The sequence below is a fragment of the Phaseolus vulgaris genome, chromosome 10 (genome assembly GCF_051622355.1).
Source record: "Phaseolus vulgaris cultivar YP4 chromosome 10, ASM5162235v1, whole genome shotgun sequence".
NCBI classification, from domain to species: Eukaryota; Viridiplantae; Streptophyta; class Magnoliopsida; order Fabales; family Fabaceae; genus Phaseolus; species Phaseolus vulgaris.
Window position 1 is genome coordinate 8150106 of NC_143507.1, and position 72089 is coordinate 8222194.

At 35.4% G+C, this 72089-nt stretch overlaps 1 protein-coding gene and 1 long non-coding RNA gene across 2 annotated transcripts; both read right to left on the reverse strand.

Moving 5' to 3' along the window:
• Positions 1-11652: 11652 nt before the first annotated feature.
• Positions 11653-13212, reverse strand: LOC137819571 (uncharacterized). Its single transcript, XR_011082334.2, has 2 exons — positions 12014-13212; positions 11653-11902 (listed from the first exon to the last, which is right to left on the reverse strand). It is a non-coding gene; the product is annotated as an uncharacterized LOC137819571 (long non-coding RNA).
• Positions 13213-14341: 1129 nt separating this feature from the next.
• Positions 14342-22132, reverse strand: LOC137833967 (uncharacterized). Its single transcript, XM_090296050.1, has 2 exons — positions 19547-22132; positions 14342-14398 (listed from the first exon to the last, which is right to left on the reverse strand). Exons 1-2 carry the CDS (start codon positions 22130-22132, stop codon positions 14342-14344), a joined length of 2643 nt encoding a protein of 880 aa, XP_090152176.1.
• Positions 22133-72089: the final 49957 nt, after the last annotated feature.

Sequence of the window (72089 nt, forward strand, 5' to 3'; positions counted from 1 at the left end):
TTAATTAGTTTTTAATCGTTATTGACTTATCTATCATTTTAGATTAGCGAGATGGTATTAACATAAGTATAACCTCAGTAGATAATCTCAACCATCATTACAAGAAACATATCACTTAGTGACCAATTTTAGCAACCGAAATAAATTTGTCGTAAATTGCGATCGAAATAACGATCAACTTGATTTTGGTCACTAAATCAATGCAAATTAGCGATCGATAAGATTTCTATTACTAATTTATATTTATTAAGCGACCAAAATTAAATTGATTGCTAAATACAAATATATCACTATAAATAAGCGACTGATTTAATTTCAGTCGCTAAATCAGTGCAAATTAACAATCAAATTTTGTTTTCATTGCTAATTTCCATTGATTTAGCGACCGAAATAAAATTGGTCGCTTAATACAAATCTATCATTAAAAATTAGCGACCTATTTGATTTTAGTCATTAAATTCCTACAAATCAATGACTGTATCTGGTTTCCATCACTGATTTGTACTGATTTAGCGACTAAAATAAACTTGGTTACTAAATATAAATATATCACTACAATTTAGTTATACAATTTGGTTTTCGTCGCTAATATGCACTAATTTAGCAACCAAAATTAAATTGATCGCTAAATACAAATATATCATTACAAAATAGCATGATTGAGCCATTTATTATAATTATTATATTATTATGATAATAAATATTTTATTATTATGAATATAATTATTTCATTATTATTTTTCTTATTATTTTATTTATTTATTATTGTTATTATTATGACTATTTTTATTATTATTAATATAGTAATAGTATTAATTGTAATAATAATAAAATTAATAATAATAATAAATATAATACTAATTATTATTATTATGAATAATAATAATCATAGTATTAATAATAGTCATAATATAATATTATGATCACATAGATTCTTTAGTGTAATGATCAAAGATTTATGTCTACTTATAGTCTTCTCTTTAATACATTGTTAGATTAATAATAATAATAATAGTCGCTAATTAGTTACTAAAAATTATTAAATTAGGTTATTAAGTGATTTATAATTAAAAATTTTGCTATCAAATTTGTTCCTTTTGTTAATTTTTTTAAAACATTTACAATACATATGTAATCATTAAATAAATTTTAATATTATATATAGTGTGAGGGACAAAAATATTCACATTAGAGCAACTTGCATGGCTGTGTGTTAAGAAGGTTATATCATAAATGAGAAATATGAATGTCAAATAATTGATGCAAGCATGTGTAATTTTGGTCCATATATACTCCATTGTACAACACCTTTTTCAGTAAAGTAAAAAACTATAACCTTTCCCAGTATAACCATTATTATATATAACTGCTGTGGGTCATCACCATTTTTGTCTCTAACCACGAGTAATGGTCCATTCTCTTTATTATGCATTAGCAAAAACACAGGGGAGTTATTACCTACTAATACTTTCACCAAACCTAGGGTTACCAAACATTATTATTCCACCAACAACATTCAAAAACAAAAAACAAAACACAATAACAAAAATAAACAAACTAATAGTTTTTTTTTGTAATGTCTGATAAAATAAATATTTGATCAATTATTATGAGAAAAAGTAGCATAAAACATTAAAACAATATTTTCTTAACTAGTTCTCATCTAATAGCTTTAAGCTATTTCAACCAAACAAAATCCAAAAATACTTTCAAATTTTAATTTCTCAGATTGTTTTCCCTAAGAAGTAATTACCATACGTAAAACAACTAATTGACTCATCAGTTAATTAAATTTCTTCATTTTAGTTATTTTTATCATTTTTATATTATAATTGCATGACGTTTTATTGGAAGTATAGAGTCAACATTATTCCTATCAAGAACTACATTTTTAGTAATATATTTTTTTTAAAAAAAATCATGTTAAACATAACTATAAAAATTAACATTTTCGTTAGGTTTATATCAGAATTCAACAATTAGTTGTCATCATAAAAAAAATTATTAAAAAAATAAAATAAAACACAAACAAGTATAGAGACTAAATCTATCTTACATAAGAAAACAATACAAACTTAAACCAAATGAAACATATGAATTTTATATCTATTATAAAAAAAATCCAAATAAATATTAGAACATAGACTGTTATGTTAAATTCATTCCTGCTGATGAATAAAATAAAATTTAAGTTATATATTTCCTTTTTAAAATAAAACCATACATTATTTTTTAATTATTTTTAGTTTCAATGCACATAAATTTAGGCAGTAATTTTTTTTGTCATACTAATGGTGTACCGTTTGGTATCTGACAAGCCAGTCACTCAGTCTCGGTGACTGACCGACCATGTAAACACACTTTCGGACACCTATTAAATGACAACAACGACATTTGTGGGAGTTCTTTATGAGTTATAATCATGTCCCGCTTAAGACGGGTGAAATCTGCGAGAAATCAGCTAAACTCTGATTAACTGAAAGATATTGAATATTTTCCTCCAAATATACTGATATACCAGTATACTCATATATCTTCCTATAAATCAGGGATTATGCTATAGATCAGTTAACCACTGATATTTAATAGATTTGGCCTATCACAATAAGGGCTCAAGACTGAACACTATAAATAAACCTTTTATAGAGGTGTAAGGTACGTTTTAATCAGTTTTGCAAATATACACTCTTTACACAAAGTACTTACTTGATCGTTGGAGTACCTTTTTCATGTCCACTCTGACCGAGTGCCAACAATAAAAGGAGGAGACTTGAATAAAGGAACGAAAAGGCAATTGGCACGTCACCAATTGTGCAACTAGTTTGAGGTACTATCTAGGTTCACTTTGCCTATACAGGTACAATTGATGCCCACCGTGGGGTCAAGATAGGATACATTTTCAGGCAAGCAACAATTGTGTCAACAAGGAATGCAGTCAACAACAATCGAATCACTAAAGAGAAGATCATCATGTTTTAAACGCTCCAAAATGGAGGAGATGCGTCAAAAAGGCATCGAAGATCAACGGAGAAATGAAGAAGAAGTGGGCCTTCTCAAGGACCAGAATAAAGAGTTGAAGCAAAAACTCAACGGAAACAATCAAAGAGAGCAGTCTTGGTTGGGCAATCACACTCATAACCAGGAGAAGACAACAACGAATCAGACGTAAACTCAGCAGGCGTCCCGACAAACTGAATAGGCTCGTATGGCCGACGATGATGATGATCCAAAAGGACATCCTTTTATTAACAAGATCATGGAGGCACGGTTCCCCTCCAAATGGAAGGGACCTAACATCAAACTCTATGATGGTTCCACATATCCGGACGAGCACTTGAATGTTTCAAGACACAAATGAATCTCTACATCATAATAAGGTGGTGTGGTGGGGGCACTTAGTTGGTTTACCCAACTCCCATCAAACTCAATGGACAATTTTAAAATTTTGTCGGCAAAGTTCAATACCCACTACACGACGAGCCGATCGCACCATATGTCATTCATAACTCTCCTCAACATCAAGCAGAAGAAGAGGGAACCCTTGTGTACGTTTATGGAGAGATTTAGCAAAGTCTCTCTAAGCATCAGAAACCTCATGCCGGAGATAGCCATGCATCACTTGATCTTGGGTCTCTGACCTGGCCAATTCACTACAGTCTGGTAAATAAACTAGCTACGAAATCGAGCCACCAAGTTCATGCAGATTGAGGAGCTAAGTGATTTCCACAAAAATGTTCGAGTTGAAAGCGAAAGAGATACGGGAAAAGAGAAAAACCGGGGTACCTGACCTGCACCCAGTCGGTCTGATAGATTTAGAGAAAACTGAGGCCCTCAATTTCATACTTACACCCCATTGAATGTTGCAAGGGGTAAAATCATGGATGAAGATTTACATGCCGATCTACTCCCGACACTGAAAAAGTTACAAAGTCCGAGAAATGCCAAAATGTCAAAAAAATGTCGGTATCATTGCAACTTTGGGCACACCACTTAAGTCTACCAGATACTGAAGAACAAAATAGAAGAGCTTATCTGAGTCGGTCATTTACACAAGTTTTTTCAAACAAACAAGAGCTCATATGAATCCCTACAAAGGGAGAGGTACCCTTGTAGAGAACAGAAAGAGTAATACATTCGGCATGGACGAGAAGGATCATGTCGCGTTGAAGATGACTGACGCCCTATCAAACAAAAGAGAAAGAGTGAAAGTCCTCTACGAAGGAGTCGACCTTAGAGTGAAAGTCCTCGGCAGAACAATCGTTCAAGACGCAGCGTTCACAAGGTCATAAATACCATTGCCAACAAGATTGCACTGGGAGGTAGCAGTCGACGGGAGGGACGATCACGTCGAAGTCCTTATCTAGAAAGCAGAAGTCCCAAACGTCATGCGAGACAAACAAATACTATCGCTGGAGGATTTGCAGGAGGAGGATGTTCTAGTTACGCCCGTAAAAAATACCTTCGGGCCATCTAGTCGGTCCACTCAGTAACTACCAGGGACTGATTGAGAATTCCCCCAATTAATTTTACAAATGACGATTTTACCGCTATCGTCCGGCCCAACATGATCCCATGGTTATCACTATAAAGATTGATAAATTTGCCATCACCAAGGTCTTGGTGGATTAAAGCAGCTCGGTCAACATTTTGTACTGGAAGACTTTAAAAAAATGAGGATTCCAGAATCAGAAATTCAACCCTATGACGACCAGATTGTCGGGTTTTCTGGAGAGCGAGTGGATACATGGGGTTTCATCGACTTATATACCATGTTTGGAGAAGGTAGTTATCCTTGCAAAACTATAAAGATCATATACTTTATGGTAAATGCAAATACTTCCTATAACATATTGCTTGATCGATCATCCATTAAGCGCTTGAAAGCAATAATGTCCACTTTGCACCTTGCAATGAAGTTTCCCTCGGTAGTAGGTAACATAGTTACTGTCAATATTGATAAAAAATAGCTTGTGAATGCTATGTTGCAAGCTTGAAAGTCAAATCAACTAGTCGGCTTTTGAAGGCATCTCCACGCGGACAGTCAACCGGAAGAAGATGACGCTCACCAGAATCTAGAGGGTCGATCAGAGATCAGTCTCGAGAAAGAAAATCCCCAAAAAAAGAGCATATGGCTGCCTTGGTCGACCTCGACCCTTGGCTGTACGAAGCCCACATCGAACCAGGCAAGGACCTTCGCCTTTTACCCCTACGTGACGAAGAACATGCAACATACATGGAGAGTTTCTTGAAGTCGGATGACAATAAATTGGTAAGCAAAACATTAATTGATAATGCTAACTTGTTTGCTTGGACAACTTCAGATATGTCCGGAGTGAGTCCGGACATCATCACACATCGTCGCTCCATCTACAAAGAAGCCAAATCGTCTAGAAGAAACGTAAGATAGGTGAAGAAAAGTGTGTTGTCGTGCAACAAGAGGCCAACAAATTACTAAAAGTTGACTTTATCAAGAAAGCACACTACACAACCTAGCTGGTCAATGTGGTCATGGTTAAAAAGTCAAATGGCAAATGGAGAATGTGCACTGCTATTTTTGTTACTTGTTATGATGCTGAACTATTTCTTTTCATTTTGGTTCTTTTGCTTTTTAATTATGTTTATGCATTCTCTTAGTCTATTTGTGAAGACAAATATGGGAAAAAAAATTGGATTCTTGGTTGTAATTTCTGTTACTCTATGGTGCTTTAATTCAATTTCAATTCTGTTTAAAATTGTTATTGCCATAGCTCTGATACACCACAATTTACTGTTGTACATACTACAATGATTCTGTTGCACTGCCATACTATCAAAACTGGTTTAATTTTGCTTGTGGGTTATGCAGAAATTGGTTATGAGTGTGCCTTATGAAACTGTTTTAAATCCTACTGCTATACTTGTTTTGTATGTGTACAAATTTTGTTTTGCAAGATCTATCAAGTTCAAAAACTACAACACAAATAAGGGGGAGATTGTTGAACAAGATGCTTTAATCCTCCAAATATATGTGGAAAGCTTGAAGACCTTGTTGTTGGGTGTGTGTGTTGTTTAGTAATTTTTAACTTTTTAATTCACTTCTTGAAATGATCCAAGATCATTTGATCTTTATCTCTTTTGAAAGAAATGTTTTCTTAAAAGCTGAGAAAATTTTATTAAGTTGTTTTTCAAATCAACCAATTGAAAAAGCTGTTACTCAAGGGTTTGAGGCTAAGACAAGTTTTTCAACCTGTTGAATTGTTGAAACAACCTGTTGTTTGACACTTAGTGTTTTTCAAAATGATTTGGAAAAGTTATGTTTATTTATCTTTGTTATCAAACATAAACAACCGGTTATTTCAATAAAAAAATTGATAGTGTGTTATGAAAACCTTAACAGAAAAAATATTTCAATCGATTGTTTTAGAAAACAACTTGTTGTTTTTATAACAAAATTTTGTTAAGTATTTTAAATTGTTTTAAATGTTTCCAACTACTTCTGGTTTTTTATCCAACAACTTTAATCACTTGATTAAGGTTATATAAAGGTTGTTTAACATTCTTTTGATTAGACTAAGAAAGAGAGAATGCTTAAAGACATTTTTTAAGAATTCAAAAGTTTTGGATCATCTCAAGTGTGAGGAATAGGATTGGGTTTTGTATTTTTATGAACTATAGCTTTGTAATACCCAGGTGTATTTTATTCTCTTCTTCTTGAACATTGTATTTCTGTGTGTTCTTGTGTAAGGCAGTTTCATAAAAGTGTTTCTAGAAACTGTGGTGTGTGTTCTTGAAGGGTTCAAGATCATCACTCATGGTGTGTGTTTTGTAATCTAGGTTTGATTACATAGTGCATTCTCAGTGGTTAACTGAGGATTGAATGTAGCTCTTGGTTAAAAGTGATCCAGTATAAACCTCTTGTGTGATTCTCTATATCTCTTCTCTTATAAACTGTTTTAACTTATTTTTATATTTTGCTGGTATAAACAATCGGTTGTTTCGTGAAAAAAACAGGTTGATTTTCTAAAAAGAACCTTAAAACATAAATTTTATTGAGTTGAACAGAAAACCAATTGGTTGATTTTTCAAAGTTTTTCACTCTACTTCCAAAATTTGCAAAAATCTTGTGAAAACAATCCATCCCTTCTTGTTTAGGCCACTAATTCTAACAATTACTAACCTTTTGAGTAAAACAAACGAAAGAAAGAGAATTGCTCGGAACTCTGCACTCGGATCACGCTTGATGAACTATATAACACAGAAGAAAAACAACAAACTTGGCAATGTTCACAAACACTTCTATTTATAGAATGACAATGAAGAGAGAGAATAAGACTTTCACATCTTGGACCTTTAGATCACTTCGCATCCAAGGGCACACAACGCTTGGCATATGATCCGGTACGGATCAGTGACTGTTAGATCACTTGGATCAAACAGTGCAGAACGACACTTCGAAAAAGTGCAACTCACATCTCTGATAGCATTAAATGCATCCAAGTGACATCTCACCTCGAGACACCCAACGATCACATCTAGACTCTTTAGAAGTTAACATTCCTCGAGCCTGGGGGGCAAGTGTACCGGTCGGTACCGCACGAGCTAGTCACTCAGCCTTGGTGACCGACCGACCATGTCAACACACTTTAAGGCACTTATTAAATGATAGTAATGACAGATGTGGGAATTCTTTATGAGTCATAATCATGTTCAGCTAAAGGCGGGTGACATCTTCGAGAAACCAACTAAACTCTGATTAACTAAAAGATATTGAAGATTTTCTCCAAATATACTTATATACCAGTATACTAATATATCTCCCTATAAATCAGGGATCATGCTATAAACCAGTTAACAATTGATATTTGATAGATTCGACCCATCACAACAAGGACCCAAGACTAAACACTATAAATAAACTCTGTAAAGTGGTGTAAGGTACGCTTTAACCAATTTTTCAAATATACACTCTTTACACAGAGTACTTACTTGATCATCAGAGTACCTTTTTTAGGTCCACCCCGATCGAACGTCAACAACAAAAAGAGGAGACTTGAAGGAAGGAATGGGGAGGCAACCAGAACGTCAACAATTGTACAACTAGTTCCAAGTACTCTGTAGTCTCACTTTTCCTATACAGGTACAAATGAAAAATAATATATCATAATAAGTGAAACTTTCTACTTCACTTTTCAACTTAGCATCATCACCAGATTTTTTTAATTTAAGCAAATGTCCAATATAAGGCCAAGTTTCACGATTTTAATGCCATCTAACATGGTCTTCCACTACAATATCAAATTATGCAATAATCTAAATTAATATATAAAATTAGCATGTTATCATTTGATCTAAAAATGTCATGTTTAACAAAACATTTCATAATTGTATTATATCTAAAACTTGTTTCCAATTTTTTTATTTTTTATTTTTATATATTTTTACAAGTTTTTATCAATTAGGTATTACTTACAGATCTAGATTTGTGCGTAACTCACTATTTCCACAAACTTACCTACGCCTTCATTATTTACGAATTTTGTTTCAGGGATAATTCGTGAGTAATGTTTTAGCTATCAATTTTAAAATTTAAATAATTAGTAGCTAATTAGATATCAAATAATTTTTTTTATTAATAATAAAAATTAATTTTCACACCAATACTTTTTTAGCCTTTAAAATAGTATCTAATGTAGTCATTATAACAAATATATTTTTTAATTAATTTTTATTTAATAATTTTTTAACTGAAATTACCTTGAACATTCCTTGTAGTATAAGTAAAATAGAACTTGAAGTAGAGAAAGAACCAAGAAATTCTAAAGAATTTTTTAATCACCTAAAGGGTCTTAGTCCTTGCCATCAAACACCCCCACAATTACTTTCAAACTAACAAAACTCTTTTTCCTAATAATCTTAAGCATGCATAGATATACCTCTCATAATAAAAAAATGAAATTTGAAGAAAAAAGAAAGATGATTACCGAAAGCAAAACTCAAGATTGATACTCTCTACTCTCCTTTAGCTTACCACTAGATGGAAAGATCACAAGGGGAGGAGAATCGAGTTTCAATCTTTATGTTGAGAGGAAAAAGGAGAATTGAAAGAGAATGAAAGAAGAAGAATGAAGGTAAAAAGTGTAGGTTAATTATAAAAGAAAGAGATATTCTCAAAGTATTATTTTCCATCACAATATTACTAAGTGCACCCACATTCATTTTCTTCAATCTATTCATAATATAGTTAATAACCAAAGTCTAAACTATTTACACTTTTGTTCTCACCTCTCTATCCTAAACATAATTATTATCCTTAACGAAAATCTAAAACAAACCAACGTACAAACTTTAAATGCATATTTATGTGTTAAACACAAACACAGTTCTTGTCTTCTTGTCTCTGTACAATCCTCAAACATAATACAAAAATTATGGAGAAAAATTCAATTTTAGGAAAAAATAATGTAAAATAAGGTAGAACAAAGTATCAAGAATTACACACAAAACAATTTAACGTAATTCGACTGGAAACCAATTTACATCCACAAACATAATTTTTCACAATGAATAATATACGAGATTACAATACTAAGTTTCTTTCAAGTTTCATAGTGAACTCTCAACTATCATGTTAAAGAATAATTGTCAAGTTCAAGTTCCTATATACAAGATAAAATTGTCTTTACAACATATACAGTGATCCTATAATAAACATGAGACGCCAATAATTACTAGGAAGTTTCCGAAAAGAGCCAGTAGATCCAAGAAATTAATCTTCAGATTCTTCATAGACAAAAACTAACTCATTAAACAATTTTGATACACATCAGGCAATGATGAACCCGATATGAGATTAATAGACAATGACGACCTGATAGACAATCTCAAATTGCTAGACGATATAACACTTTTGCATTATTATGTATGAAGTTAGATTTCATCTGAATCTTCACATTAAGTAAAATAAAATTTAAACCTAATTTCAATTTAACATTACTTTTCAAATCATTTCACACTTATATGAATACACAAAAGCAAGTCATTATAAATAACAATGACTTCATCCAAAGCACTTTTTCAAGGAAAAATATTTAGTTTAAAAATAACATACGAATATTATTTTCCTTTTTATCATTGTTTGAAAATAATGTTATAAAGCTTTAAGTTTGTGTTTTATGGATGAAAAAACATAGAAGAGAGAGATTTAGGGTTTAGGGTATTTTTTTCAGTAAAGTTTTAAATTTTATTGTAATAATTAAAAATTTGATGAATAATTTACATTAATAACATTGTAAAAGTAAATTTTCTTTTTTGAATTTAGAAAAAGAAAAACTCAATAAACATAATAATTAAAGATTTTTTGGATATCCATCATTAGTTAATAGATAAGGGTACAAGGCTCAATAAAATAAAATAAAATAAGGGTACAATTATATATAAATATATAATATCAATTTATTATATATATACATATGAAATGCAATAATATTGGACAGAATCATTAATTTTTTCCCCCTTATATTGAGGTGAAAAGTGGCTCTGGCTAAGAGTAGTGAAGAGTAACTATAACTTATGATTGGAGGTGTTGTGCAACAATGAACAGATAGATAGGTCAAATAATAATAAAATAAAGATGCGTGAGACCCGAGAATTTTCTAATATTTTTTTTAATGAGTTCTATGTGTAAATTGTCTCTATCTTCAAATTGGTCCAACTATGAGACCTAATTAGAGAAATGTATAATTAAGTTAATTTTTTAGTATAATTGAATATAAATAATACGTTAAATAAGATATTAGTGTAAGTTTTGTCGTTAAAGTGGTGATAAAAAATCAATATTTCGGACAAAAATACGAAATAATTCATATTAAAAATATAATAGTAAAGAGAAAATGTATTTTATGTTATTATTATCTATTAATATACATTCTTATATACAGTCAAAAGTTTAGCTCTCATAGTAATTATTTAAAACTTCTAATTAGTTGCAAATATAAAACCAACTTTTACACTTCCAATACACTAATATGTTAGTAAACTGTTTATTTTAAATCCAGTATTTGCAACAGTTAAAATGTTTTATTTTAAAACTCTTTTTTTAGTTTTTCTAATATATATAAAGATTTTTTTGAAACAAACCCAAAAATACAATGCAAAGGGCAATGAGACGTGGTTTAAGCTTAAATTTAACCATTTTGTAATTATTTCAAAAGTTTAATATAGTATATTGTCCACTAAAAAAAATCATGAAATAGAAATCAATTTTTAGAGACAAAAAATAATTAGTTGTTGTAATAACTAAATTAGAGAACATTTTAGAGACTAAAAAATTTTTAGTTTCTAAATTAGTTTTTATTATTGATAAATGGTTTCTAAATTGGTAGTTAAAATTAGCAACCAAAATTTTTACTACCAATTTAAAAACTAAATAATTGGTAGTTAAAATTTTGGTAACTAATTAGATACCAATTTAGAAACCATTTAACAATAATAGAAACTAATTTAGAAGCCAATATTTTTTAGTATTTAGTTTCTAAAATGATAATTTAGTTACTATAACAATTAATTATTTTTTTTTTATCTAAAATTAGTTTTTATTTCATATTTTTCTTATAATAAAATCTTTAAAAATACTTAAACAATAAAAAATAGAATAATCATTACAATGTGATTGAAGGATAAAAAATGTATACTATTATTATGCAACTAAGTAGAATACTTCCTCTTCCAAGCCCATTCACATAATTTAAAAAATAGCAAAATTAGAAACAATCATTCACTTTTTTTTCTTTCACTGTTCACCTTTTCATCTCTGGTTTTCCCAACCAAAAATGGGGTGAAGAAACTTCAGCTTGATAAGTTACTTTCCATATGAATGTGTGTTGCAAAATTGAGTCCATGTTTGAACAAAAACAAACAACCATTTCTGCCATGCACATGAAGGAACATCATTTTACTAACCAGAATCAGCTTTTAACGTTTCCAAAAGCATAAAACCAAAAGCATATAAACACCCAAATAAGTTCCTAAAACCAACCTTTGTGATTTGTACCTTCTCACACCACCTTGTTGTACACAAGCACTCTTTCCTTTTCTTGCAAAATCTTGCATATGTTTCTCTGCATTTGATGGTAGCTCTGCACTATTTCTTTTGACGTGACATACAACAGTGACCCGTGCTAGTGTATCAAATAATCCCAGACACAAATCCCAGTTCAAGGACATAAACATATAACCTAGTTTTTTTAGGCCAAAAAGCCTTAATCTCTGTAAACATACTTGTTTCCTTACTCTTTGCAAAACCAAACAAAAAGGGTTTTGTCATGTATCAATTTTTATCCACTTCGAACTCCATCTTACATCATCACTCATCACCATATTTTAGCATCCACCACAAAATATTCACACAATTTATTTTGAATTTTATAAAGTTCGTTTCACAATCTAATAGTAATACTAACAAGTAACTATTTTACAACATTTTTTAAAATAAGATATTATATCATAAAAAATAATATTTTTTTTTTCAAATTGATGAAATTAGTCTCAAAATATCATTATTCATTTATATTTTACATGCAAGTCATTCTATCACCGCCAAAACTCTAAACACATTCAAATTCTTAATAATTAACTAAACTAAAACAACCATATACCAATTAACTTAATTACTATAGTTAATTTACATCTTTAGAATATACATATACATATAAAAGAAAAGGTTAAAATGTATATACTTTTATATAGAAAACTAATTAAGTTGAACCAATCATATACTATAGATCTATCCATTTGAAACATTAAAAACTTCTATATGTATAAATGAATGAATGGTTAATACATGTATATATTTTCCCATGTATGATTTATTCAACTGAAACCACCATATTGTAAAATCGATCTATTGAAGGTAAAAGGTTAAGATGCATATATAGTTTTTTTCCTATAGATAGATTCAAACAAAGAAAATAAAGAGAATTATTGGGAGAAACAAAAGGTACCATATATGAAGAGGGAAAATGGGGTGTAAAACCTCTTTTTTGTTTTCAAATTTGTGGATAAAACTAGAATCAATGGAGTGTGAATTGTATGATACACTATCATGGATCACAGTTGCACATCACATGAACTTGGAATGAAAGAGAAGAGGAGAAAGCCATGGCCAAGGTTAAAAGGGAGGTTGAAGAAATGGTGTGAGAGAGAAGAGAAGAAGGGTAGGTTTAGAATGAGGAAAGGTGGTGATTTGATGAATGCTTTGGAGAGCCTTATATCATCATGGCAAAAGGGAAGGGCATGGGATTTGGTGCACCGACAAAGGGACAATTCGAAATTGATTATTGACTCGTGGAGAGTTCTTAATTTCTACTCGTTAAACATGCAATTCGCATATCCACCGTTGGATTTCGGATCTTCGCACGTGTCGCGCATCGGAGGCAAGACGCAGGGTATTCGCAAGCGCCAGAGCCATCGAATGCGGGGTGCCCGTGCTCGAACTCACCCAAGTATTTTATTCTCTCATCGTTTTGTTTTTTTATTTTATTTATTTGTTTATTTATTTATCATCACTCTCATCGTTTGTCTTTTCCTCTCTCTATAAATAATGTTTTCATGCAGACTTTTATGCTTCAAAATGTAGTAACTAATTGAATGAAATAAGAGAAGATAAAATGTTGTAGTTAATTGACGTAATTGTACAATGTAAAACTGATCTTATTTATTTTGATTAATTCAATCATATATATAATAATTATAATTACTGAAATCTATAAACTAGGAATACTAACAGGTCTGTAAATTGACCATTAATATAATATAACGGTAAAATAATTTAAGAATAATAAAATATGAATTAATAATAATAAAATCTGAATTAATAACCAATACGAAATAGGATAGAAAAATATTTTTACGTGTTCAAATTGATACTTCTAAAGAGAAACCAAAGGTGGAAAAATTCTTTCAATCATTCAACCAAATTTCACTAAAATCAAATACGAAAATAAAAGAGACAGATCAAATGCACAAAAAAAGTTCTTAGTTCTTAGAACTAGTCAACACATCAAAGTAATAAGGTTTTCAAAATTTGAAGAAGAAAGAAAGAGAAACTTAAAATAGAACAATAATGAAAAATTGATTTTTCTAATCAGATATTTTCAATCGATGACCCCAATGGCTAAATAAAGAACATGAAGTGAATCTGTTCTTAAATTTCAGCCTAGTTCCAATAGTAAAGAACAAATCAAGAATTGTAATTTTACTGAAGCTGTTCGATAAATATGAAAACCAATTTCTCTCTTCTTTTCTTCTTTCAAAAGCTGTAAAAAATAACATTCTCTCTTGACTAAGAATTTTTTTTCCACTTGAGTTAAGTAAGACTAATGGACTTGACAAATTTAGACTTTTTATATACATAGGACACAACCTAAAAAAACATTAAGGTTGTTTAACACAAATTAGTCAAAGTCTTAAGAATAAATGTTTCTGGATTTTTTTCTCATATAATTTATCATATTTTCTTTGACCCTAACGACTGTTTGTTTCCAAGTATAGAAAGAAGAGTGTTTAATGTGCATGAAGAAAACACAATAATCAAGATAAAAAAAATTAAAAATCACGAAAAATGAAAACTATTTTTACATTTAAATTTTCTTCACATTTTAGAAGAGATTTGCAAGAAAACTTTTATATATATATATATAATTATTTGTAATTTACTCTGATGCTACACATATGTGTGTTATTTTCTTTTAGATTATTTGATATGATATTTGTTTCTCACTTTCCTATTTTTTTCTCAAAATGAAAAAAAAATATCAATTTAAATAGATGAAAACACTAAATTTTCCCAATCCATTTTCTACCATTATCAGAACAATTCTTTTGAGAACAAGTTGGAATCATTACCAATTCGATTACTTTTAAAAAGCAAGACTATCAAATCTTTGCCTCCAACATAGAAAATCCATTCATTTTGGAAGGACCAATAGTAGTCACTTTTTATATGTCTCACACTGTACCTGAGTGGAGAGATGGGGCCCAGGCACGGTCGGTTGACGTGGTGTAATTGCTGACGTGTTGATCTTCTTCTCCTCTGGTCGATTGTCCTTTCTTGCTGTCTCCTTTGGTCGGTCGTCCCTTCGTGCTATCAACTTCGGTCGGGCGGGGGAGGGTACCTGCGAAGGCACTCCGACGCTCAAGTAAGTATGAGATTCTAAGCGCAGTTTCGTAAGTGAATGAAAACGTCCCTTTCTCTGGCTTGAGCACAGTATTTATAGGATTGCCTAATGGGCTTTCTATCCCTTGGGCTCAGGGTGGTTATGGATATGTCTTGTCAGTCGTGCTCCGGAATACCCGGGGAACATATCTTCTCTAAACGCATATTCCTTATTCTTCGGAGGTGTATCTTAACCACCTTAGCTTGTCACATAAATGCCCTTACATTTAGTGTGTATACGGCCGGTCGGCCACGTGCGTTCGTTTCCATTTAGTGTATAAGGCCGGTCGGCCACGCGCGTTCGTCCGGTGCCTACCAGTACACTTGCCCCCCAGGCTCGAGGTGAATAAAAGCCGAAGAGTCGTAATAATTGTTGTGCCTTTCGAGTTGTCAGACATTAAATTTAACGGAATGACGGGACGTGCGCATTAGCGAAGAATATTTTCGGTTAGGCATCGGACAAGCGGCCTGCCTGCATGGAGCACCCCTGGAGGACGACCATTACGACAGAAAAAATAATAGTTGATGGAAAGCTGGTGCCGATCAACCCCGATGATAATTTAAATGAGGAAGCCGAGGGGGAGACCCCTGGCCCACAGCCTGACGCCTCTTTTGAAGAGTTAATGAACAATGTGGCATAGAAAATTGCTGGACCCGACATGTGGGTAATGCACACTTGCATAAATAATTCTGATTACATTAAAGTAATAAGATAATTCTGATGCCGGACGAGGCATAAATAATTCTGATTACATTAGTAATAAGATAATTCTGATGCCGAACGAGGCATAAATAAGTGAATAATTCTGATGCCGAACGAGGCATAAATAAGTGAATAATTCTGATGCCGAACGTGGCATAAAAAAGTCTGATTACGTTAAGGTAATAATTCAGATGCCGAACGAGGCATAAGATTGAGTAAATAATTCGGATGCCGAACGTGGCATAATAATTATGATTACGTTGAGGTAATAATATAATTCTGATGCCGAACGAGGCATAAATAACTGAATAATTCTGATGCCGAACGAGGCATAAATGAGTGAATAATTCTGATGCCGAACGTGGCATCAATAATTCTGATTACGTTGAGGTAATAATTCAGATGCCGAACGAGGCATCAGATTGAGTAAATAATTCTGATGCCGAACGTGACATAAATAATTCTGATTACGTTGTAATAATTCAGATGCCGAACGAGGCATATATAAATCCGATAAATTCTGATGCCGAACGAGGCATAAATAATTATTATTACGTTAAAGTAATAATTCTGATGCCGAACGAGGCATATAAAATTCTGACTACGTAAAAAGTAATAATTCTGATGCCGAGCGAGGTATATATAAATCCGATAACGTCTGATGCCGAACGAGATATGAATTGAGTAAAGGACTAGGAGATTTGGATTTTAATTTAGTGCCTCGTTAAAACCTTCCCGGTCGTAAACCCTCCTTAGGGAAAAACCGACTGAGCGAGGAAAGAGTGCACTTTTATTATTAAAGTTCAACTGTAATAAAATTTGAGATGTGTGGCATTCCACGTTCTCGGTATTTCCTTCCCAGATAAATATTCTAAATAATAGGCTCCACCGGCTGCCGTATCAGCTATGCGGAAAGGTCCTTCCCAATTGTTGGAGAACTTGCCTCCTTCCTTCCGTGCGCTGCTCCGCATTCGCCATACTAAGTCGCCTTTGTGGAACAATCTTGGTTTAACTTTGGAGTTGTATCGTCTGGCCGCCCGAATTTTGCATGCTTCTTCTCTAATTCTACACTTGTTCCGGAGTTCGTTGATGAGATCGAGACCGACCGAGAGGCTTTCCTTGTTTAGATCAAGATCAAGGGTTTGCCGGCGGAGAGAGGGTTCGCCAATCTCGACGGGGATCATAGCTTCGGTGCCATACGTTAGGCTGTACGGCGTTTCTTGTGTAGTCGTCTGAGGAGTACAGCGATATGCCCATAATACTTCTAAGAGTTCTTCAGTCCAGTTGCCCTTTGCTGGGCCGAGACGTTTCTTCAGTTCGTTCAAAATAACTTTGTTTCCAGCTTCTGCCTGTCCGTTTGTTTGCGGATGTTCGACTGAACTAGCGATGTGTTTGATGTGGAGCTTCTCGTAAAATTCAGCTAACGTTCGGTCGGTGAATTGCCGACCGTTATCGGTGATGATGATTTGTGGAAGCCCGAAGCGGCAAACGATATTTTTCCATACGAAATTTTGAACATTGCGGGCGGTGATTGCAGTCAGGGGCTCGGCTTCGATCCACTTGGTGAAGTAATCAATGCCGACTAGTAAGAATTTACACTGGCCTTTACCGGGGGCGAAAGGACCAATGATGTCCATACCCCATTGGACGAACGGCCAAGGTGATAACATAAAATGGAGTTCCTCAGGCTTTTGATGGGACAAAGTGCCAAACTCTTGGCATTTAAGACATTTTTGTACGAAATTGGTGCAGTCACCCTGGACGGTCGGCCAGTAGTATCCAGCCCGGAATACTTTGGCAGCCATTGTCCGTGCGCCGGAGTGAGTTCCGCAAATTCCTTCATGCAACTCTTGGATGACATAGGAAGCTTGGTCTGGTGTCAAACATTTAAGGAGTGGTTGGGTATAACCTCGGCGATAAAGGTCGTCGCCGATTAAGACAAAACGGGCGGCCTGCAGCTTCATGGTTTTTTCGCCGAGAGGACTACATGTGTCGTCGAGTAAATATTGCTTGATTGGGGTAATCCAAGTAGATTCCGTGTCGGTCGTCAGGCATTCCTGTAGGTCGATGCTTGGGCGTGGAAGCGTAACATGGATGACCGACCGATGCATTCCTTTACACTTCGTGGTTGCTAACCGGGACAAGGCGTCCGCGCGGGTATTGTGATCGCGTCGAACGTGCTGCATAGAAATTTCAGAAAAGGTGCTCATCGACTGTTTGACTAAGTGATAGTATCGCTGTAAAAAGCTTTCTCGGACTTCATATTCGTCGTTAAGCTGACCGATGACAAGCCGGGAATCACTTTTGCAAATTAACTTAGTGATTTCTAATTCTTGAGCGAGACGTAGACCGGCTAATATGGCCTCATATTCGGCCTGATTGTTTGAAGCTTTGAAGTCGAATTTGAGGGCTTGCTCGATGACAATCTCGCCGGGGCCTTCCAAAACAACTCCAGCGCCGCACGACCTCTCGTTCGAGGAGCCATCAACATATAAGATCCATGATGAATGTTCGGTCTCGGCTGAAGAAGTAGTGAGTTCAGCTGCGAAGTCGGCGAGAGCTTGCGACTTGATCGCTCCGCGTGGTTGGTACTGAATATGGAATTCGGATAGTTCGATCGTCCAACCGATCATTCGTCCGGCTAAATCTGGCTTAGTGAGGATCTTTACAATAGGGTAATTTGTCCGAACAATAATCCGATGATTCTGAAAATACATACGCATTCGTCGGGCGGTAATGATGAGGGCCATGGCTACCTTTTCGATCGTCTGGTATCGGATTTCGGCGCCATGAAGGGCGCGGCTGACGAAGTAAACCGGCCGTTCTTCAAAATTAATTTCTTGCACTAAGACTGAGCTGACGGCTTCGTGTGAAACGGCGAGGTAGACTATGATGGGTTCTCGTGCGTCCGGTTTCTGGATGACCGGCGGGGTTGATAAAAAGGTTTTCAAATCGAGGAAAATTTCCTCACATTCGGTTGACCACTCGAAGCGGAATGCTTTTTTCAGTAGTCGGACGATTGGCCTCGTTCGTTCGGCGAGTTTAGGAACAAATCTGGATAGTGCGGTGAGTCGGCCGATAAGTCTCTGAATTTCCTGAATGGAGTTGGGACTTCGCATTTCGGAGATAGCTTTGCACTTCTCGGGGTTAGCTTCTATGCCTCTATGAGTTAGCATAAAACCTAAGAACTTCCCCCCTTCGACGCCGAACGCACACTTGTCCGGATTGAGTCGCATCTGGTGTTGGCGGAGGGCCTGAAAAACTTCTTTTAGGTCGGCAATATGTTGTTTGCATGAGTCGGACTTGACGACGATGTCATCGACATAGACTTCAACATTCCTACCAATCATGTCGTGGAATACGTGGTCCATTAGTCTTTGATAAGTGGCTCCGGCATTTTTGAGTCCGAAGGGCATTACTTCATAGTAGAAATTGCCGGAATCAGTCATGAAGGCCGTCTTCTTCCGGTCGGCCGGGTGCATTTGGATTTGATTATAGCCAGAGTAGGCATCAAGGAAGCTGAGGATGTGATGCCCGGCTGCACCGTCGACGAGACGATCAATGGTAGGCAGAGGATACGAGTCTTTTGGGCAAGCTTTATTGAGGTCTGTGTAGTCAACACACATACGCCATTTTCCGTTCGCTTTCTTCACCATAACCACGTTGGCTAGCCATGTGGTGTAATGGGCCTTCCGAATGAATCCAGCCTGTAACAATTTGTCGGCTTCCTCACGTGCGGCTTGACGTCGTTCCTCGCCTATATGTCTTTTCTTTTGAGCTATTGGTTTAGCTTCTCTATACAGTGATAATCGGTGAGTGATAACCTGTGGGTCTACGCCAGGCATATCAGCGGCCGTCCAGGCGAAAAGATCGGAATTTTTAACAAGTGTCGTCCCGATGGCCATTCGGTCGTCCGGTTTCAGCGAAGTACCGATGTGCGTAGTGTGGCGATCATCGCGAAGCGGGAATGGATGCAAGTCTTCTCCTGCTTCCATACGGGGATCGTCCATGCGAGGGTCGAGGTCAACAAGGGCTATCATTTGACAACGGGACATGTGTCGTCCGGAACGCCGTGTGGGGGAACGTCCTCGTTTTTGCGGGACTCGGTCGTCCGTATTGGTTGTATAGAGTCGTCGAGTTGGCTCACTTTTCAAACTTGCTACATAGCATTCCCTAGCGGTTTTTTGATCGACATGGATGGTTGCAATGTCGTTGTTAGCCGAGGGGAATTTCATGGCTAAGTGTGGAGTGGACACAATGGCTTTTAATCTGTTAATGGACGGACGACCGAGCAGGATGTTGTAGGAAGTTTGTGCGTTAACCAGGAGGTATCGTACGTTTATTGTTTTATGGAGGCCGTCTTCCTCACCAAAGGTTGTGTACAAGTCTATGTACCCCTTAGTATCGACCCGTTCACCTGAGAACCCTACAATTTGTTCGTTATAGGGCTGAATATGTGCTTCTGGGATGCGCATTTTCTTGAAAATGTCCCAATACAGTATGTCGACCGAGCTACCCTGATCTACCAAAGTCTTGGCAATTGCGAACTTGTCAATTTCTACAGTGATGACCATGGGGTCGTCCTGGGCTGGATCTATGGCTGTAAAGTCTTCGTCAGTGAAAGTAATCGGAGGTATATGTGGACGCCTCCTCGTGGTAGCATGAGCGGACTGGATGTCACGAAGATGTTTCTTTCGGGCGGAATTTGAGCACCCGCCACCGGCAAATCCTCCAGCTATATAATTTGTTTCGTGGTTCGGTTCGCCCAAGTTAACGGGTCCAGCAATCATGTTGATGACTTCGCGGACTCGTTGGCGAGGTCGGGCGTTTCGGTCGGGACTTGTGCTACGGGGGCGTATACGCCGAACGGGGCTTTCGCTGCGTTTTCGCGAAGTCTGGCTACGGTCAGTGTGGCGTTTGTAATCGTTACGGTACGACCGGTCGACACCACGGGAAGGACGGTCAGTATTCCGTGGTGGGGATCTTGAACTCCTTGTCCTCTTGACGAACTGCCGTAAATGGCCAGCTTGGATGAGTTCTTCAATTTTATCCTTCAAAGCTTGACATCCTTCGGTCGTGTGACCGAAATTCTGATGGTATTGACAACGCTTAGCAGTATCTGCATTCGGTGGTGTTTGATACTGCTTCAATGTCGGGATTAGGTCCGTTTGTAGTGCTTCATCTAGGGCTCGTCCCCTCGGCACAGTTAAAGGGGTGTAACTGTTAAACCTGGGGATTCGGCCTCCCCTATTCCGGTCGGACCTCAGAGTGGTTCGGACGGTTCGTTCGGTTTCGACTTCTCTTTCTTTACTTTGGGTTTGGTCTTTAAGGGCTCCGAATCCGACAGCTTTGAACCGTTGATGGTAATCAATGTGTTCTTCGATTTGCATGAATTTGGTTGCTCGAGTTCGAAGGTCCTCCATGTCTTGAGGTGGTTTCTTGATGAGACTTTCAGTGAAACGGCTCGGTCGGATGGCCGAGACCAAATGGTGCAATGCAACCTCTTGTTTGAGCCCTCGGATGTTCATGCATGCTTTGTTGAACCTATCTAGAAAGGTTCTAAGAGATTCACCTTTTTCTTGTTGTACCGCTAGGAGAGACATGGAGGACATGTGATGCGGTCGGCTAGTGGCATATTGAGTGGAGAATTTTGCGGCTAGGGTGTCAAAATCGTTAATGGAGTTTGGAGGCAGCTCTGTGAACCAGGTAAGAGGTTCTCCCTGGAGCGACGTGGGAAATACTTTACACCACACATTGTTATCTGTGGTATACAAAGTCATTTGCGTCTTGTAGACATTTAAGTGTTCGTCCGGGTCGGTCGAGCCGTCATAGAGTTTAATGACGAGGCCTCTCCATTTGTCAGGAAGTGGAGTGGTGATAATTTCGTCTGTAAAAGGATGACCCCTTTTCCTTGACTTTCTTTCGACTGTTTCAGCTCTGGAAGCAGGATTGGTATTGGCAGGTGTAGGTATGCGAGAGGCGGTTCGGTCGGCCATATGGGATTGGCCTTCTCGTTCGGGATTATCGACCTGTTGTTGGAGTCGTGCATTCTGCGCTCTTAATAAGGCGATTTCTTCTTCTTGGCGGCGTCTATCTTCTTCTTGGAGGCGTCTATCTTCTTCATGTTGACGATGGTCTTCCATCCCCTTTTGTCGCAGTTCCTCCATCTGAGCTTGGAGGATTTGAATCATAGTCATCTGTTCTGCCATAGCGTTGTTGTTGTTTCTTGTCGCAACCATTATAGCTTCAAAAATTGAAGATTTGCCTCGGCCCCACGGTGGGCGCCAATTGTACCTGAGTGGAGAGATGGGGCCCAGGCACGGTCGGTTGACGTGGTGTAATTGCTGACGTGTTGATCTTCTTCTCCTCTGGTCGATTGTCCTTTCTTGCTGTCTCCTTTGGTCGGTCGTCCCTTCGTGCTATCAACTTCGGTCGGGCGGGGGAGGGTACCTGCGAAGGCACTCCGACGCTCAAGTAAGTATGAGATTCTAAGCGCAGTTTCGTAAGTGAATGAAAACGTCCCTTTCTCTGGCTTGAGCACAGTATTTATAGGATTGCCTAATGGGCTTTCTATCCCTTGGGCTCAGGGTGGTTATGGATATGTCTTGTCAGTCGTGCTCCGGAATACCCGGGGAACATATCTTCTCTAAACGCATATTCCTTATTCTTCGGAGGTGTATCTTAACCACCTTAGCTTGTCACATAAATGCCCTTACATTTAGTGTGTATACGGCCGGTCGGCCACGTGCGTTCGTTTCCATTTAGTGTATAAGGCCGGTCGGCCACGCGCGTTCGTCCGGTGCCTACCAGTACACACACCATTCACACCAACCCATTAATCAACATATCCCCACCAAATATATGAATGAAGTACTAGTATAAAAAAAAGAATTGTAAATAAATAAAACTTTCTCCTTATATAATAAGAAAAATATGTATGTCTATATATAATTTATAACTTTTTACATTATTTTTCCTACATCACACATATATATATATAAACTATTTTATCTCATGTCTTAACTGTTAAAAAATATAGAAAATAATTACTTCTTAAAATATAATTAAATAAATAATTACCTTTATTATTGAAATTATTATATATTCCATATATATATAAAGTGTATCAATGTATAATTTACGTGGTAAAAATAAGGTAATAGTTTGGTTTAATTGTTGATAGATAGACATAACAACTAATCATATTGTTTCAAATCCAGAATTATTTATTAATTCAACTTCATCACCGGTTTCTTTGGTAAACCTTCCTGCATGCTCAAAAACCCCAATCACGTCCAAAGGACCATCCAATTTAATAGGGATATTAAATTAGAGGATGTTTTATGTGTCCCTTCTTTTCATTTAAATCTTATTTCAGCAAGTAAACTCACTAAAACTCTAAATTGTTGTATTTTCTTACTTCCAAATGATTGTATCCTGCAAAATTTGGCTACGGGAAGGATAATTGGCTCGGGTGAACAATGAGGTGGTTTTTATTACATGAAACATTTCAAAAAAATTGCTCGACTCTTTTCATGTTTCCAACAACACGGATCTCTGGCATATGAGATTTGGTCATCCGTCTTCATCCTGTTTAAAATCGGCATCTTTATTACTTTCTTTTAATATGTCTACTCATAATAACTACAATATTTGTCTCATTGCTAAATAAGCAAGACTGCCTTTTACTTCCAGTGCAATAAATACACAATGTCCATTTGATTTGTTACATTGTGATATTTGGGGTCCTCATAAATCACCTACTTATTCAAATGCACATTTTTGTTTAACCATTGTCAATGATTTCACTAGATGCACTTGGGTTTTTTTATGTAACACAAATCAGATACTCAACATCTACTACAATCGTTCATCACATTTACATATACACAATTCCACATCCGTGTTAAAGTCGTTCGAACAGATAACAGTACAAAATTTCTTTCCATGCATCAAATTTTTCTTGATCACGACATTGAATGTCAAAGTACATGTGTTTATACCCCCCAACAAAATGGGGTGGTTGAGCGCAAACATCGTTATATCCTCACAGTTGTGCGATCGATTCTTTATCAGTCTAATTTACCTATTCGTTTTTGGGGAAATTGTGTTTCAATCGCATTTTACCTCATTAAATGCTTACCTTCCCCCATTTTTTTCAGATAAAACATCATTTCAACTATTATACAACCAAGTTCCATCTGTTACACATTTATGTATTTTCGATAGCCTATGTTATGCAACAGTTAATCATCCCAAACACAAATTTGATCCTCATGCTCAACGTGGCATCTTTGTTGGATATCCACCTAGTCATAAAGGCTACAACTATATGATCTTGAAGACAACACTATTTTTTTTAGTAGACGTGGTTTTTCACGAAATCATGTTTCCTTTTCATGAAACAATACCATCATCACACTCTTCTGTCCTACCAAATTTGGTCCTTGACTTAGACCATCAAAATTCTACATTTCTTACCACACTACCGAACTCACAATTGGCTTTACCAACTTTGCCCAGTGAGCCCATTACTGAACCCATACCCATTGAGCCTATTCCTGAACCTATGACCACTGAATTTCCTGCGCCTAATTCATCCCCTGATATTTCTACACAACCACTTCGACATTATCAAGCATCCTCCTGCATGGCATAAAGATTACTTGTTGCCACCTCGTGCCAATCAGTCCACTCCTAGCCAAGGTTCTCTCTTAGGTACATGATACCCACTTTCTCATTTTATTTCTTATTCCAACTTATCTTTTGCTCACTTCACTTTTTTAGCTAATATTTCTACACATAGAGAGTCTTTATCATATGATCATGTCATTCCCATTGGAAGGAATTCATGGAAGCTAAATTATTAGCATTGACAGTAAACAACACCTGAAGCATTGTTTCATTACCAGCTGGCCACAAACCCATAGGATGTCGATGGGTTTATAAAATAAAATACAAGTCTGATGGGAGCATCGAATAATATAAGGTGCACTTAGTCGTCAAAGGCTACACACAAGTGGAAAGGATTGAATATATTGCGGCTTTTTCTCCTACTGCTAAACTTATGACATTACGTTATCTTTTGACTGTTGCAGCTGCTAGAAACTCGTTCACCTACCAACTTGATGTACAAAATAATTTTTGCACGATGACCTTCATGAAACTGTTTACATGGAGCTTCCTCCCGGATTTCGCCAACATGGGGAAAATTTGGTTTGTTGGTTTCGTAAGTCCTTGTACGGATTAAAACAAGTGTCCTAAAACTAGTTTGCTACTTTCACTAAGGTTATTCAAAAGGCAGGATATATTCAATCAAAAAGCAGACTATTCTTTATTTACCAAGACTGCTGGATCATCTTTCACAACTGTCTTGCTCTATCTCGATGATATACTTTTAAAAGGAAATAATGATGTCGAAATCAAGCATCTCAAGGAATTTTTGCTCCAATATTTTTTGAATCAAGGATCTTGGCACCTTCACATATTTTCTGGGAATTGATTTTTCTCGATATAAACATGGAATTTTCATGTCTCAAAGAAAATATGTATTGGACATTTTCGATGATACAAGTCTAACTGGGACAAAATCGACAAATGGAGCAAAATTTAAAACTCACTCTTACTCATGGTGATTTATTACATGACCCAACTAAATATCGCAGGTTAGTTAGAAGACTCATTTACCTCACCGTCAGAAGTCTAGATATTGTATACTCAGTTAGAACTTTAAGCGACTTCATGCAAAAGTCTCGCAAAACACATTGGGATGCAACATTACGGGCTCTAAAGTACATCAAGGGGACACCCGAGCAAGGATTATTACTTTCCTTTGATAATGATCTTAAGATGAAAGCCTATTGCGATTTAGATTGGGGAGGATGTTGTATTACTCGAAAATCAGTTAGTGGCTATTATATTTTCCTGAAAAATTCATTGGTATCCTGGAAGTCTAAGAAACAAACCAACGTGTTAAGGTCATCTATCGAAGTAGGACCATGTCAAATACTTCTCTAGAGCTAACATTGTTATGTTAAATATGCGAGACCTTAAGGTTCCAATTATCATGCCAACACCTTTGTATTGTTATAACCAAGCGACACTCCATATTGTAGCAAATCCTGTATTTCATGAGCGTACGAAGCATATTGAGATAGACTGTCACATCGTACGGGAAAAGTTGTAAGCTGGGATGATAAGTCCATCACATGTCTCTTCACATTGTCAATTAACATATATATTTACTAAGCCTCTCGAGAAATATCAATTCATGATTTTGCGAAACAATTTGGGAGTCTATGATATTTACTCACCAATTTGAGGGGGAGTATTGGAATTATTGTATTTTTCATATAGATGTATATAGAAGGTGTATCATTGTATAATATACTTGGTAAAAATAAGGCAATAGTTTGGTGTAATTGTTGATAGATATGCATAACATATGGAGTAGCAAATTATATGGAGCATATCTTTCCAATCTGATTGTATATAAAAAGTAGGCATGCTATGAATGAATATACAAAAATATTTTTTCCATAATATTTGATATTTATACTCTCTAAAAGTATTATTTCCCAATAGTGCTAGTTATATTAATAGTATTAAACTTTGAAGTTTTGTTTTGTTTTATACAAAAGTAAGTTTATACATTTTGTTGGAGCAAAACTTCATACCAGGAAGGTATGAAGTTACAACTGATATGACAAAAACTTGATCGTCTGTGAGATGATAAAAACACCATGTTGACCAACAAAAACATCATGCTGGTGATATTTGAATATGAGACAATAAGTGCAATTAAAGACTAAGCTGACACATTTATGAAGAATATTCCTGAAGCTGTATTACAAAAACAATGTTTTCAACGTCTGTCCCAAGATTATTCATGCCAAATGAACAATGTTTAAAATATCTTGGAAGTAGAGATAAAGATGCAATATTCGCCAACTTTCCTAACACAAACTATTTTCAACTTTGACTCAACTATTTGTTTTGTACGATGTGCACTTTTAACCATTATTTGGTATAAAAGGTTTTGCTACCGAGGAAGATAAATACTGTTAATTATCAAAAAGATTGTGTAAAGAATAGAGGAACAGTTAGTGTTGCATACCATGCATTTAATGATTCTTAACGTAAAAATTAATCAAACGATAGCAGCAAAAGAAGAAAAAGACAATGAAGAGAGTTTAAAGCTACTCAATGACTAGAAAATAAAATGCAAGGACTACTTCTTACAAGCATATAAGACTACATGCTTCGAAGAGAAGTGAGTCATAATTTGAAAGTGGTGAAACTATGCAAAAATATTTTACGCCCTAAAACTTTTTAAGAACACAATATGTGTTCATTCCAGCATATTGGTAGAGAGAACTTAAACCTTGTATACGCCGAAAGACATTATCCTCTTTAGTGATTGAAACCAGTAATTTGTTGATCACTCAGATTTTGTAATTGTCTTAAGCTAGAAGTGACTTGTAAAAGAATACTTAGTGGTTAGCTAGAAATGATTTGTGAGTTGAGTCAGAAATGACTTGTGAGTTGAACCAGGAGTGGTTGGTGTCAAGAGTACTCAGTATTAGTTAGGAGTGACTTGATTGAATAATACTTGTTTATACTTCGTAGCGGTAATTTGTCTAGTGAAACATGATTGGTAGGTCAAGAATTGACGGTAGTCTATTGAGACCGATGAACTATATAAAAATAAAATGTAAACACTCTCTTTCATCTTCCTATATATTACATATTATTTGTCTAACTAACTTAAAGAAATAAAATTGTTAAAATATATATTTGCAAAAAACAAAGATTTTTTATTAACTCAATTCAACTCTCCCTCCTTTTTTTTCACACATTTTTAACAAATTTAATTTTATCCACAATTTTTAGCAAAATTTTTAATCCGTGTTCAATTTAAAACAAATTCTACCTAGTAAAGATAACATATCAATTTTTTGAATTAAAATTATTATAAAAAGTTAATTCTATAGTTTTTAACCGTTACTGTGAAAATAAAAGCTAAAAAAACTCGTTAAATATATATAATATAACACAATATATTATAAAATAGTTACATTTTTAGTCTATATGAAACTTTTAACATATCTATTCATGTCAAAGATTAAATCTTTTGAATATAAAATTAAATATTTTTATAATTGGTTCCACGATAATTTTATACCAAATGACATAACAGACTTAGTCTTGTTAAGATAATCCTTTATTTCATCTTATATCGTAAATTTAGGTCTAATTTAACTTAAAATTTAAATTATTATAAAAAATTAATTTTGGTTAAAACATATTCGTTTTTAATTATAAATTATGATAAAATAAATTAACTATCTTCAACTTTTAACTCTGACTCTGAAAATTAAAGTTAGAAAAATCATTCTATATATATAAAATTCAGCACGCACAAATTATCGAGGTGCATTACGTGCATTATTTTATGCCCACGCGAGAAAGGAACATACTATTTTTTCAGACGCTTTGTACTTTTATATTTTAATGACTTATATATTGATTTCACAGCAATAATATTGTTAATTAAATTGGCTTTTCTTAGGTCAATGTTATTGGAAAAGTGGAAAGAGGTTAAAGTTTGTTTAACACTATGCTAAATTACTTAATAAGTATAGCTACATTGATAATAGTACATGTTTTTTATTTAAATATTGAAAGTACATGTTTTTTATTTATTTATTTATTATAATTATTACATAAAGGTAAAAAAATTATATAAAAAGTCTTATTTATTATGGCTGATGTAGGAGTATTTGTAATAGAAAACCATTTATTATGACGATTCTGATGAGAATCATCATAGTAAGTTGTACTTTCTATGACGGTTGTATAAATAACAGTTATAAAAAGTTTTATATAAACATATTATCACAGGTATTTTGTACATTTTAGATGGTTCATAGACAACGGTCATAATAAGTCAACTTATTATGTTAGTTTTTCAACCGACATAGAAAATACAGACTTTTTATAACTTCTAATTCTATGTTATCACAAGAATCGTTATAATTTTTTTTTATTTATCATATGATAGTAAACTCTACTTCAACTTTAATTTGAATTAATTTTTGTAGGTTTTATTTAGTCATTCTTTAAAGTATATGAACTTGTTAGAGAATTCTTTCACATTATCTCAAAAAATTATGACCACTTACAATTTATCTTCAAATATTGACCCTACACATAGATGGTAGTGACATTACTATAAAAAGTATTAGAATTAGGAATGATAAAAAATAATTCTTAATTAATATATATATATATAATGAATAATAAATTAATATTTATTAATAAATTCAGATATTTTAGTTACTTAACTTATTGATTGATGGGGTGATTATGAATATCATTATATCCGGTATTGTGGAATTACTCGTTAATCATTGTTAAGAATTTAAATAACTTTTTAAAATTTAGTGATCATAATAAAATTATTATAAGAAAATTATTAATTATTGAATAATTATATAAAATTTAATTTTATATATTTATAATTTTTTATTTAGATCTATGAAATTTAAATTATTTTTAGAAAGATTATTTTTTTTAAAAGTTATATTTTGGTGTAACTTATTTAAATATGTTTTTAGAAAAAATAAATTTATTTATATTAATACCAAGTACTATATTAAATTAAATTTATTTAAATTGTATCATAGCAAGTGCCACTTAATTAAAATCAATGAATCTGATGCAAAAAATTTGGACATAAAAACATAATAAGATTGGTTTAAAGACTTAAAAAAAATATTATAATAAAAGTGTTAACTGCTAAATTTTAAATTAAATTCAATTTCGATGTTGATAATTATAGTAATAAATAATATGATAAACTTAACCAATCTTCCTATCATAGATATTATTTTTTAAATTTATGTTTAATTCAATTTTATAAAATTAATTTTCAAAATAGAGTTTAAAACAAAGACAAATATTTGAAACAAGACCAAACAAAATTTATTTCTACATATACGTAAATTAAAGACGAACTAGTCTGTGTCTAACCATATCGATATAATTTGTTTCTGAAATTATCTTAAAAAAGTTATACTTTTTTGAAAATCAATTAGTATATCTCGATCTCTTTGCATACTTCATTCAAAAAAATATATACAAAAAGTACTATATAAATTTAAGTATACGTAAATCAGAAGAGACGAAAATAGTTATACCTAATTATTATATAATGTAATAATATATAATATAATATAATATAACATAAAAAGTATAAAATGAAATAATTTTAAATTTTTTGTCCTAGCTTTATATATTTTTGTAATTTTCCCTCTATTCTCTTTATCTCCTCTCGTTTCAAGTTTTATTCGTGTGTACTTAGTGCATAATCAATTTCTGCTGCATAAAACGTGGACATAATGTGCATATAAAGAATCAATTACTCTCAGAGCAGGTTCAAAGAATGGTTAATCATTGAAACAAAATCAAGTTTTTCATTTTCCCTTTATCTACTTTGGTGGATGGGAAAATTTTAGATTAATTATGTTGATGTGCAAGATTAATTAGGGTTGATGGTCCCATTTATGTCATGATGAGGAATAGTTTTATAAGAAATTATTAACAGCAGTGATTATTTGAATATATATATATATATTGAAATGGTAGGATTAAATTTGAAATGTCAATTATTTTATAACAACAGATGATAAGAAGGTTTTATAAATATGCAAAAAATTGATATTTAGGAGAAAATTTTAATAATTTTGTATACAAGAAATTGATATGAATTCAAATGGTTTTTATATGTTCATCAATATCAATCAAGATAGAATGTTATATATTTTTATTTATTGAAAATACAAAATGAGAACGATGAATCTCAATCTCAATTTTTTCAATTAAATCATTTACTTTATTTTTATTTAAATTTCTTACCTAAATTCACGATACCAACAACCTTTTAAACAAACTTTGACACATCTTTTTATATTTAGTGAATATTATACTTGAAATTTTAGAAATGGTCCTTGTAGATTCGATATTCGTCATTAAAAACAATTTATTACTTCTAACTTGGTACGGTCATCAAAGTTTTGGTGTCGTTGTCGGAGAATAGTTTTAATTTCAGAATATAAATTCCTAAATATTGTTAAATATTTTTATTTGTTTAGTGTTTTATTTTTTTATTTCAGATTTGTTTTAAATTTAGTATTTTTATTTTTATTTTTATTGCTAATTATTCCTTATGTTAATTCTTGAACTAATCCGTGAGTGAGTTGTCTTATATGATATTAAGAGAACAAGTTTCTAAAGATCAATTGCAATTTGAATTGAAAATTGAAAAGGCAACTTGGAAGAACAAGGTTAAAAAGAGAAAAGAAAATCAAGGAGAAATTTGAGAAGAATCCTCAACCACTTCTACCTTCACATTGAAAAAATTTCACGAAGAAAGCAACATGGTTGAAGAACAACCACCATAGCCTAGAAGAACACTTGGAGATTACGCTATGCAGTAGGAGCCAAAGAATTTTTCTACTAGTGCAATGCTTGCTACCACCAAGGCCTTGGAGATGAAACCTACATTCCTTAGTCTAATCAGTACCCATGAGGATCCATATATACATTTGTCTACATTTTATGAGTTGGTGGGAACAAGGATCAGATGAAGCCTTCTATGAAGCACGAGAGAGATTCAAAGTGATGTTGAGAAAATCCCAAATCATAGGTTTGAAGATATTGTACAATTGAACATCTTTTGTAATGGCCTCAGATATGATACAAAAATTCTTTTAGACATTACAACTGGTGGTACGATGATGATTGTTGATGTAGAACAGGCAACAAAGATTATGGATGCATTGGCATGAACAGATTATCAAGCCTAACATGATAAACAAGTTGTTCAAAAGAAAAGATTGTTAGAGCTTAATACTTCATATGCATTTTTGGCTCAGAATAAAATTCAAACATAACAAATTAAGGCATTAACTGCACAAATGTCTAAATTGTCACAACAATTACAAACTATATGTATCTTCTCAGAGTCTTACTTAACCAATAAGGTGTGATTTTTGCGGAAGTGATAATCCCAATGGTCACTATTCTTATCAAAATAATTCATCAATTATCTTTGTGAGTGATATAGAAAGTAGATACTACATCAGTGTTACAAGAAACCGATGTACAATTTACTTTCTACAGAAACAACCAATATGGTTCACACAAGACCTTCTATATTAGCTTTCTTTCAAAAAGAAAGTAAATATTACACTGGTTCCTTGTACAACCAATGTAGTAAATCTACTTCCAACCTCACTTCTAAAGACAATCAATGTACAAAGTAATCCTAATATTTACAAAATTACCATAACATATACTATAAGACCATATTCTCGTAAACCAATGTTATACTAGCAACGTAAGTTCATGTTTTTTTGTATTAGTGACTTACTACCTTCATAACAGAATTGACATCTACATGATTCATAAATGACTTTCAAATATGATTCTTTAAAAAATTTATAGGACAAAGTATATAAGGCAAGAAGATACATTACAATTTGTCTTATTAAAGATAATTACCTATTAAGCTCCTTAGCTGGGTATTGTAAAAATGTAAAAAAAATAATTTTGGCCTCGTCCTCCCATAGCTTGTACTTTTTCTTTCTTTATTTTTCCATGTTTAATAATAAATTTTCATATAATGACATATTTATTGGTTCTTGGGGTATTAGTTGATAAGTGTCATAATTTAGTAATATTTCATAAAAAAAAATCACTTATGAACTTTAATTTATAAAATAGTTATAATTTAACCTCTAATTTAGAAATTTTAACATTTTTACATCTTTTTTAATATAATATGAATATTTTTATTTTTTTTAATTTTTTTATCAGTAATAATATATAATATGAATATAAATTATTTATTCTCAAATTTGTGTTAATAATATAAATTAATTTAGATAATAATTTTTAGTTTATAAATAATATTTAATTTAATTAATATAATAATTAATTATTTTTTATTTTTAAAATTAAATTTTATGTAATTATTTTAGTGTAGTGAGTATTGTATATTATATATAAGATATATTAATTATTATCGTCCTCATCATCAGATGCAGGAGCTGTATATTGGACATGATGGACATGATAATCCTTCCACTAGCTGACATAAATTATTAGTCTGGTTGGTTTGGTTTATGTTAATATTTTTAAAATCAGATTGATTGTTGATTTTTTTTAAGAGGTTTGATTATTGAATTATTGAAAGTGATTGAAAATTTAATGATTACTGGTATTATTTTATTTTAAAAAATCACATCCAAGTATGTAAAAAAAACAAAAATAAAAGAAGAAAAACAGGTACAATGAATCTACCAGAAAAACAAGAGAGAGAAAATTAAAAAAAAGGATAATAGAAAAAAAGTAAAAATTTAATTTTATTAAAAAATAAACTTTAAATAAAAAAGAATACAAAGTTAATAATTGAAGGATACACGTTAATATTTTACTTCAATTATAAATTTTTCACTTTCAATTTTTTTGTTAAACTTTAAATTTAGAGAAGAATTTCAATATTGTTATACAATCATATTATATTCTCAAGGAGGTAATAAAACAAGAAAAATGATAGAATGATCAAAATTGAGTTTTGAATAAGTGAATTTTTTTTAGTAGAGATTATGTTTGTTTCTTCTCTTCTTTGAGTAGTTTGTTAAGGGAAGATGCCATTGTTGGTTTAAGATTTATCTAGATAGCTTATTATTTAGAGTTTTGTGAATATGGAAGTGTTAAGAAAAAATTATATTCTCTTTTATTTCATAAGAGAAGTTAATATTTATATCTATTGAATTGAAAATTATGTGTGTGAGGTGATTTGGGTAAATTTGTGTTATGTGAGATGTCATTTCATTCTTATTTTTTTTTAAGTTTGATTTTTTGTGTTCTAGAGTTGATATTTTATATAATTCAATCAATGACTAAATGCTTAAATGGTGTTCAAGTGTAATAATTACCTTCACTGCTCACTAGTTCTCAAGTAACAATGTAAATGATTAAGCTATGGAGAGAATAACTCAAGTGAGAGCTTATAGCTTAAACAAAAAAAGGTCGAGACAACTCTCTTCTTTGGAAGTGTTGGGTTAGAATGTTACACGGGTTTTAGAAATTGTAAATCATGCAACTACGTCAAGATGCTCAAGCGAGAGGTAGTCGTTCAAGGAAGGGTTGATCACTCAAGTGCTGGTGAAATCATGAATTTCATGTTTCTAAAACTTGTTGTAACTGATTTGATAAGTATGTTGCTCAAGCAAAGTACACTCAAGCATGAAAATAGGCATATGAGTGAGGAAAAGACATAACCTAATTTTGATACTAGAGGTATCTCACTCAAGCAATGTGAGGATATTTAAATGTGAAATTCTTTCCCACTTATGGCAAGTGAGTTTGCTAAAATGGAAGGAGTTTGCTTAAGTCACGTGTAAAGTTATATGCAAGTTAAGATGTATACGGGTGAGAATGATGATGAATCATGTGCACAACATATACATGCAAGTTAAGATGTATATTGATGAGAATGATGATGAATGATGTGTATAATATTTAATAATAATGTTTTAGCTACTAACCTTAAAATCTAAATTAATTAGTAGCTAAAATCTTGATAAATAATTAGATATCAATTTAGAAACTAGTTTATAAATTTTACTAATAATAGAAACTACTTTAGATACCAATAATTTTTTAAGTCTCTAAATTTGTATCTAATTTAATCAATATAGTGACTCGTTATTTTTTATCTTTAAAATTAATTTTTATTTAATGAGTTTTGTACTTGTATAGACAGAGTGGACCTAGATAGTACCTGAAATTAGTTGTACAGTTACTGACGTGTCGGCAGCTTCCTCGCTTCTCACTTCAAGTCTCCTCCTTTAATTGTCGGTGCTCTGTCGGGATTGACTTGAAAAAGGTACTCCGATGATCAAGTAAGTACTTTGTGTTAAGAGTGTATAGTGAAAACTGATTAAAGCGTACCTTACTCCTCTGTAGAGTGTTTATTTATAGTGTTTAGTCACAGGCCTTTGTTGTAATAGACCGAATTTATCAAATATCAGTGTTGACTAATTTCTAGGGATATTCCCTGATTTATACGTAGGGATATTTGGAGAATATATTTAATAAATCAATATCTTCACTAAATCAATGTTAGTTGACTTCTCTAGAGTGTCACCTGGATTTGGTGGGACATAATCATGATTCGAAGGGAGTTTCCGTAACTACCACTGCTACCATTTATTGAGCGCCTTAAATATATTTTGATACGGTTCGTCGATCACCGAGACCGAGTGACTGACTCGTTTGGTACCAACCGATACACTTGTCCCCCAGGCTCGAGGAACATTTGTTTCTCAAGAGTCGAGATGTGACTTTTGGGTACCCCTAGGTGAGACGTGACTTGGACTCGTTCAATGCACTATCAGAGACGTGACGTGCATCTTTTCAATGCACCATTCGAGCATGCATTATTTGATCAAAGAGATTTGATGGTGGTGAAGTCGTGTTGTTTCGAATGCCGAGCACAGTGTGCCCTTAGATGAAAAGCGATCTAACGGTGTCCAAAGGTGGGTGTTTCACTCTCTCTTCATTTCTTCTCTATAAATATAAGCAATGAGTGAACATTGTAACATTTTACTATCATGTTCTCTATTGTTGTGTTTACGAAGAATTTTCTGAGTGACGAGTCTTATTCAAGTTTCTTTCTTTTCATGTTTTCATCCAAATACGTTAGGAATGGCCTCTCTTGTTGGGTATTCTAAAATTCTGTTAAGTTCCCAGTCCTCTTCTTAGTATACTCCCTCCGCATCTAATGGTGTGACAGATGTGAGTTCTTTAGATCATCCGATTGACAATTGCTACCCGACTGCCCGATTGTCCTAACTATGAGTGGGTTGATCCATGCGTTTTGGACATTCCTACTTGTTTTAGGGGTCCTTCTGCTTTAGATGGCTTTTTGTCTAAAGTTTCAATTTTGAAGCCTGACTCCCCCTCAGAAGTGGTTGCATCTGATAGTTGTATTCACACCGACCGAGTCTGTCATAGCTGGGAAAATGCGCCATAAGATTTTTTCTTTGTATATGTTTGTCTTTTTAACAATTTGCATGTAAGGCTTCCTTTTGATGAGTTTACCATGGCGTCCTTCGAATCCTCAACGTAGCTCCTAGCAGTTGCACTCAAACTAATGGGCAACTCTCCAAGCCTTTAGGGCAATTTGGGATGCCTTTAGGTTGAGGTCGTTCCCTCAGTCTTTTCTTTTTTACTACAATTCCCGACCGACTAACCCTGTAAGTTGGTTATCTTTGACAAGTCGTCCGGGCATAATTCGTTTCACGCCCTTCATCTCATCTTATAAACATTTCAAGGAGAGCTATTTCAAAAAATTTGTCGAGCCGAACAACAAACCATTCTTTTATTATTTAGAGGGGAAACCTAAATTTTCCTTCCATTGGACCCAAATGCCAACACACTACGTTTCCTGGCCGAGGTCGTTCATGACTCCTCAGGACAAAGGAATTTTTTGTATACTTGGCTTTATATGAGTCGTCCTAGAGGTGGGCCGATTTAACCAGTACATTATGTTTTAATAAACTTGTATTTTTTATTCATTATGTTGACTAGGTGTTTAATTTGTTCTTCACTTGCAAAAATCATGTCTCGCGTCGACCTCGAGTCTACAAATATATTGAAGTAGTTGAGGCACCAAGCGACTAAACGACAAAAGGGTTCGATTGAACTAATAGGGGTGGGAACATCTACCCTATTGTTGATTTGGTGCCGCTAGTCAACACTGTGCAACCCACTAATCCAAAGAAGAGAGGGCGTTTGTCTAGGTCTTCCCAACCTCGTATCGAGGTAGGGTCGTCTACATGTTCACCCTTGATGCTTAGGGACCAACTTCCTTTAGCTGGGTCGAGTCTCTTTTTCAATTTATTGAATATTATTTTATTGGCAGCTTTGGCCTGCCTATTGGTTTGGGGGTGCTCCACTGAACTCGTGATGTGTTTGATATTGAATTTCTCATAAAACTCAGTAACTCCCCGGTCGATGAGTTGATGATCGTTGTCCGTGATGATGACATTAGGTATCCCGAAATGAGAGATGATGTATTTCCATATGAAATTTTGAACATTTCATGTTGTTATGGCCGCTAATGGCTCAGCCTCTATCCACTTAGTGAAATAATCAATTCCAACCAATAGAAACTTACACTGTCCTTTGTTTGGTCTGAAGGGCCCAATGATGTTCATTCCCACTTTGCGAAGGGCCATGGAAAAAGAATATAATGTAGATTTTCAGGCTTCTGGTGGGATAGGGTGTCGTATTCTTAGCACTTTAAGCATGTTTGAACAAATTTTGTGCAATCACCTCACATGGTCGGCCAATAGTATCCTACCCGTAGTACCTTGGCAGCCATTGCTCATGCTCCTGAGTGAGTTCTACATACCCCTCATGTATTTCACACATGACATAGTCGGCTTGATCTGGTGATATACGTCTCAACAATGGTCGAGTGTATCCTTGTCTGTACAGGTCGGAACCAATAAGGACAAACATAACGGTTTGTTGCCTTAGTGTCTTTTCTTGTTGTGCTTCGCATTCACCATTTTCTAAAAGCTTCTTGATAGGTGTCATCCAATTTGTTTTTTCATCAGTTGCGATGCATTCGTCAATGCTAACGCTGGGATTTTTTAGGTTTATATAGATGATCGATCGATGAAGCCCTTTCTTCTTAACTGTGGCTATCCGTGAAAGCATGTCGGCTCTAGTATTATGTTCTCGATGGATATGTTCAATTTCAACATTTTTTTTTAATTTAGACATCAAATTCCAAACGAGGTGATAATATTTTTGTAATAGGGATTCTTTGACTTCAAACTCTCCCTTTAGTTGTCCGACTACAAGCTGAGATTCACTCCTACAAATGAGTTGTTGAGCTTCCATGTCATGTGCTAAATTGGGGCGACTAGAATGACCTCCTATTCAGCTTGATTGTTTGATGTTTTAAAATCAAACTTCAATGCTTGCTCAAGAAGAATACTGCTTGGGCGCTCAAGCACTACTCCTGTGATGGAGATCAAGTAGAAGAGGATTTCACTAATGGAGGAAGAGGCCATCCACCCAAGCATTTAAAATTCTTCCTTCTAGTCTTCTCAAAAATAAAGAAGAAATTAAATAAAGAGAGGACCAAGCCTAAAAGAAGACTACAAGCATTCAAGAATGGGCTCCAACTAATATCTCTCTTTGTAATTTCTTTTGTATAAATTTGTAAATAATATAGAATAGCTTTAGGATGTGCTAAAGAGGGAAACCTGAAAGACACCTCCATTATATAGCACTTTAGGCGCTAGTTTTGGTAGAAAGAGACTAGAAGAGTGCCTTTTCACACTCCTTCTCTCTTTAGGCGCTAGATTGTCTTAGAAGGAATTAGAAGGTGACCTTTCAAGCTTCCTTCTCTTTTGTACATTTGTGACCAGCCCTCTCTATTATAAAAGGGGTGCTTGGGTCTTTGAAATAAAAAGTTAAGATTGATTTTTGAGAGTAAAGAACCTCTACCAAATTGGTAAGTGATTGAGAGAGACTTGTGTCTTCTTCTCTTCTAATCTTATCTTGAGTGAATTCTTGGACTCTCAAGCGGCAGCAACCATCCATCTTGAAGCCAACCATCCTTCAAGTGGCGTGCACAATTCCAAGAGCTCCAACCACATAAGTTTCCTTGTCCTTTTCATCTTCTTCTTCCATTTCCATTCCAAAAACAAACTCTAAAACATGTCTTTGTTATTTCTTGTTGATTCAATCAGTAGATTTTGTTTAGTTTGTGTTTATGTTCGATAGTTTGTCTTAGTTTGCTGTTCTTATGGTTTTAATTGTGTTTCTTGAAGTTTCAATCGGTGCATTTGTGTTCTTCTTTTTTTCATTCGATTCAAATTTCCAAAAATGGGTTTCTATGTGAGTTTGGCTTGGTTCTTGTGATTTGGTGAGTTCTTGAATGATTAAGAACATTGATCCAATTCTTAAAAAGTGCCTAATCATATTCCAACTCTTATTGAATCCATAACATGTTCATTTCATATCCCTATCATGTTCTTGGAATCACAACATCCTGCTTCGCATGACTTGCTATTGGACGATCCATCTACATGTAAAGTCCAATGGGAATCATTAGCCTCGGTCGGATGAGGACTAAGTTTAACTGTAAAACTAGCTAAGGCTTGAGATTTAATTTCCCCCCTTTGGCTAATATTGAATCTGAAACTCGGAAAATTCTACTGTCCATCCAATCATTTGTCCGACCGAATTAGGCTTCGTCAAAATTTTCATAAACGGGTAGTCGATCTTGATTATTATGCGATGATTTGAAAATACATTTACATTCTTCGTGCGGTGACCATTAGTTCCAAGGCTACCTTTTCAATCATTTGGTAACAAACTTCCGCGTTGTGTAGTACTCGGCTGATGAAGTAGACCAGTCGTTCTTCCTTGTCAACTTCTTACACTAAAGTTGCACTAACCACCTCCTCAGATACTGCGAGATATACTATTATTGGCCTCTGAGTTTTTGGCTTTTGAACGACCTAGGGGGCTTCTAAGAAAGCTTTTAAGTGAAGAAATATTTCTTCACACTTGTTCGTCCATTTGAATTTGGTTGCCTTTTGCATGAGCTAAACGATAGGTTTGGTTTTTTCTGCTAACTCCGACACAAATTTGGAGATAGCTATAAGTTGGTCGATCAAATTCTGAATTTCCTTCACATTTTCAGGGTTTCGCATTTCAGTGACGGCCCTGCATTTTTCTGGATTTGCTTCTCTACCATGATCAGTGAGCATAAAACCTAAAAACTTCTCTCCTTCTACACTTGTCGGGGATAAGCCGCATACCATGGTCTCAAAGAGCTTTAAAGACTTCTTTGAGATCTTGGATATGCTGTAAGAATGAGTCATATTTAACCACAATATCGTCTACATAAACCTCAACATTTCGGCCGAGCATCCCTTTGAAGATGTAATCCACCAGTCTCTGGTAAGTTGTGTCAATGGCATGACCTCATAGTAGAAGTTGTCACCGTCAGTCATGAATGTTGTTTTTTCCTTTCCTCTTGGGTGGATTTGGATTTGATTATATCTTGAGTACGCATCCAAAAAACTCAAAACATGGTGACTGACTGCTCCATCAACTAGGCAATCAGTGCTTGATAAAGGATAGGAATCCTTCAGACAAGTTTTTTTGAGGTTGGTGTAGTCAATACACATCCTCCATTTACCATTTGATTTTTTAACCAAGACTACATTGGCTAACCAGGTGGTGTATTGTGCTTTCTAGATGAAACTGACTTTAACTAATTTATTAGCTTCTTTACGTGTTGCATTGCACTTTTCTTCATCCTTTTTTCTTTTCTTTTGGGCGATCGGTCTCACTTCTTTGTACACTGAAAGACGATGTGTAATGATGTCCGGACTCACTCCGGGCATATCTGAAGCTTTCTAAGCAAACAAGTCAGCATTGTCATCTAATGTTTGACTTACTAGTTTGTCGTCGACTTTAAAGAAGTCCCTATGTGTGTTGCATGTTCTTCATCACATAGGGGTAACGAGCGAAGGTCTTCACCTCATTCAATACGAGTCTCGTTTAGTTGAGGATCAAGGTCGACCAATGCACCCAAATGCTCTCTTCTTGGAGACCTCATCTCTCGAGACCTTTCTCTGGTCAATCTTTTGGATCCTGGTGAACGTCCTCTTCTCTTAATTGACCGACAACACTGGTGATGATATGTAAAGTCAATTGGTAGGTTCAACTTTTAAACTCGCTATATAGTATTCTCGAGCTATTTTTTGGTCAACATGAACAATGACTATATCACCTACAACTGAGGGAAACTTCATGGCAAAGTGTGGTATGGACGTTATTGCTTTGAGACGATTAATAGACGACCTGTCGAGCAATTTATTATAAAAGGTGTTTGCATTAACCAGAAGATACTTTATCTTAATAGTTTTGTAAAGATATCTACCCTCTCTAAATGTTGTGTATAAATCAATATAACCTCGTGTGTCTACCCGTTCTCCCGAAAAACCTATTATCTAGTTGTTGTAAGGTTGAATTTCTGATTATGGAATCCTCATCTTTTTTCAAATTTTCCCAATATAATATGTCTACCAAACTTCCTTGATCTACCAAAACCTTGGTAATAGAAAATTTGTCAATTTCTATTGTGATGACTATAGGGTCGTCCTGAGCTGGATCGATAGTAGTAAAATCATCATTTGTAATAAAAAATGCAGGAGTCCTTGGTCAGTCCCTGATAGTAGCTGAATGGACGGATTGAATAGCCTGAAGGTGCTTCTTGCGGGTTGAACTAAAGCATCCTTCGCATGCAAAACCTCATGCAATTGTATTAATTTCTCCACCAACATGTTGTACAAACGGCGTCTGGGACTTTTACTTTTCGGCTACAACCACCTAGTGGAATTCTGGCGACGATTGTGTTTATGACCTTGTGAACATCGCGTCTTTACCGGTCGTCACGCCTAGGATTCTCACTTCTAAAACGACCACTTCTTCCTCCTTTGTTGTTTCATAGGGCGTCGATCGTCCTCAAAACGTCGTGATCTTTCTCGGCCACGTCGAGGGTATGGTTCACTTCGTTCTTCTTTGGAAGGGTACCTTTCTCTTTGTGGAGATCAGTACGAGCTTTTATTTGTCGTTAGAACAAACTTGCACAAGTGACCAGCTTAAACTAATTTTTCTATCTTGTCCTTCAAAGGCTAACACTCGTTGGTCGTGTCTCCGAAATTGCAATGATATCAACATTTTTTTGACATGTTCGCATCTCTCGGACTATGCAATTTTTTTAGTGTCGAGATCAGGTCGGCATGCAAAGTTTCATCCATAATTTTAACCCTATTAGCATTTAATGGGGTATAAGTATGAAATGGAGGACCTTGATTGTCTCTGAATTTTTCAGACCGATCGGGTATGTATCGGATACCCCAACCCTTCTCCTTCCCTTTGTCTCCTCCATTATCGGCCCAGGCATTCTTATGAAAATCACGTAGCTCTTTAATTTGCATGAACTTGGTTGCTCGATTTCGCAATTCATCTAGATTTTTTGTTGGTTTCTTTATCAAGCTATCAGTGAATTGTCTAGGTCGGAGAGTCGAGATCAAATGATGCATGGCTATCTTCGGCATGAGGTTTTTGATGCTTAGAGATATTTTGCTAAACCTCTCCGTAAATGCTCTTAAGGTTTCCCCCATCTCTTCTCTAATATTGAGAAGGCTATTGATGACATATGGTGTGGTCGGCTCGTTGCATATTGAGTGTTAAACTTTTCCGACAAAGCTTTGAAACTATCCGGCAAGTTTGGAGGAAGTTGAGTAAACCAACTGAGTGCCCCTTCTTTGAGAGAAGTGGGGAAGACCTTGCACCATATCGCCTTATTCATGGTGTAGAGGCTCATTTGTGTTTTGTAGACGTTCATGTGTTCGTCCGAATTTGTAGAACCATCATAGAGTTTGATGTTGATTCCCTTCCATTTGGAAGGGAGTTGTGCCTCCGTGATCTCATAAGTGAAATGGTGACCCTTTGGATCATCATCATCGTCAACTATTTGAGTACGCTAGATTTGTTGTCGGGACCCTTGTTGAGTATGTGTCCGAACGGTTGCAAATTTCTCTTGATTGTGGGTATGATCATTTGAACAAGACTGCTCTCTTTACTCAAATATGTCAAGTCGTCGTTTCAACTCCTCATTTTTTTCTTTGAGGAGGCACACTTCTTCTTCATTTTTATGTCGATCCTCGATGCCTTTTTGGCGCATGTCCTCTATTTGCCTTTGGATAATTTGGAACATAGTGATCTGTTCTTCAGTAATTTGATCGTTGTTTATTGTATTCCTTGTTGAAACCATCATTGTTTGCTAAATTCTATCTTGACCCCACGGTGGGTACCAATTGTACTTGTATAGACAGAGTGGGCCTAGATAGTACTTGAAACTAGTTGTACAATTGTTGACGTTCCAGTTGCTTCCTTGCTCCTCACTTCAAGTTTCATCCTTTAATTGTTGGTGCTTGGTCGGAATTGACTTGAAAATGGTACTCTGACTATCAAATACGTACTTTGCATTAAGAGTGTATAGTGAAAACTGATTAAAATGTATCTTACTCCTCTGTAGAGGGTTTATTTATAGTGTTTAATCATGGACATTTGTTGTAATGAACTGAATCTAGCAAATATCAGTGTTGATTGATTTTTAGGGATATTTCCTAATTTATAGGTAGTGATATTTGGAGAATATCTATAATAAATCAATATCTTCACTAAATCAGTGTTAGTTGATTTCTCGGAAGTGTCACTTAGATTTGGTGGGACATGATCATGATTCATAGGGAATTTTCGTAATTGTCACTACTGCCATTTATTGAACACCTTAAATGTATTTTCATACGATCGGTTAGTCACTCAGACTGAGTGACTGACTCATTCGATACCGACCTTTGATTAATTTAAGGATTAATTTAAGACCTTACGTGACAAAAGAATGTTCAAAATTGAATAAATAGCACCAATACAGTAACAAGTAACTAAGAAAAAAGAATCAAGAACACTTTCTTTCACACACTACAAAAAATCATGTATAAAGTGGCGGTTTTAATATGGCGATTATTAAAAACCGCCACAATTAGCTATATAATACGACAACTTCGTAGGCGCCATAATGTTCCTTCGAAATGTGGCATTTAGAACCGCCATAATCTTCGAAATAAAATTTATCCCACTTTTCATTCCCTCCATAACCTTCTTCTTTCCCAAAGTTTTTTGTTTTCGTTTTTCCCTCTTTCAGTATTCGAAAATAAACCAGTTTGACTCTTGGAAATGTACCTCTCAGTCTTCACGTTCCTCATTCAATGAACCTATAAACCCTCACTCTGCCCCATTTCATAAACCCTCTCTCTCACCCTCATCGCAATCGTTCCCCTCTCAGCCCCATTTCGTAAACTCTCACCCTCATTCTCACCGCAATCGTTCCCTTCACAGTTGTATTTCGTAAACCCTCACTCACCGCCCCACTTCGTATTCCCCTTCTCTCACCGCAAATTCCTTTATCTCTCGGTTTAAGGTTTTCAGTCGCATCGCAATTTTTCTCCCCGCAATCATTCTCACTGGAAAATTGTTCTCGTAACCTGGTACGTCGTCGACAATATGGTTCTGTGTGTACATATTGTCGACGACGTACCAGGTTTCATTGCGAATTGGGAATTTCGTTTTGTTGTTAGCGGGAGCGAGAAATGGAGTAAACAATTAGTTCAAAGTTTTCATGTTTTTGTTGTTCAATTTGGAAATGTCTTAATTGTGGTACCCTATTCATCTATTATCACTGACAATAATTGATTTTGGTCATAAATTAATCATTTTAGCGTGGTTCCGTCAATGTTATTCATATTTATCATGAACCAAACTAATGGTTTCTCACTTTTTCTTAATGTTTTTCGTTACTGCATTTATGCTTCTATTTGATGGACTTATTTTCAATTTACTTGGAATTATCCATTTCAACCAGCACTTATGAAGCATGTTGTTCATGTCTGGATGAGTTCTTTACATAATTTTTTAACTGAAATACGTTATTTGGGGCCTTACTTCAAAGGCTAGAAATTCAAGTTAATGATTAAGGCTTTAGAAAGATTGGAAGAAGTGTTTGTTGTTTTCATAATAATTGACGATTAAGTGAATTGTCAAAACTCCATTCTTGCTTACTTTGAATTCTATCAATTTTCACTATTTTTGGGTCTCCCTATGTCTTCAAACTTTTACATTCCAACTAATAGTTTTTAATATCTATTATTTTTTTATAACTAAAAACCCCCGGTTACAAATTTTAGAAAGGAAGGACTTTCTTTCAAGGTTTGTACTCTATAGTTGTGTCACTTTCATTTTTCTTATGAATTCGCCCACTACTGTCAAATTAATTATAAATCTTTTTTTTTATCAAAAGCTTACTTGCTCTTACTAAAATTGTGGGCCCTGGAGTGTCTTTTTTGTTATTTTGTTTCTAGTTTTTTTTTCCATTTTTTATTTGAGACATAATATTGATTATATATAATACTTTCGTTTTCTATTTTTGCTTATGCCTTTTATTGGGATCAGGTCCTCTATGAAAATTGGGAACAAAATTGATTGGGATGGAATATTGATAAAAAAAATATTCCTCAAGGTGTTCATCCAAATGTTTTGAAGCATTTTGTAGTCTGCAAGTCTGGAAATAAAACTTATTTACATTCTCTACTTGATTTAGCAGTTATTTATACATGGACACAATGAATCTATTTCCCATCCCAAAACACTTATCTCATGAGTCTATGCATTTATTCAAGGTTGTAGTTGATCATAGTAAAGGCAAAGACGTCATTGTTGTTGTTAAGAACATTCAGGTATGTAGTTATTGTATGTATTGCTTAAGTTGTTATCTATCTTATTATTAAACTGCTACTTAAATGCTCTTGGTTGTATGCCTATACTATATTTTGGGTGATGCTTGAGTGACAAGCTTAAAAATGTTAAAATTTCACTCTATAATCCATCTGTATTGTTTGTGGGTCTTCATTTACCTTGAAGCAAAAATAGTCTTCAAATAATACAACAATTAGTCCATATATATATTCAAAAAAAGAAATAAGAATTTACATATTTAATGTTGTATTGAATGTAGGGTCAATTACCTTCAGTGTACTCTCCCATATAGTATCCTTGTAAGTATCAGGCACAGATGACCAACTTTCAAAACTTATAGGCAACAATATATGATTTCCTGCTAGTTGTCCACAAACTCCAGCAAGCAAACCACATGCTTCTCCAATGGGTTGAAAGTTGTCATCATAGTCGACAACCACACGTATTCCACTGGGCAAATTATGAGCATCCCTAACCTTAAAATATTACTTGAGTATCCATCTGGCATTTTGACATCTTTCAGTGTTTGTAAAAACGTTTTGTTTCTTTGCTTTTGAAAATAAACTTGGCCGAAATCTTCCTCTTTCATCTAGCCAAAGTTCTTTCCTTATACACATTTCTTTAAGTGCCTTTCAGACTTTTAAATTATCTTTTGATTTCTTAGGGTCATTGAGTAATGTATACAAGACATTGTCACAAACATTTTTCTCATTATGCATAACATCTAAACAGTAGCGTAACAAGTTCATCTCCCAATAAGAAAGGTTGAAAAATATACTTCTCTTTTTCCATTGTTCTACTCCAACAACTTCAACAACATTATTTCCCCGACCCCTTTTACTTGTATGGATAGGTTCTAATGGTTTTCCAAATGTAACATTGATACCCTGAACTTGTTCAAATATGCCTGACCTTGACAAATGTTCTGGTGCTTCCCTTAGTTCAGTTCTTCCGTCAAAAAGAGAACAACTCAGTCTGAACTTGTGGTCTTTATGTAAAAATCGACGATGTCCCATAAAGTTGTATTTGCCCCTATACAACAAAGAAGACTCACTATCAAAGTTACAAGTTGGGCAAGCAAGAACAATGTTCATGTTCCATCCAGATAAATTGTCTAGGCTAGGGAAGTCACTAATTCTCCACAACAAAGCCTCTCACAATGTAAACATTTCTTTTTTCGAATAATCAAATGTTTGCACTTCATCAAACCAGAGCTCCTTTAATTCTTTTATGAGTGGTTGTAAGTATACATCAATGTCATTTCCAGTCATTTGTTTTCCAGGAATTATCATGGATAGGATGAAAGAGGTTTGCTTCATACACTCCCAAGGAGGACGATTGTATGGGATGAGGACTACTGGCCATATACTATAGCTTGTACTCATGGTTCCGAAAGGGTTGAAGCCATCACTAGCTAAGCCCAGTCGTACATTTCGAGGATCATTTGCAAATTCTGGATGTAATAGATCAAATGCTTTCCAAGCCTCAGAATCTCTAGGATGCCTCATCAACCCATCCTGGTTATCCTCTGATGCATGCCATGTCATAGATTCAATTGTCTTAGAACTCATAAACAATCGTTGCAATCTTGACTTTAATGGAAAGTAACACAAGCTTTTTGCATATTGTTTCTTATCTTTACCTTTCCACTTAGACGTTTTGCATCGTTTACATTCTTCTAAGCTTTCATTCTCTTCACCCCAATATAGCATGCAATCTTTTGGACAAGCTGGTATTTTGATATAATTAAGACCAAGTTTGTTAATCACATTCTTGGCCATATAAAATGAGTTAGGAAACTTAGCATGTTCAAATGCGTCCTTTAGCAAGTCTAAAATCATGGTCATTGCTTTATCACTCATTCTACACATGCATTTTATATCATACAACTTTAAAATGAATGATAACTTTGAATACTTGGTACAACCTTCATATAATGGTTCGTTATTGTCCTTCAACAACTCATCAAAGTTTGTATTTCCTTCACCATGCAGCATATCATCTTGTGCACCATCTTCTTGAGTACCCTCATCAATGTGATCATCGTCATGCCCCACAAACCCAAATGCATCATTCAACATGTCTTCCATTGGATTACGAGATTCTACGAAATCTTCAATGACATACGCACTTGTAACAGCCATTAACTCATTTCCACTTAGTCCTTCACCGTGCATGTACCAAGTTTGGTAGTTTTGAGGAAAAGTGCTACATGTTAAGTGTTCTTGAACTACATCCCTTGTTTACCACTTTTTGAAACCACACTTTGAACACGAACACTTTATGACAACACCAATAGCATGTCCAAATGCAAATTCCAAAAACTCATTCAAACCATTTGCATTTTCAATGGTGTTTCGTGGTTTAGAAATCCAACTTTTATCAATTGGCATGACTACAAAACAAAACACCATAAAAAAAAATTGTTTATATAAATACATTAACTACATGAAATAGTTAACTAAAACCCACATTTACCAAACTAGCTTTTGGTAGATTTTATGGATCATACAAACAAAAATTTAATTTTGCAAGTACTTGGATCATACAAACACATCATACAAGAAATTCGTACCCTAAAAAACAGATTTGGATGGTTGAATATAAAATTAGATCCAAACCAATTTGCAAGTTGGTTTGGATCGATTGTTGTCTCTATAAATTTCTTAACCATTCTATATATAACATTATCAATTTGGATCATACAAACACATCATACAAGCAATTTGTACCCTAAAAAACAGATCTGGATGGTTGAATATAAAATTAGATCCAAACCAATTTGCAAGTTGGTTTGGATCGATTGTTGTCTCTATAAATTTCTTAACCATTCTATATATAACATTATCAAATAGAGAACATGTTGATCATGGAAACGGTTTTTCAAAACTTCAACAACACTAATCACTATAGCAATAGCTTGACAAAAAAGCAAATAAAAAAAATTCAGAGTAGAACTACAAGGTAGTCAGGAGTTATACAACTTGGTTAAATAAAGAGCAAACAGTTCATCATAAATCCAATATTTTTTTATGTTTACATAGCAAAATCAAGCAACCTTCAACTTATTTGGGATTTCAAATGGACTATAAATCTGCAAATTATGGAGGGAGTACAGATGCAATCTCTGGAATGAATTCTATGACCCACTGTTAAGCAGAAATGACCTAATAAAGAATATTCCATATGGTCTTAACATGGAGCAGTGGGCTATATTTGTGGATTATTGTCTCAAGCCTTCCACAGTGGTACATACTTTTCATTTCATGTATTTTCACTAAGCTTGATTTTAAATTTGCAAAAACTAATTTCATTTTACTTTGTAGAAACTGTGTAATAGGAGTAGAGATATAAGAAAGAAACAGATTATTCCTCACACTGGTGGTGTTATGCCATTGTCAAGAAGAAGGGATAATTTGGTATATTTACTTATATATAGCTTTGGGAATTTGGCATATATTTTTATTTATAATATATTATGGATTTTTGTAATTATATTATCCTTTTTGGAATGTATAGAAAATTGAAACTGGTAGGAACAGTGGCCGAGCTGAGATGTGGAAGATCACACACAAGAGGAAGAATGGTGTTGAAGATGGTTGCTGCCCCTTCAAGATTGTGTTTGATGAAGACTTTTATGTACATTTCATGTGTATTTTTGCTATTGCTTTAAGTGTGTCTTAGGTAGTGCTTAGAGGTTGTTTAAGAGTGGGCTTTTTGCTGAGTAACTCACCTCATAACCACTAGCCATGTGATAAGAACAAGCATAAGGTTTCTTAAACTGTTTTTCACATGTTTTACAAAAAACATGTTTACTGCATAAAAATAAATTTGTTGTTTTCTAAATAAACAGATTCATTTTTAAATTGGTGCCTTGGCTAAGTCTTGTGAAAATTAGATTTTGTGCATCATGTATTTTGACTGAGTCTTCTACCTTTCAAAACGACTGAGTTTTAAATAGTTAAACTTTCTCTGTTTTCGTTTTGAAAAATAAATCTGTTCATCTGTAAATGAATAGATTCTTTTTGTCTCTGGTGCCATATCTAGCTTAAACGTTTTTCAGTTTTATCTCTGCACCAGAATGGTTGACTAAGTCTCCTCACTTAACAAATTCTCTAACTGCTTTTGAAAATAAATATGTTCATTTTATTTTCAATCTGTTCATTTTATAACAGCTTTAACTGTTTTTCAAAATTCTGTTATAAGTTGGTTTTCTATAAAATGAAAACTTGTTTCTGAATTTAAACATCGTTCATACATTTGTAAAAACAAGTTTTACAGCAGAGAATTAAGAGTTTACAAATGATTAACATTTGTTCTTCAAAGATTTCAAAAATCACAAAGTGTTTGTTCTTGGCTTGGTTCCAAAAGCTTGGTGTGAGGTGCTGCTACTGTTCTAGCAATCTTGCCTACTGGTTTAAGGCAGATCTTTGTATCCTCTATCAGGTGTAGTCGTTTCACTTTTCACTCCTTGTAATAGTTTGGTTGAAAACTCTTCTTGATAGGTTTTCTTGAATTGTGTGTGTGAGCTGAAATAGGTTTTTTCAGCAAGAGTACCTAAGTTCTTGTAGGTTTCAAGAACAGTGGGAATTGTGGTTGTTTGTATTGTGATATAGTGAATTTCACCTTGCTGTAGGTGAAGACTGGATGTAGCTCAGTTGAGTGAACCAGTATAACTGTCTTGTGTTCATTCTCTCCCAATCTCTACAATTAAGTTTCTGCATAATTGATAAAACAGCAAAGAAATAAATCTGTTCAATTAAAAATAAATTTGTTCTTTCTGGGCACGGTTCATATTGTTCTTAATTTCTGGAAAACTGGTTGATTTCAATAAGAACACTTATAATCTGTTAAAAGCCATTAGAACAGGTTGATTGTAATAGATCACTCAATAAACTGTCAAGCCATTAATTGAACCTTAATCACTTGCTTGAAATTGAAGGTTGCTGTTTTGGTGATTCACTGTTTTTCGTTCTAATATCAGTGTGTGTGCATCTGGAAAATCTATCTGCATAATCTTGTGATTAACCTTGCTGTATAAACGATTTTCAAGCACAAACAGTGCCAAAATAAATCTGTTCATTTTCACATAAATCGATTTATTTTCTGTAAACTGTGTTAAACACTGTTTCTGCGAGAAAGTTTTAAAAGGTCAATTCACCCCCCCCCCCCCCCCCCCTCTTGAACTTTGACACTATTAAACCCAACAATTGGTATCAAGAGCTACGACTTGTATTTTAATCAAGTTTGTTTGTAATAATGTATGAGTTTAATGTGCTTTTTGCTGAAGGATCTGCTGTTAATAGACCACCTATGTTCAATGGAATGAATTATGCATTTTTAGAATGAGAATTTTCATGGAATCTATTGATGCATTAATTTGGGAAGCTGTGGTCCATGGACCTTATGTGCCAATGCAGGTTGTCAAGGATGAAGAAGTGGTAAAGCCAAGATCTGAATGGAATGAGACCGAAAGGAGGAAGGCTCAACATGATCTTGTGGCCAAGAACATCATAACCTCTGCATTGACAATGGATGAGTTCTTCAGGATATCCCAATGTAAGTCAGCTAAGGAGATGTGGGAAGTCTTAGAAGTCACTCATGAGGGTACTGAAGATGTGAAGAGGTCAAGAAAACACTCTCTCATCCAAGAATATGAACTGTTTAGAATGCAACCCGAGGAGAGCATTGCTGATGTGCAGAAAAGGTTCACCCATATTGTGAATCACCTCACTGGTTTGGGAAAAGAATTTGACAGAGAGGAACTCAACATAAAGATATTGAAGTGCCTCGACAGAAGCTGGCAACCAAAGGTGACTGCCATATCTGAAAGTCATGATCTGTCAAAGCTGGGAACTGCTGCACTGTTTGGAAAGCTAATGGAGCATGAGCTAGAGCTCAAGAGACTCAAAGAGTAGGAAACAACAGAGAGAAAACCCAAAGGTCTTGCACTGAAAGCAACTGAACAGAGTGAGATCAAGGAGGAAAAAGAAGATGCTGAAGATGATGATACAATCAGTCTTCTTACAAAAAGATTCAGCAAATTCCTGAGGAAGAAAAGCAAAAATAGGAACCAGCAAAAAAGAAGGTATCCTAAAGCCAATGATTCAAATTCCTCTAAATATACTTGCTTTGGCTGTGGCAAAACAAGGCACATCAAAACAGATTGTCCAGATAATCAAGCAAAGGACAAATCTGCCAGCAAGAGAGTTGAAAGGAGCAAGGGAAGAAGGGCTTACATTTCATGGGAGGAAAATGAAGTATCTTCAACCAGCAGCTCTTCAACAGAAGATGAGGAAAACAATATGTGCTTCATGATGAAGGATGAGGAGTCAATCTCTGATTCAGTAAGTGATTTCTCTGTGGATTCAGATAACTATGATCAATTGCTTGCTGCTTTCAAGGAAACTCATGATGAAGCAAATAGGCTAGCTGTAATATGCAATAAGCTGCAAAAGGTAAATAATGTGTTTGCACCTAAAGTAAAAACACTTGAGGAAGAATTGCATAAAGCCAAAACAGATTTGGTAAGCCCTGAACTAACATGCTTGCATGCCTCTATTAAAACCTGTGAAAACTGCAAAAAATTGGAAAAACAAGTGGAGTATTTGCTGAAAACCCTTTCCAATTTCACCAAGGGAAGAGAAAACCTTGAGTCTCTCCTTGGATCACAGAATGCTGTTTTCAATAAGAATGGTCTTAGTTATACCCCTGGAAATGTAACCAATGTCAAAAAGCTTTCGAGTTTTTTTGTTCCAGCAAAATCAGTTTTTTCAGCTTTTAACAGTGGCAAAAAGGCATCTCATGTAACCTGTTTTTACTTCATGAAATCTGGTCATACCTCTAGGTCTTGCATTGCTAGAAAGCATCTTGTGCCTAAGAACTTAGCAAAATGGCTACCAAAGAGAAGGTTTTAATTTGTGCTGGACCCTATACTGAAAAAGGGTACCATTTGTATCATTTTTATTCTGTTTTGCATATTGGAAGAAAAATCAGTGGTACTTGGACAGTGGTTGTTCCAAGCATATGACTGGAGATCTTACAAAGTTTACTAGCTTGAAGCTCAAAGCAGAAGGACATGTAACCTATGGTGATAATAACCGAGGGAGGATTTTGGGCAGAGGCACTGTTGGAACAGGGAACTCAACAACCATTGAGAATGTGCTCTATGTAGAAGGACTCAAGCATAGTCTTCTCAGCATAAGTCATCTTTGTGACAAAGGATACAAGGTGAACTTTGAGTCAAAAGGCTGCACAATCTCAAGTAATTCATCTAGTAAGAAGTGATGAGTCTTGGCTGTGGCACTGGAGGTTAGCTCACATACACACAAATCACTTGAATAAATTTAAATCTAAAGATTTAGTTTCTGGTTTACCTAACATTAAATTTCAGGACAACAGGCTTTGTGATGCTTGTGTGAAAGGTAAACAAATCAAATCCTCTTTCAAGTTAAAGGATATTGTCTCTACAAAAAATCCATTGGATGTGTTACATATGGACTTATTTGGTCCATCTAGAGTTGCTAGCTTGGCTGGAAATTTGTATGCTTTAGTTGTTGTGGATGATTACTCTAGATTTACATGGGCTCTATTTCTTGCACATAAACATGATGCTTACACTGCCTTTAAGAAATTAGCAAAAATTCTGCAAAATGAAAATGGTTGCTGCATAAAATCAATTCGAAGTGATCATGGGGGAGAGTTTCAGAATGCTAGATTTGAGAGGTTCTGTGAGAAGCATGGGATAGCACATACCTTTTCAGCCCTTAGGACACCCCAACAAAATGGTGTAGTTGAAAGGAAAAACAGATCATTAGAGGAACTAGCTAGAATTATGTTAAATGAACCTAAGCTCCCTAAGTATTTTTGGGCAGATGCAGTTTATACTGCAGCTTATATGTTAAATAGAACCCTAATAAGACCAATTCTTAAGAAAACCCCATATGAATTGTATAAGGGCAGAAAACCTAGTGTGAGCCACCTTAGGGTATTTGGGTGTAAATGCTTTGTATTGAATAATGGCAAAGAAAATCTTGGTAAGTTTGATGCTAAATCTGATGAAGGTGTCCACATTGGTTATGCTTTGAATGGTCATGCATATAGAGTTTTCAATAAAAGGTTGCTTATAGTAGAAGAATCAATGCAGGTTGTTTTTTATGAAACTGATCATAGCATATCTAAAACTGCTGCTGATGACCTTGACAGTAATGAATTTAAATCTGTTTTAAATCAAAATGAATCGATTCATTTTGATACTGCTGATACACATGCTATACAAGAATCTACTGCAGCTGCAGGTTTGCCAAAAGAGTGGAAAACCCCAAGAGACTTAACCCTTGATAATGTCATTGGGAACATTGAGAAAGGAGTGTCAACTAGAAAATCCTTGAACAATTTCTGTGAAGCAATGGCCTTTGTATCTCAAGTTCAACCCAAGAATCTGAACGAAGCTCTCAAGGACAGCAACTGGATTTTAGCCATGCAAGAGGAACTGAATCAATTTGCTCTTAATGAGGTTTAGACTCTTGTTCCTAGAATACCTGAGATGAATATAATTGGGACAAAATGGGTATTTAGAAACAAGATGGATGAGCATGGAGTGATCACCAGGAACAAGGCTAGGCTAGTAGCTAAAGGGTACAATCAAGAAGAAGGGATAGACTATGATGAGACCTATGCACCAGTGGCTCGATTAGAAGCTGTTAGATTGTTGCTTGCCTTCTCCTGCATCAAAGGGTTCAAGCTGTTTCAAATGGATGTGAAGAGTTCCTTTCTAAATGGTTATATAAATGAAGAGGTATTTGTTTCAAAACCACCAGGTTTTGAAAACCATCAACATCCAGAATATGTGTTCAAACTCAAAAAGGCTCTCTATGGACTCAAGCAAGCTCCTAGGCAATGGTATGAGAGGCTAAGTGATTTTCTCACCTCACAAGGCTATGACAGAGGCACATCAGATAAGACCTTGTTCATTAAGAAGAAAGGAGATGACTCAATTCTAGTACAAGTATATGTGGATGACATCATTTTTGGATCAAACAATGGAGAATTGTGTGAAGCTTTCGTGAAAGTCATGAAGAGTGAGTTTGAAATGTCAATGATGGGTGAGTTGAACTATTTCTAGGCTTGCAGGTCAAACAACTTAAGGATGGCATTTTCTTAAGTCAAGCTAAGTATTGCAAGGATCTGCTGAAGAAATTTGAAATGGACAAGTGTAAACCAATCAGCACACCCTTCTCAACAAGTTGTCATTTGGATCATGATGAAGCTGGAATTTCTGTTGATGAAACCAAATACAGAGGACTCATAGGATCACTATTGTATCTCACTGCCAGCAGGCCAGACATAATGTTTGCAGTGTGCATGTGTGCAAGGTTTCAATCTACTCCTAAAGAATCACACTACAATGCTGTCAAAAGGATTTTGAAGTATTTGCAAGGAACTAAAGAAGTTGGCTTGTGGTATCCAGGTAATATTTCATTAAGTTTAACTGGATATTCTGATTCAGATTTTGCAGGTTGCAAAATAGATAGGAAGAGCACAAGTGGAACCTGTCATTTGCTAGGATCAAGCTTGATCTCATGGCAATGCAAAAAGCCGGCTTGTGTAGCTCTCTCCACTGCTGAAGCAGAATACATTACAGCAGGGAGTTGTTGTGCTCAAACTATATGGCTAAGACATCAATTAAATGATTTTGGTATCTTACTTAACCATATACCTCTGCTGTGTGATAATACAAGTGCAATCAACTTAACCAAAAACCTTGTCATGCATTCAAGAACCAAACACATTGAAATTAGGCATCATTTTCTAAGGGAACACATATCTAATGGAACATGTGAGATTAAGTTCATTGGTACTGATTTACAACTTGCTGATTTGTTCACAAAACCATTAGCCAAAGATAGGTTTAATTTTCTGCTTAATGAATTGGGTATTATAAATGTCAATTATGCCTAGCTGTGAAAAATTAAATCTGTTTATTCGTATCAAGTTTAGAAGGAATAATATTTTCTTCTATTTAAATTATGAGGTCATTAGACCTATATATACATGAGAGCTTGCTAGTTATTTTAGGAAATATGGACAACTAATTCTAGAGAAACAAATCCCTATGATTGTGGGATTGTTTCTAAATACATAATCCTAATATTAATAGTAAGATACAGCTGTGATACAAAATAAAAATATAATAAGGATAAAATATAAAACTTCCTAAACAGTTTTGACACTCCCCCTCAAGCTGGTGAATAGATGTTCTCCATTCCCAGCTTGGATATAATTCTTTCAAAGTTACTGTAGTTCAGTCCTTTGGTGAGTATGTCTGCAAGTTGACTCTGAGTGGACACATATGGGGTGCAAATCAAGCCACTGTCTAACTTTTCCTTGATAAAATGTCTGTCCACCTCGATATGTTTAGTTCTATCATGTTGTACTGGGTTGTGGGCTATGCTAATTGCAGATTTATTGTCACAATATAACCTCATAGGTTCATCCCATCTTATCTTCAAGTCTTCCAATATAATCTTCAGCCATAGAAGTTCACATATTCCTTGGGCCATTGCTCGAAATTCTGCTTCAGCACTTGATCTAGCTACTACACTTTGTTTTTTACTCTTCCAAGTCACTAGATTTCCACCAAGGAAGGTGCAGTATCCAGTAGTTGATCTCCTATCCACAACTGACTCTGCATAATCTGCATCCGTGTATGCTTCAAGACGAACACTTTTGTTTCGTTTGAACAAAATCCCTCTTCCTAGAGTCCCTTTTAAATACTGCACAATTCTAAGGGCAGCTTGCAAATGTGCCTCCTTTGGTTGGTGCATAAATTGACTGACTAGACTCACAGCAAAAGCAATGTCTGGCCTAGTGTGAGATAAGTAAATAAGCCTGCCCACGAGTCTTTGGTACATTTCCTTGTCCACGGCATTATCCTCCTCCGCACTTCCCAACTTTATATTTGGATCAACTGGAGTACTTGCTGGTTTGCAGGCTGTCTTTCCTGTTTCTCTAAGCAAGTCAGTAATATATTTTTGTTGAGATATGAAGATTCCTTTCTTGGAATGGGCCACTTCAATTCCCAAAAAATATTTAAGTCTCCCTAATGTCTTAATTTCAAATTCCGTGGCAAGACATTGACTTAACGTTTGCTGCTCCTCTTTGTCATCTCCAGTTATTATAATATCATCTACATACACCAATAATATTGTTACTCCTCCTGAAACTGAATGTTTAATAAATAAAGTGTGATCTCCTTGGCTCTGTTTGTAGCCCAAACTTGTCAAAACTTTGGTGAATCTTCCAAACCATGCTCTTGGGGATTGTTTCAGCCCATATAGAGCCTTTTTTAGCTTACAAACGGTTCCAGCAGCAACCTGTCCATCATAGCCAGGGGGCAACTCCATGTATATTTCTTCTTTAAGGTCTCCATGTAGGAATGCATTCTTCACATCGAACTGCTGCATATCCCAATCATGATTTGCTGCTAATGACAATATTACTCTGACCGTGTTCATCTTAGCAACCGGAGCAAATGTCTCCAAGTAATCCACTCCATAGGTTTGAGTGAATCCTTTGGCTACTAACCTTGCCTTGTAACGCTCAATAGTCCCATCAGCCCGATACTTTACAGCGTATACCCACTTACACCCTACTGGTTTTTTTCCAGTTGGTAAGGTGACAAGCTCCCAGGTCCTGTTCTTGTTTAGTGCCTCCATTTCCACATCCATGGCTTGTTTCCATTTCCTGTCAGATAATGCTTCAGATACAGAGGAAGGTGTGGGTGTAGAGTTTAAGTTTGTGAGAAAGGTTTTATGGGTAGGAGAGAATTTTTCAAAGGATAGGAAATTTGATAGAGGGTAAAGTGGCTGTTGGGTGCAGGTTCTGGTTCCCTTTCTAAGGGCAATAGGAAGATCCAGGTTTTGATCCTCCTGTGCTTCTGAATTTTCCAAAATAAACTCATTAGAATTATTGGAATTTCTAGGATTAGAAACTGTTACCTCATGTAAAGATGGTAGGTTGGATTCTTGGACATGGATAGATTCTGGAATGACCTTTCCTCTTCTTGAATATACCAGATTTTTTCCGAATTTCCCACCACCATTAGGTGCAGATTCAGCTGCTGATTCAGGTGCCTGTTCAGGAGCTGATTCAGGTCTTGCTGCTGGTTCAGGTGCTTGTTTTGTTCTTGTCTCAGTTTCAGGGACAGCAATGCTATTTGTCCCAATTTCAGGTCCAAATGCCATATTTGGAAGCATGAGAGGCTCATCTTCCTCTCTTACATTCTCCCCTTGAAGATGAGGCTGGAAGTAGCTCTCTTGTTCGTTGAATGTGACATCCCTTGACACAAAGAATCTCTTTGACGGGGGGTGAAAACACTTGTATCCTTTTTGTGTGGTTGAGTACCCTAAGAATACACATTTGACAGCCCTAGGGTCCAACTTTCCCCTTTCATTACTATGAACATGCACAAAGGATACACACCCAAATATTCTAGGTTGGAGTTTATTTGTAGGGTTTAGGTGTGGGTAGAAGGAGGATAGGACTTCCATGGGGCTTTTTGATGCTAAGATTTTAGAGGGTAACCTATTGATTAGGTAGGTGGCCGTAAGAAGGGCTTCCCCCCAAAATTTCTTAGGGACATGATTTTGAAAAAGTAGAGCTCTAGTTTGGTCTAATAAGTGCCCATTTTTTCTTTCTGCAATCCCATTCTGTTGGGGTGTGTTAACACATGAAGACTCATGAATTATCCCTTCCTTTTGGCAAAAAGAGTTTAGCACCAGGTTAAAGTAGTCCTTAGCATTATCAGACCTAATTCTCTTGATATTAACTCCAAATTGATTTTTAATCATAGACACAAACTGAACAAAAATGGAGCTAACCTCAGATTTATGTTTCAATAGGAAAACCCAAGTCACCCGTGTACAATCATCTATGAAGGTTAAAAACCACTTAGCACCTGAGATATTAGGAATATTAGCAGGACCCCAGACATCAGTATGGATAAGAAAAAAAGGGAAAGGACTCATTTTATTACTAATGGGAAAAGGTACACGCTTGTGTTTCGCAAGCTCACACACCTCACAATGGAGACTCTCCACATTTAAATTCTGAAACAAGGAAGGGAAGAGCACTTTTACAACTTGAAATGAAGGGTGTCCTAGCCGACAATGATATAGTTGAGCTTTCTCTTTATTGGTCATGGTGGATTCAGATATGAGAGAGTGACTATTGATACCAAGATTAGGATCCTCCATGTAGTATAGGCCATTCCATTCTCTAGCATGTCCAATCGTCCTCCCTGAGTTTTTGTCCTGAAATACACAATAGTTGTTATGAAAAACAACGTTACAAGAGAGATCTTTTGTGAGTTTCTGTACAGAAATCAGATTGGTGGACAATTTAGGGACATGAAGGACATGTTTTAATGTTATAGATGGGCTTATTTGGACTTCTCCTTCACCTGCGGCAGTTATACATGTTCCATCTGCTGTGGAAATTTTCTTGTTGCTAGGACATGGGATATATGTGGAGAAGTATTTAGGTAGAGGGGTCATATGGTCAGTAGCACCTGAATCTAGTATCCAGAAATGAGTAAAGGGTGTATCTGAAGCAGTAAGTCCAAAAGAAAATGGAAACTTACCAGAATATGTTAAGGAGCACATACCTGAGGGCTTCTCCAATTTACTAAGGAAGGACCTTACCCTTTCTATCTCTTCATGATTCAGCTGGACAGATTCTTCTCCTTGTCCATTAACAATGTGTGCTTGTCTTTGTCCTTCCCTTTTTGGAGGGCCTCCTTTCTGGCCCCATTCTCTGCTTGGGGGTTTTCCATGTAATTTCCAGCACTTTTCCCTTGTGTGGCGCGGCTTGTTGCAGTAGGTACACCAGACTTCCTCCTGTTTTTTCTCTATATTGGAAAACCTGCTTTTCTTCTGGTTAGTTAGCATGGCTGTTCCTCCTTCAGCTTTCATTGCTGAGCTTTCAGTAGTTGGGGTCTCCAACATCAGTCCTCTCCTGCTTTCTTCACTTCGAATAATGGCTACCACTTCATTAAGCCCTGGGACTTTCTCTTTTCCCAAGATTTGGATTCGAACCTGATCATATTCAGGATTCAGGCCTACCAAGAAATCATAGACTCTATCTTGTTCAATATACTCCTTAAGGATTGCTGAGTCTTCTGAACATTTTGCTTTTATAACTCGGTAGTGATCCAATTCCATCCATAGGGACTTGAGTTGATTGGCATATTCTGTAACAGATTTGTTTCCCTGCTTGGCAGCCACGGTTTTCACTTTTACATCATATATTTGAGCAGCATCCTTGGCCTTAGAATAGGTTTGTTCTACTGCCTCCCAAATTTCCTTTGCTGATTTAAGGAACATGCAGGTATCACTGATTTCTGGGACCATTGAATTCCACAGCCATGCCATGATCATGGAGTCTTCTTCATCCCATGATTTGAACTTGGCATCCTGTTCATCAGGGGCCATATCAGTCAGGTGACTGACCTTTCCTTTTCCTTTCAAGATGGTTCTAATGAGTTGAGACCATTTGAGATAATTTTTTCCATTTAATCTATAAGCAGAATGAACATTCTGCAATTCTCCAGCAGTTTGGAATCTGTCCCCAATAGGATTCACGATCTCAGTGATCTCAGCCATCACAGTGATGAACAGTAGCGGCGGTGAACAGTAACCGTGATGAACAGTGCGTGGTGAACAGTAACCGCGGTGAACAGTAGCCGCGGTGAAGGCTACACAGCAATGAAGGCTGCGATTAGGCCAAGGTTGTGCAGCAATGAAGGCTGCAGCAAGGCTCAATGTTGTGCAGCAATGACGACTGCAACTTAGGGTTTTCAGGCACGGTCAGAGACTCCTAAAGATCAGGAGCTCTGATACCATATCAAGTTTAGAAGGAATAATATTTTCTTCTATTTAAATTATGAGGTCATTAGACCTATATATACATGAGAGCTTGCTAGTTATTTTAGGAAATATGGACAACTAATTCTAGAGAAACAAATCCCTATGATTGTGGGATTGTTTCTAAATACATAATCCTAATATTAATAGTAAGATACAGCTGTGATACAAAATAAAAATATAATAAGGATAAAATATAAAACTTCCTAAACAGTTTTGACAATTCGTAATTGAATGTGTTTATTTTCTGTACCGATATGCATTTATGACTAGCAAAGAGAAATTTTGATCTTTGACTGCTTGACTGACCTAGTGGGCATTAACCTTTGTACCTTTGACGGTTTTGGTCATGGTTATGTAACCGATTTGATGGTTTGGGTGCTCAATAAAGGTATGAATTGTGTGCATCGTGACCCTAAATATTTGCTGCATATTTTCAAAGATTTTCTGCACAAATTCAGAGCATAAAATCTTCATGCATATCCACTCATAACTGCCGTATCAACCCATTCATTTTACTATAAATCTGTGTGAATATCTGCTACCCACATTGGCTACCTATTCTCTGTTCTCGCCATTTGAAACAAGAGAAAAGTTCTGGTTCAACCATGGCTTCTTCTTCAAAGAAACAGAAAAATAAGGGCAAGCAAACCACCTTTCAAGGTGTGCTATAAGGTTGGTTCGCTGGAAATGAAGAAGCAATCAATGCCTACATCCATGAGACAAGCAGGAAGCAGATTAATATACCCAAGGTGCTGGATTTCAACTGGCTGAAATCTGAGAAACTGGAAGAAACAAGGGCTGTGTTGAAGCACCAGAAACTGAAAAAGCTGTTAGAATTAACGGGTAACGTATATCCTGACTTGGTTAAGGTGTTTTACACTAACCTCACATTGGATGGAAAGAATGGTGTCTCTTATGTGAAAGGGACCAAGATGAAGATCACAAGTGAGGTGTGGAATTCTGTGGCTGGAATAAAGTATGCTGGACTGAAAGTAGGAAAGGGAAACACCAGTGGAATCCAAGAATTTAACAAGCAACAATACTATAAAGGCTGCATGAGGAATCCTACAGAGAGTATAAATAGGTTCCATGCAGGGCACTTGAACCTCACTCCACGCCTAGTTGCCTACATCATAGCATGGCAACTTATTCCAAGAGGAACAAACCATGTTGTTTTACATGAAGAGGATCTAATTCTCCTATATTGCATCATGAACCAGATTAAGGTAAACTGGGTTTTCATTATCAATGAACATGTAACATCCTAAATTTTACCCATATATAATGAAATAAAAGTAAAACAAGCAATATCTAATTACAAATAATATATATACTATTTTCTCATATGTGTATCTCAAAAGAAATATCCCTCTTCTTAGGGATTTAATATATACATCAAAAGTTTTAACAAAATAAACAAAGCATTCAAATAAAACTATCTCATTCTCCAGCTGCTCACTAAGGAGCTCTATTACCTGCAATCTCATCTACTCCCGTGTAAAACACGATCATCACAGATAAAGAAACAAACACAAACAAATAACAGGGTAAGCTATCTATATAAAAAGTTTTGATATAATTCAAATTTTAAATTAATAAGCATAATTCATCAATTCTCATACGATTTCTCAAACCATCAAGTGGCTATTACATTCATAAAATTCATATTTCATATGTCGGACTTCTACTGACTCATAACACATAGACTCTTGACTCTACTTCCGGAAGACTCGTGCGTTGACTTAGACTCAGAGATCTGCACCTGTCATACTACCTCACTGTGAAATCCACACAATTATGCGCATAAAGAATCTCAATATCATATCTCTCCTAGTATGACAGGGTTAACTCATATAACAGGTCAAGTTAGTTATCTTTCAAACAACTTACCCATTCATATGAACCTTCTTCGACTCTCACCACCTGAATAACTTCATCTATATGATTTCATTATCTCAGGAGAGTCAGGATATCTCCTTCTAGACGAATCCCTAGTCAATGCACATCCTAAATAATCTTAACACGGTATTTTCTTTCCTGAAAATACTATGTTTTGATATAAAAATATATTCTAAACATTAAAATCTCCCACATCAAACAATCAAATCATTCCACAATTTAGAATTTCCAAAACACCCAACAATTCATTCACTAATCATATAAATGTCTTGAATCAAAAGGATTCCAAAGTGTATCTAAATAACTTCAAGTTTTACTATCCAAAAAGAGAGACAATAAAAGGAGAATGAAATAAAATTATCTTCCAACTACAACTATATCCAACACAACTATATCCAACAGTATTTAATAAAAAGGATGAGGAAGCACAACATGAAAATTAAAGTTTGATAACTTATCTCAAAAACACCAGAATTCATATTACAATCAACATAGCTCTCAAAATAATCAACTCATAATTTACTTTAAAAATTGTCACAGACAATTTTTAGTTCATAAACTGAATCATCAATAAATATTCAAAATATATATGCTCTGAAATTGTCAAGAAACAAATCATCACAAACTTTTTTCAAATACATTCAGTAATTCATTGAATTCCAAACTTATATACATTCTACATCATCTACTATATCTAAATTTTACATTTCAATCTCAAAACAGTTTCAATCTCAAAACAGTTTCAATCTCAAAACAGTTTCAATCTCAAACAGTTTCAACAAAATCCTACAAGCAAAAACAATTGAAATTGGTGACCACGTCACCTCCAAATCCAGAATCTTTTAACCTATGGTTTCATTGGAAATAATAAGACTAGCTTCCCTTACCTGAACTTTAGTTGATGCTCACTAAGAGCTCCAAATCTACCAAAAACCTAAAGGTAATTAACCTGCACCACAGAGTCCTAATCAAAATCTAACTATATAACTATGACCTTGAGTTAACAGAGATTAACCCGTACAAAATCTAAGATTAACCAGTACAAAATCTAATAAGATCAAAATTAACTCAAAAGAAAAAGGGGCCAAGAAGGAACTTACTCTATCTGATATTTTGATCCGGCAAACTTATAAGGTTCACTACCAGGAGTCCAACGGCAGACTCCGATCACCAAACTGATAAGCGAGGAAGTCAGAATCTTACAGAAAAGGGAGAAAATGAAGAAGAGGAACAAAACTGAACTTACTCTATAACAGATTCTGATCGGGCAGTCTTGTAGTCTTCGCTGCCAGGAGTCTAACGGTATACTCTGATCATCAAACTGATGAGCGAGGATATCAGAATCTTAGAGAGAAGGGAAAGAAAGGAAAAAGGAAACTTTTAGAGAGATGGTGGTTATTCTAAAATGAAACCTGAATAACTGAATTTTCTATTTATGTCATTTTCATTTTAATAATAAAATATTCAGGTATCATTTAAAATATACCACTTCTACTCTAAGGTTATTTTCTAGATCCTTACATTCTCCCCAACAATTTAAATTTTCGTCCCCGAAAATTGACTTACCAGAAAAGAGATATGAATAGGTTTCTCTAATGGTTTCTTCTAATTCCCAAGTTGAATCACCAGATTTATCATCCCACACTACCTTCACCATATTGATGGTCTTGCCTCTGAGCTGTTTACTCTGATTGTCTTCAATCCTAACTGGTTTTGCTTCAAAAGACAAGTTATCCTTGATTTGCACATTATCCACTTCCAACACATGACTAGGGTCTGGGATGTACTTCCTTAGCTGTGATACGTGAAAGACATTATGCAGGTTTGCTAATTGAGGAGGTAGAGCAATCTCATAAGCCACTGGACCTATCTTCTTTAGGATCTGATATGGTCCAACAAACTTAGGAGATAACTTCCTTGATTTGATAGCTCGTCCTACACCCTTGGTTGGTGTCACTCTCATGAACACATGATCTCCAGCTACAAACTCCAAAGGCTTTCTCCTCTGATCTGCATATGATTTCTGCCTACTTTGAGAAGCTTTCATTTTGTCTTGTATCTGCTTCACCTTCTCAGTGGTCTGTTGAATTAACTCTGGCCCAACCAAAACTGTTTCACCGTCCTTATACCAACATAAATGAGTTCTGCATTTCCTCCCATACAAAGCTGCATATGGTGCCATCCCAATACTGGCATGATAACTATTATTATAAGTAAACTCCACCAGAGGCAACATCTCATCCCAACTTCCCAGATGATCCAAGATACATGTCCTTAACAAATCTTCTAAGGATTGGATCGTTTTCTCAGACTGCCCATCTGTTTGAGGATGATATGCAGAGCTCATTCTCAATCTAGTTCCCAAAGAATCGTGTAGACTCTGCCAAAACCGTGAAGTAAATCTGGGATCTCTATCCGAAACAATACTAGAAGGCACCCCATGCAATCTTACAATCTCTTTGATGTACAATTGTGCCAACTTGGCCATAGATATCCTCAAATTAACTGGGAGAAAGTGAGCACTCTTTGTCAGTCGATCAACTATTACCCAGACTGCATCATGACCCCTTATTGATCTTAGTAAATGAGTAACGAAATCCATAGCAATGCTATCCCATTTCCACTCAGGAATATCTAACTGTTGTAACAAACCACCAGGTCTCTGATGCTCTACCTTTGCCTTCTGACATGTTAAGCAAGCAACAACATACCGAGCTATTTCTTTCTTCATGCCTGACCACCAAAATGACTCCTTCAAATCTTGGTACATCTTATTCATGCCAGGATGTAGACTAAGATGACTCTTATGACCCTCTTCTAGAATCATTCTCTTCAGCTCTTCATTTGCAGGTATGCAAATTCTGCCATTAAATCTCAAAATCTCATCTTCTCCCATCACAAAGTCTTTAGCATGATTTGTACCTAGTAAATCCATAGTACACTTCAGACTAGGATCCTCTAACTGTTTTTCCTTTATCATTCCAAGAAAATCATTAGTTATAGTTAACTAATGGGAGAAAGTGAGCACTCTTTGTCAGTCGATCAACTATTACCCAGACTGCATCATGACCCCTTATTGATCTTAGTAAATGAGTAACGAAATCCATAGCAATGCTATCCCATTTCCACTCAGGAATATCTAACTGTTGTAACAAACCACCAGGTCTCTGATGCTCTACCTTTGCCTTCTGACATGTTAAGCAAGCAACAACATACCGAGCTATTTCTTTCTTCATGCCTGACCACCAAAATGACTCCTTCAAATCTTGGTACATCTTATTCATGCCAGGATGTAGACTAAGATGACTCTTATGACCCTCTTCTAGAATCATTCTCTTCAGCTCTTCATTTGCAGGTATGCAAATTCTGCCATTAAATCTCAAAATCTCATCTTCTCCCATCACAAAGTCTTTAGCATGATTTGTACCTAGTAAATCCATAGTACACTTCAGACTAGGATCCTCTAACTGTTTTTCCTTTATCATTCCAAGAAAATCATTAGTTATAGTTAACTTACTACAACTAATGTGATCAACATGAAATTTCACTCCCAAATTTAGATCTCTGAATTGCTCAATCAACTTTTGTTCTTCAATCATCATGGCTGACACCTGTACTGACTTTCTACTCAAAGCATCTACAACTACATTAGCCTTCCCTGGATGATACATCAGTTGGAAATCATAATCCTTCAAAAACTCTATCCATCTTCTTTGTCTCATATTCAACTTTTTTTGATCAAACAAGTATTTCAAACTTTTATGGTCACTGAACACCTGAAATTGAGCTCCATATAAATAATGCCTCCAAATCTTCAAAGCAAACACCACAGCTGCCAACTCTAAGTCATGAGTTGGATAGTTTCTCTCATGAACTTTGAGTTGCCTTGAAGCATATGCAACTAATCTTTTCTCTTGCATCAAGACACAACCCAAACCCTGATGTGAAGCATCACAGTAAACTTCAAAAGGTTTTCCCTATCAGGAATCACTAACACCGGAGCACTAGTTAACCTTTTCCTCAGCTCTATGAAACTCTGCTCACATTTGTCAGTCCAAGCAAAAGGTTGATCTTTACGGGTTAACTGAGTCAAAGGAGCTACTACCCTGGAAAAATCTTCAATGAACCTCCGATAGTAGCCAGCTAGACCCACAAAACTTCTTATCTCAGTGACTGTCTTAGGACGTTCCCACTGAAGCACTGCCTCTACCTTGGCTGGATCTACTGAGATCCCCTGAGCTGATATTACATGCCCTAAGAAGTTGACTTCCTTCTACCAGAACTCACACTTAGAGAACTTAGCATATAATTGCTTCTCCCTCAGAATCTTCAACACTATCTTCAGATATTCTTCATGTTCTTCCTTGGTTCTTGAATAAATAAGTATGTCGTCTATAAAGACTATAACAAACTTATCCAAGAAAGGACGAAAAATTCTATTCATGTAATCCATGAACAGAGCTAGAGCATTTGTTACTCCAAACGGCATCACCACATATTCATAATGTCCATAACGAGACCTAAAGGCTGTCTTCTGAACATCTTCAGCCTTTACCAAAATTTGGTGGTATCCAGATCTCAGATCAATCTTTGAGAACACTGAGGCTCCATGTAACTGATCCATCAAATCAACAATTTTGGGCAGGGGATACTTGTTTTTGATGGTCGACTTATTCAACTGCCTGTAATCTACACACAAACGAGACCCTCCATCTTTCTTTTTAACTAGAAGCACCGGAGCTCCCCATGGAGATACACTTGGTCTGATGAATTGTTTCTCCAACAAATCTTCAACTTGCTTCTTTAGTTCAATCAACTATGCTGGAGCCATTCTGTAAGGTGCCATTGACACTGGCCCAGCTTCAGGTACCAAATCAATAGAGAATTCTACTTCTCTCTTAGGAGGTAATCCAGGTATTTCTTCTAGAAATACATCCATGAAATCCTTCACCACATCTATACTACTCATTTCTTCTTCATTCTTAACTTCCATCTGAGTTAAGATTACAAAACACTTTGATCCTTCTTTCAATTCTGACCACACATGCTGAGCAGACATCACACCTAACTTCTTGGAATCTGAAAACACTATTTTCTGTTGACCACAATCTATGAGAATGTGATTGGCAGATAGCCAATCCATTCCTAGGATAACATCCAGGTCCTGAAGAGGTAGACAGATCAAATTTATTTTGAACCTGCGTCCCTCTACTATTACTGGACATTCAGAGCAAACTGTAGAGGTTAAAACTTTTCCTGATGTTGGTGTAGAGACCAACAATTCAAATGACAACTCCTTTACTAGAAGACCCAACTCCGCTACACATAAACTCGACACAAAAGAGTGTGTCGCTCCAGAATCAAATAAAACTTTCACATATCTACCAGCTATATAACATACACCTTGTACCAAGTTACCTGACTGAGATGCTTTAGCTCTTGACATAGCAAACACTTTCCCTGCTGCCTGAGGTCTGTTGCCTTCATTCCTAAACTGTTGAGAACCACCTGATGGAGTCATCCTATTTTTGTTAGGACAATCTCTAGCAAAGTGTCCCGTCTTTTGGCATGTAAAACATCTTTTCTCTGGAGTCCCCTTGGGGCACACATTGGTGATATGTGGTCCACCACAATGGAAACATCTAGGTTTCCATGGTTGTTGTTGCTGAAACTGGGGTGGAATTGCTCCTGCCCTATGCTGTGGAGGTCTAGCATAAGGCTTGTGTTGTTGATGTTGCACCTTGGCCTTCCCACCAGAAGACCCTCCTGGGTGTGATCTGATTACCCTGGAATCACCCTTTTCCAAGGTCTCCACCATCTTCGCCTTCTCTACTAAGGCAGGAAACTCCCTAATGCACATAGGTGCTATGGTCTTCTTTAACTCATGCTTTAAACCTTCTTCAAACTTCCTACACCTCCAAGCCTCAGAGGTAGCTTGGGTGTAGAATCTAGCTAGATACTCAAACCTAGCAGCATATGCATTCACTGACGTCCCTCCCTGCTCCAACCTGAGAAATTCAGCTTCCTTTGCAAACCTTGCACTATCTGGAAAATATTTCTCCAGAAACCTCACTCTGAAACTCTCCCAGTCTAATACTTCAGCTCTGGCTTCCATCATCTGTTGAGCTCCCATCCACCAGAACTTTGCTTCTTCAGACAACAAATATGTAGCAAAAACTAATTTCTTATCCTTAGGGCAGGAGGTTGCCCTAAAGATCTTCTCTAACTCCCTGATCCATTGGTCTGCTTGGTCAGGAGTGGCATTCCCAGTGAACTTAGGTGGGTTGTGTCTCATGAGCTCTATCAGTCCCATCTGCTCCTGAGACTGACTGACATGGGAAGCTGTTGCACCAGACCTAGCAGTCTCCCAATGATGCATTGCTGCCTGATGATTCTGAGCCATTGTCATATTCTGTTGTTGGATAGCATTTGTCATCATCTCAATAGCCCTGGCAATCTGGTTCATCTCAGAATAAGGTTCGCGAGGGGTAGGAGGTCTAGGAGCCATGCTATACAACAGAAAAGAAAGATTTAAGATAAATCTAAAAAAATCATAACTATGTAGTCTTACTAACAAACCAACTAAAGCACACATAAACAACCCCGTAACCCTTAGGTCTCCTAAGGTTCAAACCGCTCTGATACCATAAATGTAACATCCTAAATTTTACCCATATATAATGAAATAAAAGTAAAACAAGCAATATCTATATACGAATAATATATATACTATTTTCTCATATGTGTATCTCAAAAGAAATATCCCTCTTCATAGGGATTTAATATATACATCAAAAGTTTTAACAAAATAAACAAAGCATTCAAATAAAACTATCTCATTCTCCAGCTGCTCACTAAGGAGCTCTATTACCTGCAATCTCATCTACTCCCGTGTAAAACACGATCATCACAGATAAAGAAACAAACACAAACAAATAACAGGGTAAGCTATCTATATAAAAAGTTTTGATATAATTCAAATTTTAAATTAATAAGCATAATTCATCAATTCTCATACGATTTCTCTAACCATCAAGTGACTATTACATTCATAAAAATCATATTTCATATGTCGGACTTCTACTGACTCATAACACATAGACTCTTGACTCTACTTCCGGAAGACTCGTGCGTTGACTTAGACTCAGAGATCTGCACCTGTCATACTACCTCACTGTGAAATCCACACAGTTATGCGCATAAAGAATCTCAATATCATATCTCTCCTAGTATGACAGGGTTAACTCATATAACAGGTCAAGTTAGTTATCTTTCAAACAACTTACCCATTCATATGAACCTCCTTCGACTCTCACCACCTGAATAACTTCATCTATATGATTTCATTATCTTAGGAGAGTCAGGATATCTCCTTCTAGATGAATCCCTAGTCAATGCACATCCTAAACAATCTTAACACGGTATTTTCTTTCCTTAAAATACTATGTTTTGATTAAAAATATATTCTAAACATTAAAATCTCCCACATCAAACAATCAAATCATTCCACAATTTAGAATTTCCAAAACACCCAACAATTCATTCACTAATCATATAAATGTCTTGAATCAAAAGGATTCCAAAGTGTATCTAAATAACATCAAGTTTTACTATCCAAAAAGAGAGACAATAAAAGGAGAATGAAATAAAATTATCTTCCAACTACAACTATATCCAACACAACTATATCCAACAGTATTTAATAAAAAGGATGAGGAAGCACAACATGAAAATTAAAGTTTGATAACTTATCTCAAAAACACCAGAATTCATATTACAATCAACATAGCTCTCAAAATAATCAACTCATAATTTACTTTAAAAATTGTCACAGACAATTTTAGTTCATAAACTCAATCATCAATAAATCTTCAAAATATATATGCTCTGAAATTGTCAAGAAACAAATCATCACAAACTTTTTTCAAATACATTCAGTAATTCATTGAATTCCAAACTTATATACATTCAACATCATCTACTATATCTAAATTTTACATTTCAATCTCAAAACAGTTTCAATCTCAAAACAGTTTCAATCTCAAACAGTTTCAATCTCAAACAGTTTCAATCTCAAACAGTTTCAATCTCAAACAGTTTCAACAAAATCCTGCAAGCAAAAACAATTGAAATTGGTGACCACGTCACCTCCAAATCCAGAATCTTCTAACCTATGGTTTCATTGAAAATAATAAGACTAGCTTCCCTTACCTGAACTTTAGCTGATGCTCACTAAGAGCTCCAAATCTACCAAAAACCTAAAGGTAATTAACCTACACCACAGAGTCCTAATCAAAATCTAACTATATAACTAGGACCTTGAGTTAACAGAGATTAACCCGTACAAAATCTAAGATTAACCAGTACAAAATCTAATAAGATCAAAATTAACTCAAAAGAAAAAGGGGCCAAGAAGGAACTTACTCTATCTGATATTTTGATCCGACAAACTTATAAGGTTCACTACCAGGAGTCCAACGGCAGATTCCGATCGCTAAACTGATAAGCGAGGAAGTCAGAATCTTACCGAAAAGGGAGAAAAGGAAGAAAAGGAACAAAACTGAACTTACTCTATAACAGATTCTGATCGGGCAGTCTTGTAGTCTTCGCTGCCAGGAGTCTAACGGTATACTCTGATCATCAAACCGATGAGCGAGGAGATCAGAATCTTAGAGAGAAGGGAGAGAAAGGAAAAAGGAAACTTTTAGAGAGATGGTGGTTATTCTAAAATGAAACCTGAATAACTGAATTTTCTATTTATGTCATTTTCATTTTAATAATAAAATATTCAGGTATCATTTAAAATATACCACTTCTACTCTAAGGTTATTTTCTAGATCCTTACAAAAACACATGCTCAAATAAAAAAGGTTGGTTGATTACCGCTTTCCCTATGCTATAATTGTTTCCAAATTGATTGATTACTTTGGCATTGATGTTACAAATGAGAGAAACGACCCTATCAAGGCTGTAAGTGAGATTGATACTTCAACTCTCACCAAAATGGGTTTTCACAAAATTGAGGACAAGTGGGTGGTTCTCAAAGGGAATGACCCTCAAGCAGAACATGAGGCATCAAACTTCCACAATGAGGATGAGGATGAAGCTGTTCCTATGGATGATGACTCACCTACTACCCAGTTTGTGCATGAGGAAGTTGCTGCAAATGCCATAGTTGCCTATCAATCTCCAAAATACCGAGGAGAACCAATGTCTATGTTTGAAAGGCAAGTGTTGTATCGTCTTGATGTAATGTCTGCAGAACAAAGGGCATACTTTGAGACTACTCACGCAAGGTTTCAACACCTTGATGATCAGATTGAAGAGGTTCAGGCACAACTTGCAAAGCTTTAGTACAAGGATCAGTAGTCTTCTGTTTTTTATGCTTTCTTTATTAGTTTAAAAGTCTGTAATGATGAACAATTTGTCTCTATCTTTTGGACTATTATGGTTATGCTTCTGGTTTTTTCCCTATGATTACATGTTGTTTGATGAATCCAAAGGGGGAGAAAAATAGCTCACCATGCTAGGTGAAGCTAGCTAAAACAGGGAGTTAAATTCTGCACCTTTAAACCATTTTACATGTTATGCAATGTTCTGTTTTTTCTGGTTTAATTTGTGGCGCAATGCAGGTTCTTAAAGCAACAAAAGCTATGGGGATTTGTCTCCATCAAACAAGGGGAGATTGTTGAAGATGGTTGCTGCCCCTTCAAGATTGTGTTTGATGAAGAATTTTATGTACATTTCATGTGTATTTTTGCTATTGCTTTAAGTGTGTCTTAGGTAGTGCTTAGAGGTTGTTTAAGAGTGGGCTTTTTGCTGAGTAACTCACCTCATAACCACTGGCCATGTGATCAAAACAAGCATAAGGTTTCTTAAA

Bases quoted from the DNA above. Each gene is read 5' to 3' on its own strand.
- LOC137833967 (XM_090296050.1), bottom strand. From the start codon at position 22,132: ATGGTTGCGACAAGAAACAACAACAACGCTATGGCAGAACAGATGACT. The intron at 14,399-19,546 runs GTGAAGAAAGCG...ATGTTTTTTTAG, and splicing joins GGCTAGCCAACGTGGTTATG to GTTGTGTCCTATGTATATAA.